The sequence below is a fragment of the Rana temporaria genome, chromosome 3 (genome assembly GCF_905171775.1).
Source record: "Rana temporaria chromosome 3, aRanTem1.1, whole genome shotgun sequence".
NCBI lineage: Eukaryota > Metazoa > Chordata > Amphibia > Anura > Ranidae > Rana > Rana temporaria.
The window spans coordinates 382615981-382688069 of NC_053491.1; the positions used below are offsets into that span (position 1 = coordinate 382615981).

Genomic DNA, 72089 nt, shown 5'->3' on the forward strand with positions numbered 1-72089 from the left:
TACAGGTAAGTGCTTTGAGAATCAGGCACTTACGCTGAAAACGTGCGGCGGTGTAACGTAAAGACGATACGTTACGCCGCCGGAGTTTTTTGTGAATCTGGCCCCCGGGGCCTAAAGAATAAAGGCATTTCTGCTGCAATGTTCAGCATTACGTAACAGTTGTCTCAGATAGTCCGTGTAGCTACATCGCTGCCCCCCCGCCACGTACATGGGTATTGACACAGTAATGAAAACTGTATTGTGACTTCAGTAGACTGATGTCTGTATGATTGCTATTGGTTACTTATGTTTGTCTTTGTTGCACTTTGAATCAATTCTTCACTGAAAAAAGTCTTTGTTTCCTTATTTCTTCCTCCCAAATATTTCTGTTTAGGGTTTACACATTTAATTTTTCAATTCACTTTTGAAACATAGAATTTATCCAGTTAAATTAAGTTTTTTTATTTTTTATTTAAGAAAGTGCACTTTTAACACACCCAAACTCCTTTATTACACAAAGAAAAGGGTACCCAGCAGATAGATAAGCGGAAAGTCGGAGAATGGAGGAATTTTTAAAGTCTTCTGAGATTAGACAACCCCTTTAATTTCTAGAGTTTCAGTAAGTAAATAAATTATATTCACGGTTATATTGGCAGGGTATCACATGCAGGGATTGTAGAGAGTTTGGCAAGGCCATTGGTCATTGTTGACCATCTTTATTGTACAGAGCCATCAAGTCTCTTCTTATTGCCACAAAGAGCTTGGTAAGGGATTCCATCCATACTCTCCTTTGGTTCTCGTTCTCCAACTTTGAAGTTTTTAAGGCTGTGTAAGCCATGGTCAACGCTGTCCTCTCAAAGTCCTCCTTCTTCAATGGCCCAGGGACTTTGGACAACTGGTCTCCCAACCTCCGGATATCTGAGATGGCCTTCGGGATGACGTCATTGCACAAAACATCAAAGGTGGTGGCTTTTCGTAGAGAAGACAGCTCTGGGTCACGGAGGGTCAGCCTGCTGTCCGGATCAATCTGAACTCCAGTGGACAGGAACTGAATGAAGAGAAAAAAAATATATAAGTTTGCTGCTTTGTATTTGTAATTTGGTGTCTTGAATAGAGGTGAAAATTTTCTGGAAAAAACGTTTTTTCCCCGAAAATAATGGGAATTTTTAGAAACATTAAATAAATAAATCAGAGTGGAGTAGTTGTACAAATTGAAATTCATTTACACTTACACTGGCAAGGTAAAATACAGTGTATATAAAAGTATCATACTTGAAATAAAATGACAGCTTAATCAGTAAACAAACTAACAGTGGCAGTCAGTAATGCAGGGGTGCCACCCTCCCTATCTATGCGTCCGGTCCCCTAATCTACATGTACGGCGCCGGACGCATGGATTACAATGTTTTTTTGGAAGCACGTTATTAGAGCCAGAGGCTCTAATAGGCTTCAAAAAAGGGTAAGCCCGGGGCGCAGAGCAGGGCCCACCCACTTGTGAGACAAAGCAAATTAATATTACATTACAAATGGAAAAACAAGAACTGTATATGTTAAGAGCATTTCACCTATACATGAGAAAAGGTCACCACCCCCCTTTCCCTCATAATAAGGTAATAGCTTCCTACCAATATGCACTTTCAGTTATTGATAATGCGGATCCAGAAGCATATGTTGCTCTATGGAGAGCTTGATCAATTTTCTCCTGATTTTCAGGGGTCATTTACTCTATAAATGAAGGTTTTGTGTAATTTTGGTTTGTAACACTTCCTTACTTAAAGATGTTCCTGTGAAGAAACACTTTGTGATGATCCAGAAGCAGCAGAAAGACTGATTCTGAAGAAATTGAACAGATATAACAAAATGTTTTTTGGTGTATTTAACACAGCAAAAGGGGGGAAATAAAAACTTACATTTTAAGGGTTTACACAAATGTTTTAAGTAAAAAAATAAATAAAGTTTAGGCAGATACAGTGCCTTGAAAAAGTATTCATACCCCTTGAAATTTCCCACATTTTGTCATGTTACACCCAAAAACATAAATGTATTTTATTATTATTTTTATGTGATAGATCAACAGAAAAATGATAAATGGTTTTCAATTTATTTTACAAATAAACATCTGAAAAAGGTGGCGTGCATTTGTATTCAGTCCCCTTTACTCTGATACTCCTAACTAAAATCTAACGGAACCAATTGCCTTCCGAAGTCACCTAATTAATAAATAGACTCCATCTGAGTGTAACTTAATCTCAGCATAAATACAGCTGTTCTCTAAAGCCCTCAGAGGTTTGTTAGAGAACCTTAGTGAACAAACAGCATCATGAAGGCCAAGGAACACACCAGACAGGTCAGGGATAAAGTTGTGAAGAAGTTTAAAACAGGGTTAGGTTATAAAAAAATATCTCAAGCTTTGAACATCTCACATAGCACTGTTCAATCCACCATAGGAAAATGGAAAGAGTATGGCACAACTGCAAACCTACCAAGACATGGCGATCCGCCTAAACGGACAAGCCGGGCAAGGAGAGCATTAATCAGAGAAGCATCCAAGAGGCCCATGGTAACTCTGGAGGAGTTGCAGAGAGCCACAGCTCAGGTGGGAGAATCTGGTGGGAGAATTCAGTTTTATATAAGAGTAGCAAGAAGAAAGCCATTGTTGAAAGAAAGCCATAAGAAGTCCAGTTTGCGAGAAGCCACGTGGGGGACACAGCAAACCTGTGGAAGAAGGTTCTCTGGTCAGATGAGACCAAAATTTAACTTTTTGGCCTAAAAGCAAAACGCTATGTGTGGCAGAAAACGAACACTGTGCATCACCCTGAACACACCATCCCCACCGTGAAACATGGTGGTGGCAGCAACATGTTGTGGGGATTCTTTTCTTCAGCGGGGACAGGGAAGCTGGTCAGAGTTGATGGAAAGATGGATGGCGCCAAATGCAGGGCAATCTTAGAAGAAAACCTGTTAGTCTGTAAAAGACTTGAGACTGTGGCCGAGGTTCGCCTTCCAACAGGACAACGACCCTAAACATACAGCCAGAGCTACAATGGAATGGTTTCCATGAAAGCAAATTCATGTGTTAGAATGGCAGTCAAAAATGTCACTCTCTAGTTGTGCAAAGCTGGTAGAGACATCCCCAAAAGACTTGCAGCTGTAATTGCAGCGAAAGGGGGTTCTACAAAGTATTGACTCAGGGGGGCTGAATACAAATGCATGCCACACTTTTTAGATATTTATTTGTAAACAAATTTAAAAACCATTTATTATTTTCCTTATTTTCCCACTTCACAATTATGTGCCCAGTGCCCACCCTTTTTTGAAGCCTATTAAAGACTCTGGCTCTAATCACGTGCTTAAAAAAAAGCACTCCCTCCAATGGAATCCATGGTCCGGCGCCCTGTGTTTAGATCAGGGGGCCGGACGCATGGAAAGAGGGGGCGGCACCCAAGCACCCCTAATGGACAGCCCGCCACTGATTTACATCTACTTTGCTGTAAAACTATTGCACTGTGTGTATAAATATGACTGCACAGTTCAGTAGGGACCAGCGTTTGACTGTGATGTGCAGTGCACTCTGTAATCTAACAGGCCTGGTCAGACATGCCCCTCCTATTTCTCTGCATTACAAATCTATGCTAGGACACTTGTCCTCAGAGGTGTGGCTGTTACTCAGCTCTGCCAGCATTGAGCAAAAGGGTGAGAGGGCAGAAAGCAGCATTTCCGCTAAGGGACAAGGAAATTTAAAACCAGTTTTTTGCCCCCCCCCCCCCCCTTGTTTATTTTATGCTTTTTTCCATGCCATTTTCCTCTATGGATCTTTGCTTGGTGGTCCTCAATGATGCTCTTGAGTTCAAGGCACCATGGGGAACCTCCCTGAGGGGGTAGGTCCATGATACCCTGCACTCACATGTTCTCAGTATTTCAGGTTCGGCACTAAGCATCATTTAACCTGGAGGACTGAGGACATCTTGTTGCAAAAAAATACAACAGGAGTACAGTTCACACTAACACGAGTAATAAAACAAAAAAATGTTTACTTTTTTTTTAATCATCTGGGGGGCCTAAATAAAAAACAAAACAATGGTAGTCCGAAGTTGGGCTTTAAAGCATTAATAATTGAGATGCATACACGGAGAGAACTATAAATAGAAAAAATGTGTGTGAGGTTTTAACTGGGCTTTAATAAGAATTTTACAATTAATAGGTCTGATGAGCAAGATGAAGTAACCATAAAAAATATATATATATATAAACATAAATAAGACAAAAACAAAATAAAAGGTAGATGGTTTTTGGGTCACTTGACCTCTACCTACTCTTTTTTGAAAATACAGAGACCAGCAAGCAAACTTCCCTATATTCCCTATACCAGGGGTCTCAAACTCAAATTACCTGAGGGCCACAAGACAAGTTTTCATATGCCATGGGGGGCCGCATGCAAACTTTCAAACTTCAAAAACAACAGTACTGGTGTCAGAGAACACATTATTAACCCCCAGCACTGGTGTCAGCGAGCGCATTATTACCACCAGCACTGGTGTAAGTCAGGGTTTGACAAATTTGCTTGGAATCTCGGAGCCAGCTAAAAAAGTTAGGAGCCAGAAAACGCACCCCGTCCCGACGAGCTTGCGCGCAGAAGCGAACACATACGTGAGCAGCGCCCGCATATGTAAACGGTGTTCAAACCACACATGTGAGGTATCACCGCGATTGGTAGAGTGAGAGCAATAATTCTAGCTCCTCTGTAACTTAAAACATGCAACCTGTAGATTTTTTTAAACGTCGCCTATGAAGATTTTAAAGGGTAAAAAAGTTTGTCGGCATTCCACAAGCGGACACAATTTTGAAGCGTGACATGTTGGGTATGAATTTACTCGGCGTAACATTATCTTTCATAGTATTAAAAAAAATGGGGATAACTTTACTGTTGTCTTATTTTTTAATTAAAAAAAGTGTCATTTTTTCCCAAAAAAGTGCGCTTGTAAGACCGCTGCGCAAATACGGCGAAACAGAAAGTATTGCAACGATCGCTATTTTATTCTCTAGGGTGTTAGGATAAAAAATATATATAATGTTTGGGGGTTCTAATTAGAGGGAAGAATATGGCAGTGAAAATAGTGTAAAATGACATTAAAATTGCTGTTTAACTTGTAATGCTTAACTTGTAATACCAACGGCCACCACCAGATGGCGCCAGCTCACATCTGGTGGTAATAACTTGTAATACCAACGGCTCACCACCAGATGGGGCCAGCTCAAAAAAAAAAAAAATTTTTTTTTTTTTTTTTTGCTCCCCTCACTTCCACCCTGCCTGGGGGCCATTTATAACTGGTCCGCGGGCCGCAAATGGCCCGCGGGCCGGTACTTTGAGACCACTGAATTAGAGGGAAGAATATGGCAGTGAAAATAGTGTAAAATGACATTAAAATTGCTGTTTAACTTGTAATGCTTAACTTGTAATACCAACGGCCACCACCAGATGGCGCCAGCTCACATCTGGTGGTAATAACTTGTAATACCAACGGCTCACCACCAGATGGGGCCAGCTCAAAAAAAAAAAAAATTTTTTTTTTTTTTTTTTTGCTCCCCTCACTTCCACCCTGCCTGGGGGCCATTTATAACTGGTCCGCGGGCCGCAAATGGCCCGCGGGCCGGTACTTTGAGACCACTGCCCTATACAATTGAAGGACTAGTGTACACATGGCTGCAGTAGAATGCTACAATTTATAAAAAAAAATTAGTTTTAGTTGCTGTTATTCATTTACTTATCAACAGGTGGTGCACTTAGGCTACATGTATTAATGTCTACTACAAAGTAATCGCTGTACCTGAAAAAGGCTTTTAACCTCTTCTGTATTTTTTTTTTTTTTTGCAAAAAAATTATAAATGCACTTATATTATAAAAAAACATAATGTGCATTTATGTATTTATTTTTGCATTGCAGCCTACAATGTATTACAACACCAGAGGTTTGTTGGTGAAATACATAGCCTCCTGCAGACTATTCCTCCAGTTGCAGGTCTGAACAGAGGTTTGGGACCTTTGATTAGAAGGCTGGAAGAATTATTTTCAAAATTTGTATCTAAGAATTTGCGTTACATTTTTGCCACCATTGATTTCAAAATCCGACCAACCAAGCCTTCAATTTCACCTCATCTTGCTACAGAAAATAATTTTTGTGGCTGGGAATCTTCTTTTCTTTTTCCGTAAATCTTTTTTTCTTGCACTCATGCACATTTCTTTTTCGATTACATTTTTCGCAGGATTCTTCCATCATTAATTAGGAAATGCCAGATTACTTAAATTCGATGGCCGCATGAAAATTGGCTCACAAAACACACATTTTTTTTTTTTTAAAAGAAAATTCTTTTGAAATTCGACCATGTCGGTATATATTACTGTGCCTTGAAAAAGTATTCATACCCCTTGAAATTTTCCACATTTTGTCATGTTACAACCAAAACCATACCTCACAACTTTTTGAGATGGGCATGAGGGACACCTATTAACAAAAGTATGTAGACATAGGATACACCCATTGGCGGTGCGTCCATTAAGGGCGCACGGATGCCGCCCTCTGTCTCCAGCCACCCCCCCTTGTATAGTATTGGTAGATTCATGCACTGCATGAGACTATTCATGGGCGCTGTAGCCACCTCCTACACAGTGGCTGCATATTATTAGAAACTGATGGGGCACAGTTGGCTGCATTTAATGGGCACAGAGGCTGCATATGATGGGCAGAGTTGACTGCATTTTCTGGGCAGAGACGCTGCATATGATGGGCACAGTGGCTGCATATGGTGGGCAGAGTGGCTGCATATGATGGGCAGAGGGGTTGCATTTTCTGGGCACAGTTGGCTACATATGATGGGCACAGTGGCTGCAATTGATGTTTTTGTTTCAGTATTTTTCAGAATTTTTCAGTTTGTTTACGCAAAACAATTTTGAGCACCATCCACCACTGAATACACCCCCTGTAACACCTACCTTAAAGGAGAATTATACAACAAAAATGATTGGTTAAACCCACAAGTGTTTTTTTTGTTTTTTTACCACCACTTTTCCTATATATTGGCTTTTGGAATTTCTAAATGCAGCAATTTAGAAATTGGATGAAAAGTTTAGAATTGGGAAATACTTTTTGATAGATAAGTATTGCATTTTATTTTCATATATATATATATATATAATGTGACCAAAATGAGGAACAAATGACTAGAAAAGAGGGACAGAGGGACTTTGTTCCAAATGAGGGACATTCCCTTGAAATCAGGGACAGTTGGGAGCTATGCAACAATGTAAATGTATTTTATGTGATAGACAAACACAAAGTGGCACATAATTTTGAAGTGGAAGGAAAATGATAAATGGTTTTCAATTTTTTTTCAAAATAAATATCTGAAAAGTGTGGCATGCATTTGTATTCAGCCTCCTTTACTCTGATACCCCTAACTAAAATCTAGTGCGGGCATCACTAAATGGCAGACCACTCTCTCATGTGGCCCGCTGTGGTACCGCAATTTAGGAGTCTTTTTCTTCTCCTTGTCGTCGCTCTGTAATCCTCACAGACCCGACAGCCGGGGGCGGGGAAGGTTCTGGATGGAGGTGCCCGAGGTTAGCAAGCAGGTGATTGGCTGCAAGGATGAAGGGCAGTCCTAGCAACCAATCACTATCTTGCAGCACCCGCCCTCCATTCAGACATGCTGTACCTCCCTCAGATATCTTTTCTGTGTATGGTAAGACAGTGAGGGAGGTCACTAATGTGACAGGCTGAAAAGTTGTGAGAATGTATGTGTCGAAGTCAGTGATATTTTGGGCTGAATACGTTAAAGCTGGAGTAGCCTGAGGACTGTAAAATGGGGGGGGGGGGCTGAGGACTGTGATTGGTGGCTGAGGACTGTGATGTGGGGGTGGGGCTGAGGACTGTGAAGTGGGGGGTGAGGACTGTAATGTGGGGGAAGGCTGAGGACTGTGATGGGGGGGGGGGGGGGGACTGCGGACTGTGATATGGAAGGTGGCTGAGGACTGTTATGTGATGGGCTGAGGACTGTGTTGGGGGACTGAGGACTGTGATGTGGGGAGGCTGAGGACTGTGATGTGGGGGGGCTGAGGACTGTGATGTGGGGGGGCTGAGGACTGTGATGTGGGGGGGCTGAGGACTGATGTAGGGGGGCTGAGGACTGATGTGGGGGGGCTGAGAACTGATGTGGGGGGCTAAGGACTGTGATGTGGGGGGGGCTGAGGACTGTAATTGTGGGGGGCAGTGCAGGAGAGGAGGTGAGTAAAGAGCACCAGTGCTGGATCACAGAGTGGGTGAGTCTGTGGGGGGTAGTGCTGGAGAGGAAGTGTGTAAAGAATACCAGTGCTGGATCACAGAGCGGGTGAGTCTATGGGGGCAGTTCTAGAGAGGAGGTGAGTAAATAGGACCAGTGCTGGATCACAGAGTGGGTGAGTCTGTGGGGGGCAGTGCTGAAGAGGAGGTGAGTAAAGAGGATCAGTGCTGGATCACAGAGCGGGTGAGTCTGTGGGGGGCAGTGCTGAAGAGGAGGTGAGTAAAGAGGATCAGTGCTGGATCACAGAGCGGGTGAGTCTGTGGGGGGCAGTGCTGAAGAGGAGGTGAGTAAAGAGGACCAGTGCTGGATGACTGAGCGGGTGAGTCTGTGGTGGGCAGTGCTGAAGAGGAGGTGAGTAAAGAGGATCAGTGCTGCATCACAGAGCGGGTGAGTCTGTGGGGGGCAGTGCTGAAGAGGAGGTGAGTAAAGAGGATCAGTGCTGCATCACAGAGCGGGTGAGTCTGTGGGGGGCAGTGCTAAGGAGGAGGTGAGTAAAGAGGACCAGTGCTGGATCACAGAGCGGGTGAGTCTGTGGGGGGCAGTGCTGAAGAGGAGGTGAGTAAAGACGACCAGTGCTGGATCACAGAGCGGGTGAGTCTGTGGGGGGCAGTGCAGGAGAGGAGGTGAGTAAAGACGACCAGTGCTGGATCACAGAGCGGGTGAGTCTGTGGGGGGCAGTGCAGGAGAGGAGGTGAGTAAAGACGACCAGTGCTGGATCACAGAGCGGGTGAGTCTGTGGGGGGCAGTGCTAAGGAGGAGGTGAGTAAAGAGGACCAGTGCTGGATCACAGAGCGGGTGAGTCTGTGGGGGGCAGTGCTGAAGAGGAGGTGAGTAAAGATGACCAGTGCTGGATCACAGAGCGGGTGAGTCTGTGGGGGGCAGTGCAGGAGAGGAGGTGAGTAAAGACGAGCAGTGCTGGATCACAGAGCGGGTGAGTCTGTGGGGGGCAGTGCAGGAGAGGAGGTGAGTAAAGACGAGCAGTGCTGGATCACAGAGCGGGTGAGTCTGTGGGGGGCAGTGCAGGAGAGGAGGTGAGTAAAGACGACCAGTGCTGGATCACAGAGCCGGTGAGTCTGTGGGGGGCAGTGCTGAAGAGGAGGTGAGCATTGCAGACAGAGTTGCATTTTTTTATTTTTTAGAATCACTGAGTAATTTATTTAAATATAAAAAATGTAAAGTAGATTTGAGCTTTAACATCAACCCACGTGTTAAAATGTATTTATAGTATTTTAGTAGCGAACCATGAAATGGCTGTGACTGTTTTGGAGAAATGAATGTAAATCCTAATTAGCACAATTTCGGCTCTGTATAGAAGAACAAGTCTCTTGTCTTGGCTCATCCTGGAAATGATGTATACATTTTCCACTGACCTCATAAAGCAACTCCACCTCAGGCACAGATTTCTGAAGAACCGGGTCCAGGAATTCAGGCGAGGAGCGCCGCACCCGATGGGCGGATGGAAAGAACACCACTAAAAATACAAGAGAGCAGGTAGTGGGTGAATATAGTACATACTTCATAAGTAACACGACTGGAAGCCAAATGTAAAGAGAAAAGAACGTAGTGTCAAGCCAAAATGTTCTTTTCTATTCTGGATAGAGTGGGAAAAGATAGAAGTTCCTTTATAATGTTCTTTCACAGTCCATCAAAGTCCACCAGTCCTCAAAGAGCTTAAGGTGCCATTAAACCCAAAAGCACATTTTATATTGCAGCTTACCAATTCTTCAATGTAATGGCTGCATTTGTTTTCTTGTTTAAATCATAACTCTACTTTTGTTGAGAAAAAAACATTCTCCTCTGGGTGATCGATGTACATTGCATGGATTATAAACGACCTTCGTTGCAGGTTCCTACCTTTTGTTATTCTGAAGAAATCCATGTGTGTTTGTCTGTGCCTCTGTCAGAGTGGGTCTAATGGGAGTGGTTTCATAATTAACTGTCAGGTGTGCAGCTGCAGAGCACTAATGAGGAAAGCTGCTGGGCCTGCATCCCTTTAGACGTGTTCCTATTGAAAGTATCTGACATTTTTGTTGCAGGGGATGCCTGAAATCTGACATGTATCTTAGGCAGACTTCTGGGAAAATTAGTGAGCCAATCACACAAGCAGGAAATTATGTTTCTGGGGGAGTGGTCAGTACACACTCTGTGTACAGAACAACTCCATGCAGCCATATTGCAATGCATTTTCAAAAAATTACATTGGCTGTAGATTGAAAAGGAAAGGTCATTTTTAATAACTTTCAAATACATAATGATTAGTGTCACAATTATATGTGCTATATTATTTTTCTTTATTTGCTATTTTTTCCCCACGAAAGTGGAGTTATCCTTTAAGCTTTCTGCCCCTTATTTACATCCTGAACATAGGTCTGTTGTTTTTCTACAAAACAAAATCTACTACAAATGTAGCAGTTAGAGGGTTGGGAAAAAACATTTACCATTGAGAGTGGTGCTTACAATGATCAGCTTTTATTTATGTAAAACTTTTATCCCACAAGAAGAAAAATGTTACTGTAATTACAGTGTGAGCTGGAGTTTGGCTTTAATTTGTTATTGTATCTAAATCTGCTAGTCCATCTATCACTTTGGTTCCCCCCCAGACTGACAATGCTGCTGTCCAAAGGCCCCTGTTCTCCTTCATTCAGTGTGAGGCTCTCTAATACAGGAAGTGTGTTACTGGCCAGATCACCAGATGAAAGGCTTACCTGTAGGCAGGGGCATACCTGCATTTGGCACCCAGCCTGTAGGTACCGTGAATATCTCCTAAACTTGCACCGTCTAGGACAGGGGTGGCAAACACAAGGCCCGCAGGCCGAATCCGACCCGCCAGGCCTTGTCATGTGGCCCTTGCAGCGGCCCCCCGTCAGCAGGGGGATCTCTCTCATGGACGTGATCAGCGAGGGGCCGAGCCGAGGACAGATAAGCCTGAGAGCCCGGGTGTCAGGAGAATAGTTAAACTGTGGCCGCCTCCTCCTTGACCTCGCCTCCCTAGTGAGAAGCGGTGGGCGCAGCATCTCCCGTACCCCCAGTCCAGAGCATGGATTTCTCCAACTTCCTCTTCGTAGTGAAATGAGGCCCAGGGAACAGACTGACTGGGGACTCAGAGGACGGGCACGCTGCCAGGCCAGGGAGCCGCTGGAAGGATCAAAGAAGACACACTGGCATGAAAGGTAGGGCTAGCAGTCTCTCTCGTCATCTCTCAGTCTCCCCCTCCTCCCCCTTTCCCTCAGCTCCCCTGTCTCTCTGATCCCAATGTCTCTCTCAGTGAATCAGTGCTGCAAAAATACACAATTGTACAAATATATAAATAACAAACTATATTTATATTTATATATATATTTATATTTATTTATATATTTGCACAATTGTGTGTTCTTGCAGCACTGGGGATTTGGATTCACTTCCCAGTAGGGCTATCTTAGAATTATTTTATTTGATGAATTGTTTTATGAAATTTTCTGTACTTTATTTGCTTTATTTGCACAATGAGGTTGAGGTTTCTTGCAGCACAGGTGATTGGGACTCACTACCCAGTAGGGTTATTTTATAATATTTCAGTTTATGGAAGCTACATATGTCATATTCACACTATAATACTTGTTGCAGCACTGTGCACTTGGGATCAATACCCATTAGGGTTTATTTTTTTAACCTTTCTGAATTTTTTCTATATATATTTTGGTTTATATATATATATATATATATATATATAGATATACCTAAATATATATAGAACATTTTCAAAAGGGTTAAATAGAAAACCCTACTGGGTATTGATCCCAGCTGCACAGTGCTGCAACAAGTATTATAGTCTGAATATGACATATGTAGCTGCATAGGAGCCGTGTAGAGCTGACTGCGCAGGCGCCGTATAGAGCCGAGTCCCAGTTCGGCTATTTTCGGAACACGTGACGCGCCTTATCCGCACATCAATCATCTACGCCTCTTCATAGGAACGCCTACTCCCGGCGGTAGTGAGAACCCGGAAGCCGGGTGAAAAAGAACTGTAAGACAGTATGTGCAGCGAAAAATAAATAAAAATACCAGCATACTGTACATGTCGGAAGTTTGCTGGATGTAATGGTATATAATTGTTTTAGGGTGAACCTCCGCTTTAACAGTCTAAAAAGTGATGATGGTATTACTTGCAAGAAAGAAGTGAGTTTTATCTTACGCCAGTTTCCCAATTTTATTTTATACCTACCCATTTCTGTTCCTTTGGAGAATTTACATATTTATACTTAAAAAATATTAAATTGACATAACCAGTTTGTGAAATATGCTCACTATTCCTTTAATTTAATAATAATAAAAATAGTTTTTTTGGCTGGATTCACACCTAGGCATTTTTAGTGATTTTTGCATTTTGCAGATTTGCACTACAGAGCGTGTTCCATAGGAAACCATGGTAAATGGACTGTAGAGCGAATCTGCAAAATGCAAAAAAGCACAAAAAATGCATTGGTGTGAATCCAGCCTTAAAGAACAAATTCTCATTATAGTCATGGGTAATGCCAAAGATCTGCATGACAATCATTATTATTACAGGATTGAGTTCCATTCTTCTGTTTATCTACAAAAATCCTCTGAAACTTGGAAGAATATAAAGCATGTGTGTGGAATGGAGGGAGCGTATTCCAAAGTCAGTACAAAAAATCTTGGCTCCTCTTATGGAATGTGTGTCTTCAGTATGCTACATCTGTGCGCATGTGAAACAGCACCATGCAAGTGCATTTGGGATTGTGTGTTTTTTTTTTGTTGCCGCAGTTGATGAGCTATAAGGAAGTGACGATGGCCTGTGACACTGTGTATATGATACTGTTTATGTAATATATACAGTGGCCAGCGAAATTGTAGGGTGTCCCCTTTTCTGACAGTCAATGAATTATCCGAACTGTGGACAAAAAATTGCTTTATGCTGATGAAACAGAAATACATAGAATTATGACAACACGGGAGGACATTTTTTTTTTAAAAGATCGTGAGAAATGGGCAACATGCAGTTAAACGGCAAATTAAATTGAAAGTATATGGGCCTCTATCATTTAACTGTGCCCAACACTCCCATATCCCCACGCCATGCCTCTTCTTCCCAAAACCAACCTCCCCTTCACTACCCTTTGGAATGCCCGCTCTGCAGGGTTGCCAACCTCCTGCAGCATTTTTTACTGACAAAACATGGAACATTTATTGGCAGAACATATTGTTTACTGGCAACCTGAGAAATTACAGAACTCTTATTGAAAACTGACACAGTGGATATTTGAACAGTATAAATAAGAAGGCCAGTATGGTGGCCTGAGTTTATGGGAGGAGCCCGGAGGGTATTTAAGCAGCCCACTCACACATGCTCTTTGTCGGTTCAGTGTGCAGTACTACACGTCACTGGGCCGACTCTTCCCAGCTCACCTCATGTCCGTGAGTCTGCGCGTTCAATCGCATTCGACATCGCAAGCGCTTTGCGGATTCTCCCCTCATGGTCTTCGCCGGCGGTTCCCGCTTACTGTCGCAGGTAGGATTCAAACCTTTTCGTATCTTGTGCAATCTTACAATTCGTTATGCTTCCTATCCTGCATCCCTTTTGGGAAAAAATCTGCATCTGAGTTACTTTTGCTCATGTTCCAACATCATTCGGCTCAGGCGTAGTACATTTGTAACTTCCTTCTGCCAAACATACGATTCATTTGTAAATCCATTTGGAGATTGACATGTGTTTGTATGGGTTCTTTGGCAGATTGAGGTGGTAATTGGACTCACATGGTGCCTTGTCTGCACTTGATTAGCCTGGGGGGATGGGTGGTTGGTAGGTGTTCGGTTTCAAAGCAAAGGGTAGCATACACTCTACAACCAATTCGTATCAGATTCGTTCAATACTCCTTACTATCAATTCGTATCGGATTCATTTCATGCATTTTACAACCATTTTGTATCACATACATTGCATACTTTCTACCGTTGTCATTCATTGTTTCCCCCATGTCGTGTGTTTTAGTTCCCGCAGCGGAACTTACGAATTGCTTGTACACGGCTCTTCTCTCACATTTATTTACCAAAGTTATTGCCTGTGCGTCATGCATGGCGCCACACCACAGTCTTGGGATGTGTTGCACATCCACTGCAGTCCAAAGCAAACCCAGTCGCACTTACTGTCCCAGGTAGGATTCGTTAGCTTGTTTGTCATGTCAAATTCGTGGCCACTCATGGTGTCACCTGTACCATATGTTTGGTTCCCGCAGTGGAGCTTACAAAGCATTGATACGCACTTCTCGTGTTCTATTTTCTACACCAAACCTCGTTGTTTTCCCCCATGCACGGCATCACGCTACACGTTCCCGACATGTTTCACTCCAGCCACAGTCCGCCGCAAACTCACTCGCATGGCCCACTGTCGCAAGTAAGATTTGTAATTACGTTCTTTATGTCTTATCAATTTGCTACCATTCGTTGTCTCCCATATCGTTCATTAGTGGCCCCTGCGGAACCTACGATTCAAACAGGCGTTGTCCTTCTACCTTATACTGCTTGCTTAAGGTACAAACAAACCAGGTGTTTCTATCCTTTCTCAGTAACCCAATTCTTATTGATTGAGACCTTGCAACCATGCAAATCATCTCAGCAGTCTGATACCCTTGCTGAGACCCTTGCAACACATGACCCTTACAAAATGCAAAAAAAAAAAAAAAAAAACGCAAAAAGAAAAAAAATATATAAAACGCAAAAAAAAAAAAAAAAAAAGAAATCAATTGCCACCACGTAATCTCAGCCCAGCAACCTGACACCTGTTGAGACCGTTGCAACGATGCAAAATTCGTCTCCACAGCCTGACACCCTTGTTAAGACCCTTGCAAACGCAATACCGTCTTAGCAGCCCCACACTCATCGAGACTCTTGCAACCACACTAAATCGTCTCAGCAGCCTGACACCCTTGTTAAGACCCTTGCAACACATGACCCTTACAAAACGAAAAAAAAAAAAAAAAAAAAAAAAATTATATATATAAAAAAAAAAAAAAAAAAAAACGCAAAAAGAAATATAAAAGTGCAGAAAAAAATAAATAAAATTGCCACCACACAATCTCAGCCCCGCAACCTGACACCTGTTGAGACCGTTGCAATGACGCAAAATTCATCTTCGCAGCCTGACACCCTTGTTGAGACCCTTGCAAACGCAATACCGTCTCAGCAGCCCCACACTCATGGAGACTCTTGCAAGCACATAAAATTGTCTCAGCAGCCTGACACCCTTGCAAACGCAATACCGTCTCAGCAGCCCCACACTCATGGAGACTCTTGCAAGCACGCAAAATTCGTCTCCGCAGCCTGAGACCCTTGCAAACGCAATACCGTGTCAGCAGCCCCACACTCATGGAGACTCTTGCAAGCACACAAAATTGTCTCAGCAGCCTGACACCCTTGTTAAGACCCTTGCAACACATGACCCTTACAAAACGAAAAAAAAAAAAATATGCAAAAAAAAAAAAAAGCAGAAAAAAAAAAAAAAATTGTCACCACACAATCTCGGCCCAGCAACCTGACACCTGTTGAGACCATTGCAACCATGCAAAATCGTCTCAGCAGCCTCACACCATTGTTGAGATCCTTGCAAACGCAATACCATCTCAGCAGCCCTACACTCATCAAGACTCTTGCAACCACACAATACCATCTCAGTAGCCTCACACCATTGTTGAGACCCATGCAAACGCAATACCATCTCAGCAGCCCTACACTCATCAAGTCCCTTGCAACCACGCAATACCGTCTCAGCAGCCTCACACCATTGTTGAGACCCTCGCAAACGCAATACCGTCTCAGCAGCTCCACACTCATCAAGACCCTTGCAACCACGCAATACCGTCTCAGCAGCCTTTCACCATTGTTCAGACCCTTGCAAACGCAATACTGTCTCAGCAGCCCCACACTCATCAAGGCCCTTGCAACCACGGAATACCGTCTCAGCAGCCTCACACCATTGTTGAGTCCCTTGCAAACACAATACCGTCTCAGCAGCGCCACACTCATCGAGACCCTTGCAACCACGCAATACTGTCTTGAGCAACCTCCCACTCATCAAAGACCTTTGTGACCATACAGTCTCGCCCCAGCAACCTGGCATTCATTGAGACCCTTGTAGCCAGACAAATCATCTTTGGCCTCATGTACACTGCTGTTGGTAAAAAAAAAAATGCGTTCAGACGGATGTTCAGAGGCATTCGAAACGCATTCGAAACGCCAATGCCTGTAACAGCTTGTAAACACTGCCAGATGCGGTAACTCATGTTTACCAGCGTTTCATTCACAGTCGTTTTCATAAAAAAAATTAAAACAAAGGGGAATATTGTCTCAGCAACTTGACACTCATTTGAGACCCTTGCTAAATGTAATATCATCTCAGCTACCTCACACCCTTCTAGACCTTTGCAACCACACAATCTCATCTCAGCAACCTGACACCCGTTCAGACCTTTGCAGCCATACAAAGTCATCTTAGCAACCTGACACTCATTTGAGACCATTGCAAATGCAATATCGTCTCAGCAACCTGACACCCATTCAGACCCTTGCAGCCATACAATCTTGTCTCAGCGGCCGACACTCATTTGAGACCATTGCAAAACGCAACATCGTCTCAGCAACCCCTCACTTGTTGAGACCTGTGCAACCACACCATGCCATCTCAAAACAAACCTCATAATCATCGAGACCTTTGCAACCACGCAATATCGTCTCAGCAAACCAGACTGAGACCCTTGCAACCACCAATACCATCAAACCTTCATACTCAAGGCCCCTGCCACCACACAATATCGTCCCAGCAACCTGACACTCACTGACATCCTTGCAACCGCACAATATTGTCTGCAGTAGTATAAAACACTTAGCGGCATGCACCTACGTGCAAACCCGAATACAAACTAAACTTGCAAACACACCTCAGTGACAAACAATCAGCCACACAAACACACAGTGGCACCCAGTTGGCCATTCATCTTCAGTGGCACGCGGGCCACTCATCCTTTCTCTGTTTTTTCCCTGCGGTTAGTTCAGGTTTTCATCCAGCACCAGCGAGTGCACGTTGGCCTGCCAGTGCTCGTATATCGTCTTGTTGAGCACCTGTGTATTGTCTTGATTTTCTTGATTTTCTCACACCAATGCAAGATCCAGTCCAAGTTCTCAAACTAGACCAAGCATCAGTAGCAGACTTAGCTATGTGGGACAACTTCCCCACCTGATAGAACATCATTTCAATCTTAATCCCGGCAGTGTCAGCCGAGCCACCAAAGGCTTTTGCAGCCATTTTTAGGCCGCCACTGGTTCTCCAAAACTTGGCCCCCAGAAATTCTCTTAAATTTTTGCTTCACCCAGTCTTCATCACGCCTCGTGCTGCACCCCATCGTGGCAGCTGCCCAGGTCTGGGACCACACTTGAACAGGACAGACACTGTTCTTCACCACAGACAATCAGGCCACAGCCGACATCATCAATTAAGATAGATCTACCGTAAGTCACTCCCCATCACTTCCTGCGCAGGCTCGCGCAGCTGTCACTCCGTCACCAGTTAATATCTTATGTAGACCTTTTCCAGGCAAATGCAAAAAGCAGCTGATGCGCTTTCCTATTCCAACCTTGGAATGGATGTTTTTTCCAGCAAGAGCCTGGAGCCGACCCAACAACTATCCCTGTCCCACCATGGACATTGCTGACGATGGACTGAAGTCGCATCTCGCCAACGCAATCCAACTTATTAACCACTCCTTGGCACGCAACACACTGAAGGCCTATCGCACTGCTTGGAACACTAATCGCACATTTTTGGCCCCTTGCCCCGGACCAGCAATAGGCAACGTTGGACACATCCTAGCCTTCATATCGTATTGCCACATGCAGCTGACCATTTCTCAATACTATCACGCCATATCTAGATGGCATCCAGCATTTCCTGTCCCTGCAGGACCCCAGTAAACCGTCAGTATTCTCGAGCCCATGCAAGTCCCTCCTACAGGGCATACAGAAGCACCAACCTGTAGTCAGTGGCAAGCGCCTACCTTTCAAGAGTCCCCTCTTTAGGGACATGTCTAAAATCCTTACTCGTTCCCTGTTTAGGGCTTTGCCCAGTCTAGTCACCCAACAGCCATCTACCAGGCCTTCTACGGTTCCCTACAACCTAGTGAATTTAGTCAGCGGCTCCGGCAGTCACACACTGCTCCGACGCCACCCGACTCGCTTTCGAACCACTACACTCTCACAGTCTGCAAAAGCAACAAACCAGCCCCTGGGGTTGACATCAACCTGTTTCAGACTGACAACGCCTGATGCCCAGTGACGGTGCTCGACCCACTACTGCTCCATCTACCCAGCCAATCTGATGGTAGCTCGTTGCTACCCTTTCTAAACCAGCTCCCTGAGTGTCAGCCAGTGTGTCAAGCATGTCAGAATCCTCCTAAGTAACTTGGGCTTCAAAGCCTAGTCAGTTCTCTGGACATTCTTTCCGAACCGGAGCAGCCTCAGTTGCCTCCCATCAGGGAGTACCAGACTACGTAATCAAGATACCAGGCTGATGGAAGTCTCCTTGTTTTGCCACATACATCCCAAATCCTCATGAAGGAATGGCACAAGCCTTTACCAAGCTGGCTCAATAAATACAAGAAATCAATATAAACTATTTCCCTATCTGAGTCTTTTGCCCCCTTTTCTTGGCATACTGACCAGACCACCAAGGCACACTTCAGGTCTATTTATGTTGTAAGTCTTGTCGCGTGTTTATGTGATCCACATCTCTCTCGGTCAGAGGGTAACGACCATAAATAAGAAGGCCAGTATGGTGGCCTGAGTTTATGGGAGGAGCCCGGAGGGTATTTAAGCAGCCCACTCACACATGCTCTTTGTCGGTTCAGTGTGCAGTACTACACGTCACTGGGCCGACTCTTCCCAGCTCACCTTATGTCCGTGAGTCTGCGCATTCAATCGCATTCGACACCCTCCCGCCCTTCCCGTTTTCAGGGCACTTCTCAGCATGTCCTTCTTCAATTAACTACACATTACTTACCTTGGGTATGCCCCCTTTTCTTGGCATACTGACCAGACCACCAAGGCACACTTCAGGTCTATTTATGTTGTAAGTCTTGTCGCGTGTTTATGTGATCCACATCTCTCTCGGTCAGAGGGTAACGACCATAAACATGATATGGAAACACTGACAATACCTATAACAAAGTAATTTGCTTGAATACTTAAAAAGTCAACACAGCATAAAATTATCAGCCCCTGATATTTACTGGCAGTTGTAAAAAAATCACAGATTTTTACAAACTGTCAGTAAATTTACTGGCGGTTGGCAACCATGCCGCTCTGTCTGTAACAAATACCCCTCTGTCTACAGATTCTATACCACTAACTCCTTTAATCTACTTGCTGTTACTGAAACCTGGCTTCATGAATCCGAAACTGCTTCTCCTGCTTCCCTCTCCCATGGTGGCCTCCTCTGGACTCACTCCCCCCCAGACCCAGTGGATGGAAGGAAGGTGGAGTGGGAATCCTTCCATCCCCACATAGCACCTTTCAGGGACTTCATCCACCCCCCTCTCTGTCACTCTCATCATTTGAGGCACATCGTATATGTCTATTTGCTCCAGCTTTTTTAAAGTGGTTGTAAAGGCTGAAGGTTTTTTATCATAGAATGCATGAAGGTAAAAAACCTTCAGTGTGCATCTCTCCCCTCAGCCCCCCTAATACGTACCTAAGCCCAATCTTGATCCAGCGATGTGCACAAGACCCGAGGCTCTCCCAGGTCTCTTCTTAGTAATTGGCTGAGAATTGGTTGAGTAATTGGCTGACAATTACAGCCAGTGAGGCGGGGGCAGGGCTGAACACCGACGGGGGACCCAAGAAGAGGAGGATTTGGGCTGCTCTGTACAAAACCACTGCACAGAGCAGGTAAGTATAACATGTTTGTTATTTTTCTCTCTTCTGAAATCACCACAATCATTCCCAATGACTTCCACATCCCAGTTAATATTAACACTCTTGCTACTTCTAAACTTCTTAGTCTAACCTCCTCTTTTGTCCAGAAGCAATGGATAGGATACATGCTTCTACTCACACTGATGACAACACCCTTGACCTTGTTTTCTCCTACCTATGCACTCTGTGCAACCTCTCCAACAATCGTTTTCCTCTCTCTGATCACTACCTTATTAGCTTCACTCTCTCTCTGTCATCCACCTTCCCTCCTTCCAACCGCCTGAGGCCCCGTACACACGACCGAGTTTCTCGGCAGATTTCAGCCAGAAACTCGATCGGAGCTGAAACTCGGTCGTGTGTACACTTTTGGCCGATGTTCTCTATTTCCTCGTTGTTCAATGAGGAAAGTTGGCTCGCCGAGATCCTCGGCGGCTTCACACAGAACTCGACGAGCAAAACTATGAGTTTTACCCGTCGAGTTCCTCGGACGTGTGTACAGGGCCTAACAGTTACTCAAAGAAATGTTCACCACCTTAACCCTTCTCTTCTCTGATCTGCTACTGACCACCTCCATGACAAAATCTCACCCCCTGGCCTGCCCCAACCTAGATATCTCTGTGTACAACAGTTCATTGTTATCCACCATGGACACTCTTGCCCCCTTAACTACACACAGAATCAGCCCCAACCCCTACAGCCTTGGCAAAGAGAGGACACCAGAAGTCTCAAAAAATGTAGTCATGCTCTTGAATGCCTTTGGCAAAAGGCTAAGTCTCAAAAAGATTTCAACCAATATATATTTGCCCTCCAAAAATACATTTCCTGCCCCCACACTGCTAAGCAGACCTATTTTATCACTCTCATTACCAACTTCCCATCTAGTCCCTGTCAACTCTTCTCTACCTTTCACTCTCTACTTCGTTCTCCACTGCCTCCACCCACTAACTAACTCACTGCCCAAGAGATTGCTGATCACTTAAAAAATAAGATTGATACATTTCGTGATGAGATGTCCACAGGTGCAACCATTACTGTCCTCATTCAACCCCACTACTATAGACAAGGTTGCTCCACTTTTTTCTAAATCCCACCTAACCACCTACCAGCTGGACCTTGTTACCCTGGCAAATGTTACGGCCACCCTCTGGCTTTAGCCTACACTTCTTTTCTGGCATCTGCCCCAACTATTTCACTATGCATTAGTCACCCCCATACTTAAAAATCCCTCAACCTATGCCCCATCTCCTTGCTCCCATTTTCCTCCAAACCCTTTGAATGCCCGGTCTACTACTGACTGAGCGACCATCTCACTGAGAATAACCTTTTTGATCCCCTTTAGTATGGTTTTTACTCTCAACACTCCACAGAAACAGCTCTCCGTAACTGTACTCTTTGCTGGTTCTCATCCTACCTATCCCACCGCATCTTGAGTGTCATTTACAATGCTACTTCCTCCTCTCCTCTTCCTTTCTCCATCGGGGTTCCCCAAGGTTCTTTTCTTGGGCCTCTCCTATTCTCGATCTACTCCTCAGTTGATAGCCTCCTATGGCTTACAATACTATTTCTACATTTCTGATGAAACCCAAATCTATCTCCCTACCCCTCAGTTCACTCCTTCAGTCTCCACACGCATCACTAATTGATTAACAGACATATCAGTCTGGATGTCACACCACTTTCTCAAAGTCAGTCTATCCAAAACTGAGTTAATAATATTTGTACCCCTTCCTCTGACTTTTCTGTCAAAATTGATGGCACAACTATCAACCCGTCAAGGTTCTAGGTGTAATCCTTCTAAAAAAAAAAAAACATTAAAATTCATGCGTGCGGCTCCCCGTATGGACAGGCCACCACTGTTACCCACTCTACCCTCAACTAAAAAAAAAAGAAGTCTTGGATTTAGATATGCTTAAATGTACAAAAATAGAAAGTTATGTACCTGAACCATTAAAGGGGTTGTAAATTAAAACATTTTTTGTATCACTCGGCCCCGCTCCTCGGTGCGCCACGTCATTGGATGTGATTGACAGCAGCGCCAGCCAATGGCTGCGCTGCTTTAAATCCATCCGCTCTAGCCAATCAACAGCTAGGCTGAGCGGCGAAGAGGATGTCGGGGCCGAGCGCAGGACTTTCGAGGGGTCAGGTAAGTATAACGGGGGTGCGTATACACAAAAGTTTTTTCACCTTAATGCATAGAATGCATTAAGGCAGGGGTGCCCAACCTTTTGAAGAGCAAGGGCCACCTAAGCGACATGGTAACCGGTCGCGGGCCACAATGAGCAGAGCGGGTGGATGGCAGCCCACTCTACTCTATAGAGCCCACTCTATTTTATATTTAATTGTTTTTGCTGATCGAATTGGAGGTAGGCGTTTTGACACAAGTCCATGTACATCTGCTACTCCTTAGAGGTGAATAGAGGGTCCAATTGTGTCGGACTGGCTGTGTCAAAGGGGCCTATGGCTCAGTGCAGGTAATCTGCAGGTGCAATGCTCTGCACCTGCGGTTGAGTTTGAAAGCAGCCCAGTGCAAAACAGATATGCCCACATATACACTGTGATTTTAGTAATAAACATACCTGTAATAACAGTATTCTATTTTTTCCCAGAGCAGGAAGTCGCGGGCCACATCAGAGGGCTCCGCGGGCCACACGTGGCCCCTGGGCCACTGGTTGGGCACCCCTGCATTAAGGTGAAAAAACTTTTTCCTTTACAACCCCTTTAAATTAAAGAGAATACAGTTCTAAAAAAAAAAACATAGCAGGAGACAGAGTTTGGAATACATGTTCAAACATTACCAAATCCAAGAGCAACAGCTCTTCACACAACTGGATTTTCACACAACTGGATTTTACAGCCATTTTTCATGTGCCTCTGGCCCTAATACAACTTGGACTGTTTTCTGTTCAGATAACCCCCTCTCCTAAATCCAAGGCCACAAATGTTCTATATTGCAATTTCACAAGTTCTTGGATGTGATGGCTCAAGTAGTTGTCCTTTTCCAGACTTTTTGTCCCTTTCATTTCAGCTGGCGATCCTACCAATAACACACTTCCTGTCTTAGGGTGACTACACTCACTCATCCTACTATATCTATGGAGGGGCAGCGTTGTCACATTAGAACAGTACTATAGAACATCTTCCTCTCTCCTTCTTTCCATAACATGGTCTATAGTCAATAGAGATGTCTGGAACAATGTAACTGATACAAGCGTAGCAACGGCAGAGTGCACAGGAAATTGTCAGTTGGCAAGATTTCGGGCAGGATCATCGGGTATTGTTTTGTTTTTGCACTTCTTAAACAGATATAAAAAAACATTTTCATATGTACATTAAACAGACCAAGGAGGAGTAAATAAGAGGAGGTAATTGTTAGGATTTACATACACTTCAATGACGAGCTTAGCAGCACCACCCAGTACCAAGTAGCAGCTGATAAAGCAAGCAAAACTTAAAGTGGATGTAAACCCAAAAATGTAGTCCTTGCTTGAGCGACAGGTTATTTACATATCTTGTGCACTAGCTTGCAGACATGCACAGCTTCTGTAAAGTGCACAATTCACACCCCCTCCCCTCTCCTCTTCTCCTCGCCCGTCCAGCTCTCCCAGGATTTGCTGTCTTTCCTGTGTTTTGATTAAATGTTTTCAAAATATGGGGTGATCCACAGTCCAGTGTAAACAGCCATCAGAATATACATAGACAAGAAGCTGTGCATGTCTGCAAGCTAGTGCACGAGATATGTATATAACCTGTCACTCAAGCAAGGATTTGGTCTTTATCTGGAAGTCTGTTTTATTTCACTGAACAATAAAAAGAGGATTGCTCAGCGCTGGATTAACTCTGTGTGGCAAGACTGGGCACAGATGATAGGAAATCTTATTCTCTACATTGTGACATCAAAAAAAATAAAAACATTTTTGGGTTTACATCCACTTTAAAGTGGAACCTAACTTACATAACCTCTGCCTCTCGCTGGTGCCGACATCAACTTCAAGTATTTACACTGCTTGCTTAAAAATAAATGATATATTATTAAATACAGAGTTGCATTAATTTGTGTCTTTTATAGCTGTCTGGATCGCAGCTTTAAACAAGACTTGTATCTGTGCTTTAAAAAAAGGTTCTGTGGTTACCCTTCTCATGTCACTTGATCAAAGCCTCAGCATTAGATGGGTGAACTATCTTTTATATTAAAAAATATAGTTTTATCTTCCGCCATGGTTAAAGCCAGAAATTTGCAGGACAGTAAACTCCACATCACTATTATAGCAGTAAGTTTCATTCTTCTCTTTATGTGAATCAACCTTCTGAAGCTTAGGAGAGATTTTCAAAGCCAAGATATTTAAGAGAGAATAAAATGCACATGTATGCCAATATAGATGTCTATATAAAAAGATTCTGACTTGCGTCATGGAACGTATGTCTACATCTGCATGAAACATTCCAGGGCATTTAAGATTGTGTATGTTGGCGCAATGTATTAGTGTAGGTGACGACGGGCTGTGTATATAATGTTTTGTTTAAGCAATCTACGCACGAGAACACAGGACGTGCGGGGCGTTCCCTCTAAAAGCCAATGATGAATTATTATAGGTAAAAAAAGTCCTGGATATGGAAATCCTGGAAAATATGAACTGTATTCTCATCTTGTGCCCATAGCAAGAGGATTTTTAAAGGAAAACTCCTACTGAACGGCTAATTCATCATATTATATGGGAACTTTTCCATTCAAGGGGGCACTCTTACGTCTAGAGGAAAAAAGATTTAATCTCCAAATAACGAAAAGGCTTCTTCACAGAGAGGCCTCGTACACACGACCGAGGATCTCGACGGGCGAAACACATCGTTTTGCTCGTCGAGTTCCTTGTTAGGCTGTCGAGGAACTCGACGAGCCAATTTTCTCCATTCAGGTCGAGGCAAAAGAGAACTTGCTCCTCGACAGTTTCCTCGACAGTTTCCTCGTCGAAAAATGTACACACGACCGGTTTCCTCGGCAAAAAAAAAAAAAACAGCAAGTTTCTTGCTGTTTTTTTCCGAGAAACTCGGTCGTGTTCACGAGGTCTTAGGCCTCGTACACATGACCGAGTTTCTCGGCAAAAACCAGCAAGAAACTTGCTGTTTTTTTTTTTTTGCCGAGAAAACCGGTCGTGTGTACACTTTTTGACGAGGAAACTGTCAAGGATCTCGTCGAGCCAAAAAGAAAGCATGTCTTCTTTTTCCTCAAAGGGAATGGGGAAATTTGGCTCGCCAAGATCTTCAACGGCCTAATAAGGAACTCGACGAGCAAAACGATGTGTTTCGCCCCATCGAGTTTCTTGGTCGTGTGTACGAGGCTTCAGAGCTGTGAAAATGTGGAATAGACTCCCTCAAGAGCTGTAGATTGTTTGGATTCTTTCCTAAATGTACATAATATAACTGGATACTAATATTTATGGGTAAAGTTCATCCAGGGATTATCCAGCCTCTTGGGGATCAGGAAGGAATTTTTACCCCTGATGGAGCAAATTTAATCGAGCTTTATTGGTATTTTTGCTTTCTTCTGGACCAACTGGATCCAATAGGTTTTTATACATTTTTTCCACCTTCTATTGGCTGAACTGGATGGACTTTTTTCAACCAGACTAACTACAGTATCTAACTATGTAGCTATATATGCTGACTACAGAGCAAATCCTAGTTAATATAATGACATACAATTTAATATATACCGTAATTTGTAAATGCTAATAGTGGATATTTTTTTTTTGCTATTATTTTAATTTTCCTTTTCCTTTGAGCTTAAAATGGCAAATACATATAACATAAGGCTCCTCTGTACAATAGGAAAGTAAGGGGAACTGTAATATTTTTGGGATCTTTACCTTAAACCTAGTATACAACTACAGTGGGGGGGCAATAAAAACTGACAGTTGGGACATTTTCGGATTGGGATGTACTCAGGCTGTAGCCAAGATGCTTTGATGTGAGGCCACAACAAAAAATATACTCTCTGTCGTATTCGGCGGGTAGTACCGCCACTGAGGGTGACCCATTCAAGTAAATAGAGCTGAGCCACAATGCCCTGCAATCATGTATGGACTTTGTAGGATTAAAAGAGGCAGTGAAGAGGCAACATATTGCATTTTAAACACCTGCCAAACGCCTCCTGAAGCAGTCCACTGCTAATTGCTCTTTAGAGGGCGATGCAAGTGTAAATGCCATCTCCAAGCAAGTGTAAATTTTTCCTTATAACACTTATAACACCTCTGTGCAGCCCTTGGTTTTATTTTTATTTTTTTACACACCTCTAGTCTGTCCATAGATAACCCTTTTTGTAGTGCAGGTAACGTCTTCTATTGGTGCCCCAATCCTCAGCTCTCATTGGTGGAGGGAAGAGGAGACTGAAGGGAACGCTATGTGCACACCATGCAGAGCTGGTAGAAAGCGTGGGGGGGGGGGGGGGGGTTCCTCCCTGCATGGCTAGGTGGCTTGTAAAATGTTACAATGTTGCAGTCTGATCTATGGGGAAAGGAGGCTGGAGAAAAGCCTCTGCCTGTAGCAGATTGATGACATTATCTTAGCCAAGGCAGTCATTGCCTTGTCAAAGCCATTTCTATTGGTAAAAGGTAAAAGTACAGGTGCAAAACCGTGTCAAAGTAACACTCCTCCTTCAGATAAAGTGCAAACTCACCAGAAGTAATGGCTGCCGCAAAGTAAAGTAACGTCCGTGGGATATTTGGTGCTGTCGTCTCACCGCTGAGCTATGTGAGTTTTTTTATTTGTGCTTTTATTGTTTTATGTGGATATTACTTGAAATTAAACATACTACATTATGGGAAATCCATCTGGGCTCCTGGTGAACTTTATTTATTCTTAGTGGGAGTCCACTTCAAGGTACCATTGGAGATAAAATGCTTCCACGCTTAGGCCTCGTACACACGACCGAGGAACTCGTCGTAAATGAAACATCATTTTCCTCGACGAGTTCCTTGTTAGGCTTGTCAAGAAACTTGACAAGCTTTCTTTGCGTACACACTGTCAAGACAAAATCTTGTCGTTCTCAAACGCGGTGACGTAAAACACGTACGAAGGCACTATAAAGGGGAAGTTTGATTCCACTGGTGCCACCCTTCTGAGCATGTGTGGGTTTCTATGCATACACACAAACGTGTTTCTCCTCGAAAACCAGCCCGACGAGGAACACGATGAGGAAATTGAAACTCCCGTCGAGGAAAAAGAGAACTTGTTCTCTTTTTTTTCTCGTCGAGTTCCTCGACAGTTTTCTCGATGAAAAAAATACACACGACCGTTTTCCTCGGCAAAAAAGCTCTGCCACCAAGTTTCTTGATGGATTCTGTCGAGGAAAACGGTCGTGTGTACGAGGCCTTACAGGAGGTTTCCTATGTATGTTTAAAGGTGCACATCATGGACATGCAGTCAGGTGAGGCAGGTGAGGCAGAGCCATGAACATAAAAAAAAAGATCGAGGGTCGTAGCATGGTGACCTGTGGGATATTTAGCATAAGTCCTACCCCGCCACTGGTGAAAATGTGGGGTTCCTATCACCTATGGTTCCAGAGATGGGGGGCTCCTTGCTCAGTCTATCAGAAGCTACATACTGAGTGACCAGTTTAAATACAAGCTGGCACATGCTGTTTGCAGCAGACTGAGAGGATGAGCTCACAGTGCCTTTGATTTCTTGTCAGAGGCACAGAGCTCAATGGACAGCTTGGAGCCTTGGTAAAGCACCATTGGTCCAAACTGTCCAATAAAAATGCTGCTGTGGAGGTTCTCCTCTCTGCATTGTCATAGACACACGCTCCCTTCCAGCCCAGCCCTCTTAACTACATATGGTTTACCCATAATCCCATGTTTTTCTCACACAGTTAAGAGGGAGAATCTGCTTCTGCTGAAAATGTACTTTTGATCAAGCTAAAGAATATATTATTATGCTATATTTTATAACATAATAATGTATTATTTATTTATTTACTGTGAAATTACTGGTTGGAAGTTATAACTTCAATCTTCAGTAGTTTTTCCGTTAGGCCACCTGCTTGAGTACAGTTTTTGAAAATATAGTAAATTACCTTAAAAACAATATATAACAATTATTTGTATGAGGCCTCGTACACACGACCAAGAAACTCGACGGGCGAAACACATCGTTTTGCTCGTCGAGTTCCTTGTGAAGCCGTCGAGAAACTCGACAAGCGAATTTTCTCCATTCCCGTCAAGGAAATAGAGAACATGCTCTCTTTTTGGCTCGTTGAGTTTCTCGACAGTTTCCTCAACGAAAATGTACACACGACCGGTTTCCTCGGCAAAAAAATATCTCCCAGCAAGTTTCTTGCTGGTTTTTGCCGAGAAACTTGGTCGTGTGTACGAGGCCTAATACTTACTTATGGTAATTAACCACTTGCCACCCAGGCCAATTCTGACACTTCTTTATTTTTGCTAGAAAATGACTTAAAACCCACAAACATTATACATATATTTTTCTTTATTTCGATATTTTAGCAGACACCCTAGGGAAAAATATGGTGGTTGTTGCAACTTTTTATGTCGTATTTGTGCAGCATTTTCATTCATATAAAAAAATAAAATAAAAATAAACTTAGCCCGATTTTTTTTATATAATGTGAAAGATTATGTTACTCCAAGCTTCAGTATCTAAAAAATCTCCATGGGCGACGCTTTAAAAGTTTTTATAGGTTACATGTTTAGCGTTACAGAGGAGCTCTACTGCTAGAATTATTGCTCTCGCTGTAACGTTCGCGTTCGTTTGTTAAATGAGTATAACTAGTAGAACTGAAATCGCCTACATAATGAGAATCGAATATGTAACAAGTGTGTATTTGGCTCACAGGTCATGTCCCTGGCGCACATGCTGTTGTAACGGCAGACATTACTTCTGGTGAGTTCCGTTAGCTGGATTCACAAAGAGTTACTTCGGCGTATCAGTAGATACGCTGTCGTAACTCGAAATCTAAGCCGTCGTATGTTTAAGTGTATGCTCAAACTGAGATACACTTAAACCTAGCTAAGATACGACGGCCTGCGCCGTCGTATCTTAGGGTGCAATATTTCCACTGGCCGCTAGGTGGCGCTTCCGTCTGCCCATTCACGCTACGCCGCCGTAACTTAGGAGGCAAGTGCTTTGTGAATACAGCACTTGCCTCTCTGACTTACGGCGGTGTAGCGTAAATACGATACGCTACGCCGCCTCAAAGATGCACACATCTACCTGAATCTAGCTACTTATTTTTATCTGTAGTGGTGGACTGTTACTTGGACATACTGCACCTGTACTTATTGGAGTGGTTATACCAGCCTGTTCTTGCTTATGCAGATATATCTTGGACTTTGTGAGACTGTGTTTAAATTGTCACTTTAAATTTGCTGGCGCTGCACTTGATACATAAGCTTATTTAAGGCCCGCTATACTGCCTTTGGTGCTAGCCGCCTTTTATTATTTTTAAGCACAGCACAGATTTTGTCACTTATTTATAGACAGGAATATTGAAGATCCTCTGACACAAAACTTTTTTTATTTTAGGCTCACTTTTGGTTTAATCACAGCCCAAGCTCTCGGGAAAAGTTGCAGAATCATTACCCAGTAGGAATATATTACTCGTCGCAAATTGGAATAGGTATTTCTAAAAAAAAAACAGTGAGTCAACTGGCAGATGTCAGTTTTCCATACGTCTCCCTGGGAGCCCTCATCACACTGCCAGTGTGTTAAAAATACCTCCACACACAGCTGGCACAGCGCGAGGTGTGTCCTGGGCACCGAACAGAAGCCGGTCAGTGTGCTAGTGGGTGGAGGGGAAAAGGCTGAAAGGGGTCATTGTGTGCTGTGTGCCAGGCTTAGCTCTGCACTTCATTTTACTACCAGCTTACCCAATACTTTAGTGAATAACCCTTACTTGTCCGAAGTCTTACACTCCGCAAATGAAGATATTCTTTGAGGCAATGCATGGCTTGATTTTTGTTGGCAGTTGTGTTCTATGCCTGCTGGCTTAATCCAGAGGAATAAAGGTGAAAGGGTCACTTCACCCCAAAGTGATTTTTTTTTATGTTATAGGTAGAGTCTGGTGGGCTAAGTCAACCCCATATAGATATACAGTATCTCACAAAAGTGAGTACACCCCTCACATTTTTGTATATATTTTATTATATCTTTTCATGATCCCACCAAATTTAACACACCTGCTCCCCATTCACACCTGAGACCTTATAACACTAACGAGTCACATGACACCTGGGAGGGAAAATGGCTAATTGGGCTCAATTTGGACATTTTTATTTAGGGGGTGTACTCACTTTTGTTGCCAGCGGTTTAAACATTAATGGCTGTGTGTTGAATTATTTTGAGGGGACAGCAAATTGTCACTGTTATACAAGCTGTACACTCACTAATTTACATTGTAGCAAAGTGTAATTTCTTCAGTGTTGTCACATGAAAAGATATAATAAAATATTTACAATAATGTGAGGTGTGTACTCACTTTTGTGAGGTACTGTATCTAATGGACCCAGCACATGTGCAGACCTGGGAATTCAGCACAGGGATGGTGGGAATCCCACATATTGGGCACAGAAGGTGCGCAGACCAAGAAGTTCAGTGCAAGGATGGTTGGAGCCTCTCATAATGGGATCATCAGGTGTGCAGACCCGGGAACTTAGCACAGGGCAGGTGTGAGCCCATCCGGGAACCCATGACAGGGATGGTGGGAGTTCCTCATATTGGGCACATCAGGATTACAGACTCAGCACATGAATGGTGGCAACCCCTCAAAATGGGCACAGCAGGTATACAGACCCAGGAACTCAGCACAGGGATGGCATGAACCTGCTATAATAGGAACAGCAGATGTGGTAAACTGGGAATTGGGCTTTAAATAGCAAACCACTTCAACATATGTACTTTCTGAAATGACAATGTAGTTGAACGATGAGTTCTGGAACTCAAGATCGACAGTCTCTCTTTTATTCAAAAGATCCAAGTACATTCTGCCCAGTCAACGTAAGAGAATTTGCCCTGATTTGGAATGCTAACAGTTTCAAAGCACTTGCTCAAAGTTTCCGAATCCCATTCAATTAATGGGATGAGGGAAGTCTTGTTATACAATTTGGACCATGTGTAGGGCTAAAAAGCAAGTGTCTGTCAAAGGCACTGAAGCCATGGGGGTACAAGTACCAATGACAACAATTAACAGTATCTCTCCCTACACAGAATTGTCAGCTCTCCGAAACAGCTCCAACACACACCAATAATATGGCTGCTTATATAGAAAGGGGGTTGGGTTACCAATGACTTCAAATTATTGTCAGTTGAACAGGGACAATGGCTATGCGCTACGTTATAAGCTGTTCCTTATTTCTGATGGGCAACTTTGTGAATCCAAGGGATCTGCTGCAAATTAATGGAAGAGGTAAACCCAAAACTCATTCCTAATAGTCATGTGTCCATATCTTTTTCTCCACATAGCATAAAGTTTAACCACTTACGCCCTGGACCATTTGGCTGCCCAAAGACCAGAGCACTTTTTGAGATTTGGCACTGCGTCGCTTTAACTGTCATGCGCCGTTTGGTGCCTAAACTCCGTTTTTCCACATACTGCGGGCTGCGTCCGACACTAAGGGTGTAATCTTCCAATGCTATAATATGCTGCTATCATCGTTTCTGGAGGGGCAACCCGTGAAGGTGGTGGATCAGTAGGAGGCCGATGTCGGACCCATTGCAGGGGAAATCTGGGAGGAGGCGCAGAGAGTGTCTCAATTGTACATTTTACTGAGAGTACATTTCACCCCGGTGAAACTCTTTAAAATGGGCCGGACACCCGACCCACTGTGTGGGAGGTGCAGAGCGGTGCCGGGTGACTTGATTCACCTGCTCTGGCATTGCCCCAAACTCCATAGATATTGGACGGAGGTTCTGGCTACACTTAATTTGGTGTTCCAGACCAACGTTCCACTGGATCCGCTTTGTTGCCTGCTGGGGGTGCTGGAGGGGGGCGATTACAGAGGAGGTGACCCGAGTGGCATTCGCCAGGGCATTGTTCCAGGCGAGAAAGATCATTCTTCTTAACTGGAAATCGAATGCATCGCCCAAGGTCAAAACGTGGATACAGCACATGGGGAGAATGCTCATAATGGAGAAATACATATATCAGCACAGGGGTAACGCCGGGAAGTTCCTCAGACTCTGGTATCCATGGCTTGCTGTGTCTGGCCTGAGCCCCTTGGAACTGGTTCAGATGAGATTGCTAGGGGGCGTATAGGTGCAGGGGACAAGAGAAGGGATACCTGGCTAGGTACGTGGTGTAATCTCTTGATGGACAGGAGGCATGTGGGAGGGGGGGGGGGGCAGGGGTTTGAGCAGAATGTGATATGTATGAAGAGGCTATGAGCAGACTGTTTGTTTTCCTGGTTTACGTGCTGTGCTTAATGACCTGTGATATGTTATTTCAATGTCTGACTACAGCGTACAGTAATTCATGTTTTCATAATTTGTATGTTTTGTGAGCAATAACCTTTTTGATTAAAAAAAAAAAAGCATTGTTGTGTAATAAGAACTTGCACACATCTACTCATCTCTATGGAAGCCAAGTCTGCCTGGAAATATGTTAACCACTTGCTTTCCAGCCCATAGTCAAAATACGTCCTGTGTTTAAAGATGGATATCTCAGTAACGGCAGCAGCTGCTGCCACAACTGAGGTATCCATCTTTAGTGCCGACGGTCCTGTACACGATAACGGCGGTCTCCGCGGCGGATTCGCCGCGAGATCGCCGTTATCGGTGGCGGGAGAGGCCCCCCCCCTCCCGCCGCTGTCCCGCGCCCTCCGCCGCTTACCGGAGCCGTCGGTAGCGGCGGAGGGGATCGCGACCATCCGGCAGCTGAGCGGGGACGAGACTGAAGGAAAAATCTCCTTCGCCCATCCCCATAGCCCTTCCGGGGCGGAAGTGACGTCAAAACGTCAGTCCCGCCCAGCCTCTTAAAGAGACATTTTTTTTTTGTCATTTGAAAAAATGACATTTCCAAATTTTTTTTTTTTTTTTTGCATTTAAGCCCAAATATGAGATCTGAGGTCTTTTTGACCCCCAGATCTCATATTTAAGAGGACCTGTCATGCTTTTTTCTATTACAAGGGATGTTTACATTCCTTGTAATAGGAATAAAAGTGATAATTTTTTTTTTTTTTTTCAGTGTTAAAAATTCTAAAATAAATAAAAATAAATGCGAAAAGCAAAAAAAAATTTTTTTAAAGCGCCCCGTCCCGACGAGCTCGCGCGTAGAAGCGAACGTATACGCGAGTAGCGCCGACATATGAAAACGGTATTCAAACCACACAAGTGAGGTATCGCCGCGATCGTTAGAGCGAGAGCAATAATTTTAGCCTTAGGCCTACTCTGTAACTCAAAAAATGCAACCTGTAGAATTTTTTAAACGTCGCCTATCAAGATTTTTAAGGGTAAAAGTTTGACGCCATGCCACGAGCGGGCGCAATTTTTAAGCGTGACATGTTGGGTATAATTTTACTCGGCGTAACATTATCTTTCACAATATATAAAAAAATTGGGCCAAATTTATTGTTGTCTTATTTTTTAATCTAAAAAAGTGAATTTTTTCCAAAAAAAGTGCGCTTGTAAGACCGCTGCGCAAATACGGTGTGACAAAAAGTATTGCAATGACTGCCATTTCATTCTCTAGGGTGTTAGAAAAAAATATATATATATATAATGTTTGGGGGTTTTAAGTAATATTCTGGCAAAAAAAACTGTTTTAGTCTCGTAAACACTGAATCTGAAAAACAGGCTCAGTAACGAAGTGGTTAAAGTAATTGTTACTACGTGTATCATAGATCTGCACTGAACGTTAGAACTTTCTAATATGGAGTTGTGGTGGTCTACACTACACATACACACACATACAGGCAGTCCCCGAGTTACGAACACAATAAGGACTGTAGGTTTGTTTGTAAGTTAAAGTTGTTTGTAAGTCGCACTGCATTCGTAAGTGTACAATCCGCCTGTGAATGAATGTGGGATGTTCTGGGCACCTGTTATGTTATCTGGGGCTCCTCTGGAAATGCAGTACATGTAGTACTACAGTGTGGGATGTGTCCGGAGGTGCCCAGAGGTATCCAGGACCAGCCTGAAGCACAAGTGGCCGGCATTTGAGGCTGTTCATAAGTAGGAGTCATTCGTAACTTGGGAACTGCCTGTATATACAATAAATATATATGTAGAGAGAGAAAGAGAGCGATAGATAGATAGATAGATAGATAGATAGATAGATAGATAGATAGATAGATAGATAGATAGATAGATAGATAGCTCTAATTATTACCACATATGTTAAAATGTTTGGGTCTGCCCAGGAACTTTTCAGATGCCCAGTCAAACATAAATTAAGTACGTCTGTGCTGGACTGGTCAGCAGATGTATGCAACGTACAGGATTATAGGTTAGTCCTAGTAACTCATGACGGCTCTTTAAAACCTTTTCCTGATGCTGCAAGACTTTGATCAGGAAACATGAAAGGGATACGATCCACATGGACACCTGTAAGGATTTAGTCCCATGTGTGTTAAAAGGGCCGACAAATTTTAAACAACTTTGACTTTGTTGTTAAGCTTTGTATATCTGGTAGCAAACAGAAGATAGGAGCTGAGGGAGTTTATTCATTTACTTCCCCTAATGATTTATTTCTGAAATATTTACTGCACTTTCCAGAGTACAGAGATGAATTACATCAATGCCTTTCTCCTAAAGTGACCCTGTCGGCCTGTAGGTGGGGCCAACTTGCCCTGCACGTGGTGGTACCTTTCACGCAGAGCACACTCATCAACGCCCGGGGCCCACGTTCATATGAAAGTCAAACATTATGGTGGTTCCCCCGGCTTTGAGATGAGCCTTGTACAGTGTGCAGACATCAGTTGCACAGAGTCTCTCTGAAAAAATACTGTTCGGTGTCACTAAACACTTTAGCTTGGTACAGAAGATATTCAATTTTGGAGAGACACCGCAGAGCCATGCCCTCTCCTCCAGTCCAGCATACCTCCATCACCTCACTCCCAGTGACAGAACAGGGTTCCATAGTGCACTTAGCTTGGACCTCATACAGTACATGCACTTGTTAACTCCTTTCTTCCCATACCATATGGCCAGGCTATGGGTCTCCTTAACGCGAGTCCATCCCGGTTGCTTTGAGAAACCAACCTCTGGGGAGGGAGCCGGATCACTGACCCCCTCACTACTGGAGGACCCGTCACCTGCACTAGGTACTACGCTTCATGACTGGATGCAATGTACCTTGCACTAGTTCTTGGTTGCTTGTAGCAACTGCATCACTCCTCCTGTTTGTTGAGTAGACCTTCCATAGCGGCTTTGTTTCATATTACATATGTACTTTACTAACCCTAGTTCTTTCATACCCCAGGAACCATCATGCACCCCTTTAAATTACTTCAGAATAGGCTTAGAACAGTTGATGTAACTTTACTCAAACACTTTGGCGATGCAGTTAAACATGAAGATTTTCAAAAAAACTTCCCTAACTATCTCTATTAGGCAGCCCAGACATACCTCTACAATGTAGTAGTCAAGGCTTCGTTTTCTCCAAAGCTGGTAGATCCCCAGACCTGCAAAGTACTGCAGTCCTCTTCTGGTCTTTGCAGTGTTCATGGCATTTCTCCTTCAGCAGGACTCTCGGATGCTGGCCTTCCCCCCTTTTTTTTAATACAGGGCAGATAGGCTGGACCCAAAAATCCCAGGGACAGCAGTGTACAACATTAACCCCTGCCCCAGCCTAGGCCAGCCACTGTCTACTTAATAAATGAAGTTAGTAATTTCCCTTTGGGAGTAATAAAGTATTCTGAATCTGAACCGTAGGCAACCTGCCTACAAGCCACTTAAAAAAATGTCCATGCAATAGAAGACCCTCTCTCCTTTCCAGCTCTGAAACCTTTGTTAGAATGGTCAGAATTCGACATTTCTGGAAGAGTCTGACTGAAGCTGCAGGGATAAAGAAAGGGAAGGCGGGTGACATGGACTACATAGTTACAGTTACATAGGTAGTTAGATGGATACAAGTCCATCCAGTCCAACCCATAAAATGGAAAATATATATATATATAAAAATATATATCATACAATCCCATATACACAATGCTATACCCACAGTTGATCCAGATCAGTGGTCTCCAAACTGTGGCCCGGGGGCTGGATATGGCCCTTTGCTTGCTTTTATCCAGCCCTTGGGGAACTATTTCATTCACTGACACCAACAATTGTACACAGTTACTCATAATGACACCAACAATTGGGCCCAATGACACCAAAGATGGGCCCAATTCCACCCAATGACATCATCAATGGGGCCCAATGACGGGGCACAATTCCTACCAAAGACACTAAAGATGGGGATCAATTCCTCCCAATGACATCAACAATGGGGCCCAATGATGGGGCACAATTTCTACCAAAGACTCTAAAGATGGGGATCAATTCCTCCCAATGACATCAACAATGGGGCCAAATGATGGGGCACAATTCCTTCCAAATGACATCATCAATGGGGCCCAATGATGGGGCACAATTCCTCCCAATGACATCATCAATGGGGCCTAATGACGGGGCACAATTTCTACCAAAGACACCAACGATTGGGGCATAATTCCTCCCAATGACACAAGTGATGGGGCACAATTCCTCTCACTGATACCGAAGATGGAGCATGGTTTACTCCAACTGATGCCGGGCCTTTTTCTACACAGTCTGACCCCCCTAAAGCCTGATGAACAGTAAAGTGGCCCTTTGATTAGAAAGTTTGGAGACCCCTGATCCAGAGGAAGACAAAAAAAACAGCAAAGCATGATCCAATTTGCTCCAGCAGGGGAAAAAAAATCTTCCTGATCCCCCAAGAGGCAATCGGATATTCGCTGATCCCTGGGCTGTTAGAAATGTAGTTGTAATTCATCTACTACTGCAGGGACTTGCCAGCTAGGTCAGGTACTGCATAGTCCCAACTTTCTGAAATGATAAAGAGGAACACCTTTCAGCACCCAGCATGCAGGCAAAGGACACGTTCCTGTCACGGCCCTGTCTAGAGACCACAGAAATCTTGGCTGAACCATAGAAGTATTTTTCTGACCTCTATTTTTTATATGTTCCTTTATATTGGCTTTTCAAAATAACAAATGAAGTTATATAGAGGTTGAATGAAAAAAAAATGCAGTTCCTCCTAAGAGAGTTCAGTGGGGTTGAGGCAGGGCTGGACTGGGACAAAAATTTGACCCGGGACTTCATCCAGACTGGCCCACTTTAACAGGTCTCTCCCATGGCGGCCATGCAACTACCACACCCCCCCTCGGCCACCCAAGCCCCCTCTCCCCCTTCACTAGCCATTCTACTTTAATAGAGTAGAATGGCTAGTACTGGTACTCTTATAGGCAGTACCAGTGGGGAAGTTGGACATTATTTCACCCGGGGCAAAGAATCAGTTTGGTGCCCCCCCTTATGGGACAAGATTAGGCAGAAGTGAGAAACTCCCAGGCCATAGCTGTTGAGTCAGCTGTCTGTCCCCTCCCCCATGCTCCTCTGTCGTTCCCCCTACTTCTTTGTCCCTCCAGGTGAGCGCTGCGGGAATGGAGAGACAGAGGAGCGGAGGGGGGCGGCAGTCCGCTGTCACTGAAGCTGGCCCAATGAGCCATCGGCCCACCGGGAAACTCCCTGTAGTCCCAATAGCCAGTCCATCCCTGGGTTGAGGTCATGGCTCTGTGAAGGACACTTGTGTTCCTCCACTCCAAACTCATCAAACCATGTCTTTATGTAGTTGGCGGCTTTGTTTATGGGGCACAGTCATACTGTTGTACAATAATTCAGAGAGGTGTCCAAAAATCTTTGGCCATATAGTGTATGTTCCAGGATGAAACTATACAAAGCAGAATGTACATGGGGAGGAATTTGGTGTCTTTGCTCCAATCCCAGAGGTTTGTGGAAGTTTCTTGATTCTTTACAAAACTTCCTCTGGGTAATAATCAAGCAGGCTTCTGGCCAGGACATACGTTCATTATTATATAAAGGAATGTATTGTATTAGTCAAATATGTTTGTAGTTTCTGCCTAAAATTTTACATTTCTACTAATGCAGATGAAAACAGACTGGCCATCTGCTTGAGATGTCCCCCCCCAAAATGGATTCTGCTATTTTAGATATAGCTCAGTGGGTTAAAACCAAGCCAGCTCCTTATTTTTCTTGGGAACCCCAGTGTTGAGATCTTAGGGTTGCCAGAAGCCCCTCATGATAGACACTTCGGGCCAGATCCACAAAGAACTTACGGCGGCGTATCTATTGATACGCCCCGTAAGTTCTACGATGCGCCGTCGTATCTTTGTTTTGTATCCACAAAACAAGATACGCCTGAATGTGGGCTAGATCCGACTGGCATACGTCTTAGTATGCCGTCGGATCTTAGGTGCATATTTACGCTGGCCGCTAGGTGGCGCTTCCGTAGATTTACGCGCTGAGTATGCAAATTAGCTAGATACGCCGATCCTCAAACGTACGTCCGCCGGCGCATTTTTTTACGTCGTTTACGTAAGGCTTTTTCCGGCGTAAAGTTACCCCTGGCTCTATGAGGCGTACGCAATGTTAAGTATGGACGTCGGGACAGCGTCAAATTTTACGTTGTTTGCGTAAAACGTTCGCGAATAGGGCTTTGCGTAAATTACGTTCACGTTGAAAGCATTGACTATTTGCAACGTGATTTCGAGCATGCACACTGGGATACCCCTACGGACGGCGCATGCGCTGTTAAAAAAAACGTCATTTACGTGGGGTCAAAATGAATTAACATAAAACACGCCCACATTTTAGTCATTTGAATTTTTGCGCCCTTACGCCGACACATTTACACTACGCCGCCGTAACTTACGGCGCAAATTCTTTCTGGATAAGGAACCCTCTGCTCTAAGTTACGACGACGTAGTGTATGTGAGATACGCTACGCCTGCCTAAAGATAGGCAGTTCTTTGGGGATCTGGCCCAACATGTGTACAGACCTAGGAACCCCTTATAATGCGCATTGCGGTGTGTAGACCCAGGAAATCATCACAGAGGTGGTGGGAGTCTCATCATGAGAACAACAGGTATGCAGACCCCTGTTCAGAAATCTCAGCACTAAAGTCCCTGAGAGATAGAAGAGACTGTCAGGTGGTTTAATTCTTTAGCATCCATCAAAACTACTACTCTTGATTCACCCTTCCATACTGAAAGCTTATTTAAAACTGCATGTCCATCTTAGACTACCACTGCACTACCAGAGGCGATTCAGTTCGCATGTGTATCGCTATATACGTTTTTCACTCACGCACTCACTCATTGATGGGCACTAGTGAGGCTGCTTTGATGGGCACTAATCAGGCTGCACTGATGGGCACAGATCAGGCTGCATTGATGGGCACTGATCAGGCTGCATTGATGGGCACTGGTGAGGCTGCACTGATGGGCACCGATGAGGCTGCATTGATGGGCACTGATGAGGCAGCACTGACGGGCACTAACGAGGCTGTGCTGATGGGCACTGGTGAGTATAATACACTCTTCAAATGTACTGTAATTGTACCCTTTTATGAACAAGAAAATAATGACGTTCTGCTGTTAGGCTGGTATAATAATGCTATTGGGCTGGTATGAAATTATTTGCAGGGCTGTGTTTTTATTCCCAGTCCGGCCCTGGGACTATAGTATGCAGTTTGCACACATCACCGCTCACTCACCAGGCAGTTCCCAGAACGATAAAGGGGTGCCGGTTAAACCGGATTTAGTGTGGCCTCCATTCAGTCCCAGTTCTGGCTTCTGGGTCTGTTTAAAAGCCCTCCCCTCCACATCTGCTGTGCTGCCATCCGCCGCCCGCGGGACAGCACAGCAACAGGCCGCAGCAGCACACACTCCACAGCCAGCTTAAGTGAGCCCCCAGCCCAGACCCTGTGTGCTGCCACTGAGGCCCACCAGACAGAACTGGAACAGGCCACAGCCCAGCCCGCATTGGGTAGGGGTAAGGGGGGACATTGGTTGGAGCTTGGGCTGGACTTACTTTAAAATGTGGGAGGGGTTATCACATTTTTCTTCGTCCATTAAGGGCGCACGGGCTCTGCCTCCCCTTTCCGACGCCACACCTTATTCATGTGTCCGGCCCCTTTCAGTTTTTTTTTTAACCACTTCCATACAGGGCCAGACCAATTTTTAGCTTTCAGCGCTGTTGCACTTTGAATGACAATTGCGCGGTTATGCTACACTGTACCCAAACTAAATTTTTATCATTTTGTACCCACAAATAGAGCTTTCTTTTGGTGGTATTTGATCACCTCTGGGATATTTATTTTCTGCAAAAAAAAATAAAAAATGACCGAAAATTTTGAAAAAAAAAAGTATTTTTTTGTTTCTGTTATAAAACATTGTAAATAAGTAAGTTTTCTCCTTCACTGATGGGCACTGATGGTACTGCACTGACGGGCACTGATAAGGCGGCACTGATGGGCACCGATGAGGTGGCACTGATGTGGTGGCATTGATGGGCACTAATATTCGGCACTGATGGGCGGCACGGATGGGCACTGATAGGCGTCACGGATAGGCGGCATGGATGACCTTGGATAGGCGGCACGGATGGGCACGGATAGGTGGCACAGATGGGCATGGATAGGCGGCACGGACGGGCGCGGATAGGCGGCATGGACGGGCACGGATAGGCGGCACGGATGGGCACTGATAGGCGGCATGGATGGGCACTGATAGGCGGCATGGATGGGCATAGATGGGCACTATTGTATGTGTTGTACTAATGGATGCCAATCAGTGCCAAACAATGCCTGCCAATCAGTGATGCCCATTGTGGGCACTGATTGGCATCCATTGCAGCACTGATTGGCATCCATTTTGTGTGTCCTCCTCATCCCTGGTGGTCTAGGGTGGCATCCTTTTTTTTTTTTTTTACACTGGTGGTCTATATGGCCATCCCTGGTGGTCCAGTGGGCATCCCTGGTGGTCCAGTGGGCATCCTCGGGGGGGCTGTGCTGATGATCGATCAGCACAAACACCCCCATCACAGGAGCAGCCGATCGGCTCTCCTCTACTCGCGTCTGACAGACGCGAGTGAGGAAAAGCCGATTACCGGCTTTTCCTATTTACATCATGATCAGCCGTGATTGGACACGGCTGATCACGTGGTAAAGAGTCTCTGTGAGAGACTCTTTACCTTGATCGGTGTTGCGGGGTGTCAGACTGACACCCTGCAACAACGATCGCCGCGATGCGCGCCCCCGGGGGCGCGCAGCGGCTCAGAATCCTGAGGACGTCATATGATGTCAAGTCAGGATTCTACAACCACTTTGCTGCCGTCAATATGTAATTGGCGGGCGGCAAGTGGTTAAGCACCTGATTACAGCCAGAGGCTCTATTAGGCTTCAAAATAGGGTGAGCGGTAGCAGAGCAGTGCACCCAGCAGGGGCGGCCTGTTCATTAAGGGAGTCCGCCCCCCTCCCCCACGCCCCTGCTACCCAGGTATGTTAGAATAGAACTGTTTGCCCCCCCACCTGCCGCCACTGCTTCAGGCTGAAGCCCCTGGTCTTTTTCCCACCTAGAAACACCCCTGTTGAAGATGCTTCTCTATTGCTCTGACTTATGGGTTAGCTCCTTACTCTGTCTTGTTATTACATGATTGTAATCAGCAGTTCTGTCCAAATTCTAAGGAAGTTCTGCCATTAAACACATTTCAGGAGTCCAAGTTCCATGAATACTGTCATATGATACTGAGTGGATTGAACGTCTAGAAAGCCGGGGTCACAGGGAGCCGCGTGGAGCTGCCAGCTGGACAAGGAGGAGAGGATTAAAGCACGTGGCCTGTATGGGTCTGACTGTTCCGTCATCATTCTCATCCAAAACCAAGAAATGAATGCATTGCAATGTCCCTCGTGTGTTCTATCATTCCAAGAGAAGCTTCGGGAAAAGCCACATCAATTACCCAATGCACATGTCTGAAGGGAATGTGAAGTGACGGATTAGAGATTCGTTTTAATTTACATCTGTCTCTATTTAAAAGAAGCATAATATCAGTTTAGAATATTAGAATCTTGTAACTATTCCTAAAAGCTGAACTCCAGGCTCCTCTGCTGTACTGAAATTGCTCACTCTGCTTTCATTGCACACTGTGAGCTTCTCACAAAGTGCATTAGAAGTTGCAGCAAGTCAGATAGAGCCCACCTCATTTCTTTTCACCCCAGCCTGACTGTCCTTGGGCCACCCCTTTTTTTCTTGAAATGTGACTATGTATATATGTGAAGTTTTAAATAAAGCTTTTAAAAATAAAAAACCCTTTCATTCATTGGATTTCAAACACAGACTCTCAGCATCATATGTGGACATTACCTAGGGCAGGCTGAAAGCAAATACACCTGTCTAGGGAAGCCCACCCCTCCAGACTAACATCCACTCGTCTAAGGTATTTTGGGCCAGATTCACGTAGCCCGGGCGCAGCGTAACGTAACCGATTTACGTTACACCGCCGCAAATTTTCTGGCTAAGTGCCCGATCCACAAAGCACTTACCTGGAAATTTGCGGCGTTGTATCCTAAATCTGTCCGGCGCAAGGCGGGCCAATTCAAATGGGGCAGGTACCATTTAAATTAGGCGCGCTCCCGCGCCGGACGTACTGCGCATGCTCCCGACGCAAATTTCCCGACGTGCTTTGCGCGAAATTACGACGCGCCAACGTTTTGTGAATCGCGACGTGAAAAAGAGACTTGCGCCGGGAATTTTTAAAAAAAAATAAAAATTTAAAAGCGACGCGGGAAAGACGGGTATACTTTTACATGGTGTACTAATTTTACACTTTGTAAAAGGTGCCCTATCTTTGCGACGGCAAACTAACACTTGCGGCGACGTAACGACGGGAAAAAGTTTAGTGGATCGCCGTAACTGCTAATTTGCATACCCAACGTTGGTTTACGACGCAAACTCCCCCCAGCGGCGGCCGCGGTATTGCATCCTAAGATCCGACAGTGTAAAACTATTACACCTGTCGGATCTTAGGGATATCTATGCGTAACTGATTCTATGAATCAGTCGCATAGATAGAAACAGGGATACGACGGCGTATCAGGAGAAACGCCGTCGTATCCCTTTTGTGAATCTGGCCCTTTAATATTTGCATAACTTCTCCCAAGAACCAGCTCCCAGCTTGCATCAGGGCTGAGGGCTCTTAAAGCGGTAGTTCACCCTCAGTGACACGATTTTACCATCGAGACAGGCATTGTAGCGCGAGCTACAGTATGCCTGTCCCGATTTTTTTACCCCCGTACTCACTGTGTACTTGTACATTAAAGATTTCGGCTCCCGCGGGGAATGGGCGTGCCTATGGAGAGGGAGGATGATTGACGGCCGGCCCTGGCACGTCACTCTCCCCGAAGACAGCCGGAGTAGGTCTCGGTTCTTCACGGCGCCTGCGCACAGGCTATGCGCAGGCGCCGTGAAGAGCCAAGCCTATTTCGGCTATTTCCGGAGAAGCGTGATGCGCCAGAGCCGGCCGTCAATCATCCTCCGTCTCCATAGGCACGCCCATTCCCCGAGGGGAGTCGGTATCTTCGATGTACGAGTACACGGTGAGTACGGGGATAAAAAAATCGGGACAGGCATACTGTAGCTCGCGCTACTATGCCTGATTTTATGGTAGAAGAATTTTTTTTTTTTTTTTGGGGTTTATAGGGTGAACCCCCGCTTTAAGAGGAGTACTGATGTACCTCCCATTAGCCATGTTCTGCCTGAAATGTATAGAGGAACACAGGGACCCAGTGATGACCTCACTGGGTAATAAAGTAAGAAATACGTTATGAAATGAAAACAGGAAGGTTTTATTAAAAATTTCATTATCATGTTGATCAGGAGAAACCCGCCAGGACCACCAGGGAAGCCTTCATGGCCAGGTACATCCCCCATGGCCATCCACATGTGTCAAAATATGCCATACATATGCCAATCAGTGCCCACACATGGGCACTGACTGGCACCATAATAGTACAGTGATAAAAACAGTGATGCCCAGCAATGCCACCCACCAGTAATCAGTGCCACTCATCATTTTTCCTGAGTGAGTAACTTGTATAGCGCAACAAATGCGAACTTAATCGCCTCAAGGCGCTTAGCATCCAGAGTCGTACTGGTCTTTCAGAAGAGGTGGGTCTTTAGTTTTTTCCTAAAGGCTCGATGGTTTTCCTCCAAGCGGATGGTAGTGGGTAGAGCATTCCAGAACCGTGGTCCTTGATCAGTGCCCTTGAAAGTGCCCATCTGTGCCACCTATCAGTGCAATCCATATGTACCCATCAGTGCCACCCAAAAGTACCCATCAGTGCCGCCTATGAGTGGCCATCAGTGCCGCCTATGAGTGCCCATCAGTGCCGCATACCAGTGCCGCCTAACAGTGCCCATCAGTGCCGCCTATCAGTGCCCATCATCAGAGCTTATCAGTGCCACCTCATCGATGCCGCCTTATCAGTGCCCGTCAGTGCAGCCATATCAGTGCCCGTCATTGAAGAAGAAACGTATTTATTTACAAAAATTTTTTACAGAAACAAATAAAAACGTTTTTCTTTTTCCAAATTTTCAGTCTTTTTTTATTCGTTACGCAACAAATAAAAATCGCAGAGGTGATCAAATACCACCAAAATAAATCTCTATTTGTAGGAACAAAATGATAAAAAAATTGTTTGGGCACAGTGTTGCATGACCGCGCAATTGTCATTCAAATTGCGACAGCGCTGAAAGCTGAAAATTGGCCTGGGCAGGAAGGTGCGTAAGTGCCTGGTATTGAAGTGGTTAATAGTGCTATATACTGTAAGTACCTGATATAAAATAAATAAATAAGTCAGTTAAAGGGACGATAAACCCTCCTTTTTCTAAGTTTTGAATAGAGTCCCTATATTGTCTGTGTCCTCTCTGGGGAGATTCACCACCTCCATTTGTCCCGTGACCATTGTCACCAATATAAAAAGTGATGGGAAATCCAACATTTTACAGTTGTCACCAGAACAGGAGATGTGGGGAAATTTTCCAGTGTGGACACCGTTTTCCGTGACAGCTGTCTAAAAAAAGAATTCTTATTTATTAGAGATTTCTCCCATTTGATCCGATTGACTGTGTGGATGGAGGAATCCTCTCACTGTGCTATTTCTTACCGTGAGAAGCCTTCCCCGCAGTCAGAACACAATGATCAGTGCTGCTAGTTATAGCCAGCGACTCTGATCGATCGGGGAAAAAACTTAAAGGCTGGTTTACCAATTGATTTCTGTACAACCAGGGATTGAAATTTGTCAGGTCCCTGCTGAACAGGCCGAATTACGATCCATGTATGGCCGCCTTTAGATACACTAACAAATTGAAGCCAAACTCCAGCTAACACTTTATAAGCAGTTACAGATGAAGGTTTCCCATTAATAAATAACAGCTGATTATTATAAGCACCCCTGTCCGTGGTAAATGGTTTGTCTTATCCCTGTAACTGCAAGATAGCTTGTGCTTTTGAAAAACAACAGACTTAATGGCTGGATCACCAGATAAAAAAAATATAAGAAAAGAAACCATACAAAAGAAAACAAATGCAGCCATCACATCTAAGAATTGTTAAGCTGCCATATAATAAATGTTTTGGGTTTATTACTATTTTAACTTTTGGCTTAATCAGTGGCTATGTAGGACTAGAGCCAGGATTGAGACGATAGAATTGGAGCCTGTACCTTTATAAACAAGTCAACCATGGTTCTCTCATATTCCTATCCTCACAGGTTTCCTTTCAGAACTATTTCATTTCCAGCTGATCATTTGCTCCTCTTAAAAAAAAAAAAAAAGACTGATGTCACCAGAAAAATCTATTTGTGGAAGTGAAATTAATTTTTTTGGATTTTTTTTGACTGTGCTTCTGTATTTAAAGGGATTCAAAAAAGTGCTCAACGTTTTCTGTACCTAAAAGCATCGCTCCCTATTACTTGACACCTCTGTATGCACCTATTGCAATGTTTGAATAAATAATTACAGTGGGGTAGATTCAGGTACCTTTTGCGGCGGCGTATCCTCCAGATACGCCGCCGTAATTTGAATTCCGCCACCGCGTAGCGTTACGCCGATTCACAAAGGCAGTTACGCTGAAAAAATAGTCTTCCTCCACCGACGTAACTTGATTGCGGCGGCGTAGAATTGTGTGCAATATAACTTTGGCCGCTAGGGGCGCTTCCGTTGTTGTCGGCGTAGAATATGCTAATTTCCTAGATACGCCGATTCACAAACGTACGTGCACCCAGCGTTCGTTTTTTACGTCGTTTGCGTTAAGGCTTTTTCGGCGTAAGGCTGCTCCTGCTATTAGGAGGCGCATCCAATGTTAAGTATGGACGTCATTCCCGCTTCGAAATTTGAATTATTTATGTCGTTTGCGTAAGTCGTTTGCGAATAGGGCTGGACGTAATTTACGTTCACGTCGAAACCAATACGTCGTTACGCCGTACTTGGAAGCAATGCACACTGGGATATGTACACGGACGGCGCATCACGTCAGGTCATCACATATTAACATAAAACACGCCCCCCCTTCCCCATTTGAATTACGCGCGCTTACGCCGGCCCCATTTACGCTACGCCGCCGCGACTTACGGAGCAAGTGTTTCGTGAATACTGCACTTGCTCCTGTAAGTTGCGTAAATACACTACGCTGCACCGCCGTAAATTATAGCGTAGGCTACCTGAATCTACCCCAGTATATTGATTTTTCCTCTTAACTTTCGATTTCATAACATTTTTAATGCAAGCCTGCCCCTAAAAATAAATACATAAATAAAATAATAAAAAATTAACATAAAAAAAACCCACAGATAACAATACTTCCCAAGCCTGCCCCTAAAAATAAATACATAAATAAAATAATAAAAAATTAACATAAAAAAAAACACAGATAACAATACTTCATAAGCCTGGCCCTAAAAATAAATACATAAATAAAATAATAAAAAATTAACATAAAAAAAATAAAAATACAAATAACAATACTTCCCAAGCCTGCCATGCGTAACTCAAATCAGAGCTACATGCGCAGGTGGAATTTGCAACTTTTCAGGGAGTGACGGCAGAATTGATAAATATTGTTTTTTTTTTTTCTTTTAGTGAAAGAGTCATTTTATATATGAAAACAAATAAAAGTATAAAATGGACACTATGACAAGCATACATACACAAAAAAAGTAGACAAAATAAGGAAATAAATTCCGGAACTATATAACACATACAAAAACACGAATAAAAAAATAAATTAAAAATAATATATATATATATATATATATATATATATATATATATATATATGACACACAAAGACACACATGAAAAAAAAAATCTATATATTTTATATTTTTACCTCGTTGCCACTTGCTGGTGAAGTTGGCTTCCACATAGTTGTAGAAGAGGAGTAGTAGGCAGGGTAGAAGATACATGGTCTCTGTGGCCCCTGTAGGTTGTGCGATCTTCTTCAGAGGGATGTGTGGTTGTATTCAGAGGGACCTGTTCTCCTGGGTACAGCTGCTGATCCTCCCAGTAGTTGCTTCTGTGCTCTCTGAAACCTCTAGTACATTGACTTATGGCTGGCTGATTTTTTTTTTTCCGCTCTTACACATCTGGAAAGAGTCAGGAATGTGGCACGTGAGAGCTCGACCGCCTGAAGAACCCAAACATTATCCCATTCTCTATGTCACTGTTTGTGCTGTAATCGGTCCCGTGGGCTTCATATGTTATCACCTGATGTGAAACTCGTTTGAAATCCAAGATCATTCCTTACACGGGATTACAGAAAAGGTAAAAGGGTCCAGAAAATATTTTTTTTTCCTTGCAAATCATTGGATGATTGAAGTAAACGCAGCTTCATCTTATTCACTAAGCTTCGTGAACATTTACTTTCCTAAGAGAAGAATCACTACCTCTTTAGTCAATTAATCCCGAAATGACGGTAAACCTCCCCAATGAGAACACAAACAAAAATGGCCCCATTCACAGTGGCATTAGAAACCGGCATTTGAGGAGTGTTTTTTAGTTGTATCTATTGATACGCCTCGTAAGTTCTACGATGTGCCGTCGTATCTTTGTTTTGTATCCACAAAACAAGATACGCCTGAATGTTGGCTAGATTCGACTGACGTACGTCTTAGTACGATTCTCAAATGTACGTCCGCCCGGTGTATTTTTCTACGTCGTTTACGTAAGGCTTTTTTCGGCGTAACGTTACCCCTGCCTCTATGAGGTGTACGCAATGTTAGGTATGGACGTCGGGACAGCGTCGAATTTTCCGTTGTTTGCGTAAATCGTTCGCGAATAGGGCTTTGCGTAAGTTATGTTCGAAAGCATTGACTATTTGCGACGTGATTTTGCGCATGCGCACTGGGATATGTCCACGGACGGCACATGCGCCGTTCGTAAAAAGCGTCAATTACGTGGGGTCATACCAGATTACCATACAACACGCCCACTCCAAGCCTACTTTGAATTACGCGGGCTTATGCTGGAAGATTTACGTTACGCCGGCCCACATATGGGAGCAAGTGCTTTGTGGATACCCTAGGAGCCACTCTGATTTACGGCGGCGTAGCGCATATGAGATACACCCGTTTTTGTGGATCTGGCCCTATGTGTACGTGGATACATAGGCTTTTATGTAGTTGAGTTTAGGAGCTATGGCAAAAAAAAAACACCAAAAGCTTCTAAACTCAAGTTTAGGAGCTGCCTGTGTAGGCTAGTGTACATGAAGCCTTAGGCCTCGTACACACGGCCGAGGAACTCGACGTGCCAAACACATCGAGTTCCTCGGGCCAGTTCAGCCCTGAAGCCGCCGAGGAGCTCGGCGGGCCGAGAGCTCCCATAGAACAACGAGAAAATAGAGAACATGTTCTCTATTTTCTCGACGAGTTCCTCGGCGGCTCCATCGGGCCGAAAGTGTACACACGACAGAGTTTCTCGGCAGAATCCGGCTCTGACCGAGTTTCTCGCCGAATTCTGCCGAGAAACTCTGTCGTGTGTACGAGGCCACAAAGGGGTTGTAAAGGTACATGTTTTTTCACCATAATGCCCTTGAAAGTCCCGCGTCTTCTCAGGGGGCTTCTCAGCTCATTCATTGGATGATTGATAGCAGCACAGCCATTGGCTCCCGCTGCTGTTAATCGAATCAATGATGCTGCGTGCTGGGGGGCTGGGTCGAGTGTATCACTGTATAACAGGAGTGCGTTCGCAAGCTAACCCCCTTGGGAGAGAGCTTCCCAGAAGAAGGTTAGCTGATGCAGGGAGGAGCCGAGACAGCCGCCGAAGGACCCCAGAAGACAAGGATCGGGGCCACTCTGTGCAAAACGAGCTGCACAGTGGAGGTAAGTATGATATGTTTGTTATTTAAAAAAAAAAAAGGAACCTTTACAACCCTTTTAAAGTCCAAGGGATAAAAAAAGACAGAAAAATTGCCAAAGTGACAAAACCTCTAATATTTCATACTCTCCAAAACATAAATCTGAAGTTTAATCTGCTTATATTTTGCCTCCCCTGGTTCCTCCTCTTCCCCATCATAATGCTAATGACAATAACAATAGGTTATGTACATATTCTGAACAAGCAAGAAAACCACTATAGAACAACCTTCACTGACCTTTGTAGGTATAGACATTGTGGAGAAATGCATCTTTAAATTCACAAGAGACACTAAAGACAATGGGCTCCATTCACAGAACCAGATCGCATGCAGTATTTAGGTGTTTTCCCAAATACCGCTTGAGATCCTGAAAATGTCAATTTTCGCATAAAGCAAAAACGTTTGGTAAATACCACATAAAACAGGACTATAAGTCAATTCACTAAAAAAATTTAAAAAATACTTGCATGTGGTAAACAAGTTGTGGTCCCGACATGAGATATTCAAGGAACTGGCAGCCGCCGGTATCCTTAACAATCAGTAAATAACCTGGTTGTTAATGAACAGGCAGCTGCCACGTCCTTAACAACCGATGAGTCATCAGCTGTCAGCGGGGTTCCCCGCTGACAAATGAAAGTACATAGTACCTCTATTCATTCGCCCAAAAAAAGTGTAGTGTTAAAAAGACATTAGACAGTTTCTCTCAAGACCTGAAAAAATGGGGGGGGGGGGGAGCTCCGCTCGCCTTGAAGGCTCCCCCATCTGCCAGCTCCACCACCAGACAGTTCGTAAACAACTACGGAGTGGGACCACTCAGTGATGTCAGAGGGTGATTCCGCCCCCTTGTGACGCCGTCGACCAGAGGCATGTTGAGTCAATGTCATCACAAGGGGGTCCCCCCTGTGCGTGTTTAAATGCAGGTATGTTTTTTTGTGCGAAAAAAAAATCCAGCATGCTGTAGTTTTTTAAAACACACATGAAAGCACTGCAATGGTGTAATTATTATTATTATACACTAGGGCTGTGCAAATTAACTTTTAATTAATCGATTAATTTTTGTTGATCGATCAAAATCTTTTTGATCGATTAAAATTCTTTTAATTGGTACTCACCTCTCCGCCGGCTTCTGGGCCTTCAGGGAGTTCTGTCGGAGATCCGGTAACGTCACGGACATCGGCGGGGCTTGCCGTGTCCATCTGAAGGGCTCCTTTGCTGTGCCTTCATATCTGCATGCCGGCGGGACCTTACTATCTGCCACACGCAAGGGCTGTTACACTTCCTTCTATCACTTTCCTCTACAGCCATCCACTGGGAGTTGTGATAGTTCCCTTAATGCAGTGTTTCTCAATTCCAGTCCTCAGGCCCCCCCAACAGGTCAGGTTTTCAGGATTTCCCTCAGATGAAAAGGCTGTGGTGATTACTAAGGCAGTGAAACTGATCAAATCACCTGTGCAAAATAATGGAAATCCTGAAAACCTGACCTGTTGGGGGGGCCTGAGGACTGGAATTGAGAAACACTGCCTTAACCTCCCTGGCGGTATGATTCTTTCAGAAAAAACATGCTAAAAGCGGTACCATTATTTGCAAGGAAATTTGGCGTTTTATACTGTTGGCCTGTAATTTTTAGGAATAACTCACTTAAATCTGACCAAACAAGATTCTAATAGGCATCCCGTGTATTACATTTTTTTAAAAACAAAATTATAAATTATAATATAATAAATAATTATAAATAATTATAACAAATAATAATATAATTATAATAAAAATGATTCAATAATGTAATCAAATCAAAATCACTGAAATTTGCTCAGTTGCAGAATTGTCGCTGTCATTACTTTTATTTTTTTATGACGAATTTCCCCACAAATCGCTATCGCACAATTCTGCAAGTGATTATAATTTATTATCGCTGTTTTTTAGCTGATCTAAAACTATTTTTGACATAAAGGGACACTTTTGGTTGCTATGGACAATCTACAGTTTGCAGGGAGAAAAAAAGGTTTTTATTATATAAAATGACATGCAGGACACTGGACAGACCACTAGGGACAGGGGGGGTGTGTTTTTTTTTACATACAGTACTGTAATCTATAAGATTACAGTATACTGTGTGTATAGTGTTTGTTTACGTTTTTGAATTTGGCGCCGTTCTCCGTCCCCGTGCGTCGTAATGTCGCAGGGAACGGAGATCGGCGTCACACGGAGGCACTATGTGAATCGAGCGAGGTCCCGCTCGCTCACACAGCGCGGTGGCATCGCTGGATCCAGGGACAAGGTAAGTAAAAAGTGCCTGTGGATCTAGCGAGGCAAGCCCGAGACTGACCCGAGGTTACCGATAGTAGCAAGAAAATCTAACCCCGTGTCAGTCTCGGTGAAGACCGCCAGGGAGGTTAATGGGACATCTACATGCTGACGGACTGATGTTAACCTCTCCTCATCTGGATTCAGCAGTGGTATCGTTGTACACATTTTTATACCAGTATCATACTTAGCTACATGTTTTTATGACTGCTTTTGGTACCGTTTGGTATTACTCGCACCATTTTTACAGTTTATGTAGCTACATCGATTTTATCTCCAGTGCAGTATTTATTTGGTTACCTACTTGAAGACTATAAAAGTTTTAATTCTATTCCCATCGAGTGCTGCCTTTGTGTGTTTTTTGTGTCCTGCTATCCATTTTTCCAAGGGTTGGTAGCTGCACAGGGAATCAGCCTGCAAGGAGATCAGCTAAAAGTAGTTGGATCTGTATGTGTGTTATAATTAATCGAAATTAGTCGATTAATCGATAAAAAAAAAAAAGATGAATCGAACACAAAAATTTTGATCAGTAACAGCCCTATTATACATGATTTATTTAGCGCCAACAGTTTACCCAGCGCTTTACAATGTATAGGGGGACAACACAATTACAGTACAGTTCAATACAAAAAGGTACAGGAGGACCCGGCTCGTAGAGCTTAGATTCATACGGGAGGGGGTGGTGGTACAAATGGTAATAGCTGCAGAGAATAATTTGATGGGGGTGGTTCAGGGACAGTTGTTATGTGGGTGTAGGATAGGCTTCCCTGAATAAATGAGTTTTCAGGGATCTCCTAAAGGGTAGGGGCCGATCAGACATACTGGGGCAGGGTGTTCCAGAGGATGGGAGAGGCTCTGGAGAATTCCTGAAGGCAAGCATGGGAAGAGGTAACAAGAAAGCTAGAGAGCAGGAGGTCCTGGGAGGAGCGGAGGGGAAGATTTGGGCGATAACCATGGTGTTAACCAAGCTCATTGAAGCGCATACATTTATATAGAGTTTTTTTGTAACAGAAGATACTTTGAATGTATCTTAACCACTTAAGCCCTGGACCATTTTGCTGGTCAACTTTTTGCGATTCGGCACTGCGTCGACTTGACTGACAATTGTGCGGCCGTGTGACGTGGCCCCCAAACAAAATTGATGTCCTTTTTTGCCCATAAATAGAGCTTTCTTTTGGTGGTATTTGATCACCTCTGCGGTTTTTATTTTTTTGTGCTATAAACAAAAATAGAGTGACAATTTTGAAAAAAAAACAATATTTTTTACTTTTTGCTATAATAAATATCCCCCAAAAATATATAAAAAACATTATTTTTCCTCAGTTTAGGCCGATACCTAGTCTTCTACATATTTTTGGTAAAAAAAAAGCAATAAGCGTTTATTGATCGGTTTTAGTTTTATGGCATTTTTTTAAATAATTTTTTTTGTACTAGTAATGTCGGCAATCAGCGATTTTTATCATGACTGCGACATTATCGCGGCCACATCGGACAGTTTGGACACATTTTTGGGTATAAAAATGCACTGATTACTGTAAATATTACACTGGCAGTGAAGAGGTTAACCACTAGGTGGTGCTGCAGGGGTTAAGGGTGCCCTAGGGAGTGCTTCTAACTGTAGGGGGGGTGGGCTGTGTGTGACAGGACAGTGATCACTGCTTCCGATTACAGGAAGCTGTGTTTACTGTCCTGTCACTAGAAAGACTGGTGAAATGCTTGTTTACATAAGCATTTCCCCTTTCTTCCTCACGTGACATATTAACATTGAGTCGGGAACCCGAGGTCGGAGCGGAACTCGCGACGCGTCCACAATGCCGCTTCATTCAAGGGGACGTAAATGTAGCGCCCTGCTAAATTTAGTGGGTGTCTAGGCCGATAGTTGGCTCAGACTTTAATGATTTATGCTAAATCGGTCTCTGTTCTGGCTGTGGCTGTGCCTGAAAGGATTTTCCCACTGTTGTCTGTAGGTGGCAAAACCACCACAGGCTAATGTTGGAACACGGGCAGGCTATGGTGTATCGAGTGTCTTTTCCCAGGAACAGCCCAGTGGGAGTGGTCTCCCCACTGGGCATGCTGGGGAAGGGTACTTAAGGGGCAGACGCCAATTATTGGGGTCCTTCGTCTCGTGGCCCTCCTGGCACGAGGTACTTGTCCTTGTGATTTTCAGTCTCGGAGCCACGTTGGCCCGAGGCTGCCTTTCTATCAAGTAGGCCTAGCTATCCTGGCTGGGGCCTACAACTGAAAAGAGATCCCAAGCTGTCCGTCTACTAGAGGAAGCTACTTAATGGAGGAAACCAGCAGAAGGCTAATGTCTCGGGATAGGCCTGGTGATCCTATTAAGGGAGATCTACAGCTCAAGTTACCCTACAGTTTCGCCTGGGTCGGCTTAAAGGCTCTTTAAGTGTATGGCTGGAGGTTTGGTTGTTAAAACCCTGTGGCAGAGGATTCCGGAATGTTCGTTTTGCTCATAACCTGTCTGTGGCAGAGACTGTTGCTGATTATTGTCTGTGGATCATTCCGGCTGCTAGGCCAGGTGAGAGGGGCCTATCCGGGTGAGCAATACCCACTTGAGAGAAAGTGGTGAATGACTATTGGGACTTAGAAGTTCTTCTTTAGTGATCTGTACTGTGCACCTGAACTTCCCCCTTTTCCCCTTCATCCTTTTACTTTCCTGCAATTTAAAGAGGAAGTAAACCCATCGCAATTTAAAAAAAAAGAAAAGTCTGCCTCGGTCCCGTCCACCGCCGCCGCCATGTCCCCTGGAGCTTCTTCCTTGTTTTCACCGCTCCATCGATGTGATTAGCCGGAGCGGTGATGATGTCACTCCCGCGCATGCGCGCGGAACCGGCAGATCCCCGCACATGCGCAAAAACCCTGCACATGCGCCGTAGACAGCGGTGCCCGTTTTCGTGAAAATATCTCCTTAGGTTAAGGAGATATTTCTTGCACCTACAGGTAAGCCTTAATCTAGGCTTACCTGTAGGTGCAAGTTGGAACAGTGGGTTTACAACCACTTTAAGAGAAAAATAAAACCTAACAGCTTAAGGTTTTACGTCTCGTGTGGACATTGGAGTTCTTTACAGACATTCCTCCCCTAGACGACGAATATTGAGGTAACGTGCAAGGCCCAAATCTAAACCAGCAGCTCCTACGGGGGTAGTGCTACATATATATACGTCCTTTTGCTTGTCCGTGCCATTCTGCCGATGTACATCTGCGTGCGGCCGCATATGGTTAAACCCTTTCTTCTGTGCCCTAGCAATTTTTTTTAAAGAGTACACTGCCACACCATTCCACAGAGTCTCTAAGGTGCTGGAACAATGTACTTCCAGGCTGCATGCGGAGAGTGGCCTTATTCCCCATTTGCTCCAGCCTCCCATATCTGGCCATATTACAGTCTGATATACAATGAATCAACATGATACTCTCTGGAACATGACACAACACCGGTGGGTAAGTCCATGATGCCCTACATGTACAGGACATAGGTTGAAGGACAGTGGATGTCTTTCAACTTAGAACAGGAGCAGCACTAGACCAGAAATCGTCTAAAAATGTATGAGCATTATGTGTCAGCCAAAATCCCCCCCCCCCCCGTCAAAAAATGTGAGCACTTATCTTCCCCCTTACCCCTGTAGCGCCCTGCTCCTGTTGAACAGGCGCTGCTTTAAATTTAGTGGGGTCTGAGCTGTTATTTGGCTCAGACAAAAGTGATTAAGGGCAATTTAGCCTCTGATCCAGCCGTGACTGTGCTGGGAGTATCCACCATTGTTCTTCTGGGGGTTTCATTACCACCGCAGGCCAAAGGGTGGCAGCAGCAAGGTCAAGGTGTATTGGGTATTCCCCTCGGCAGTGAATCAGTGGGAGTGGTTGCTCGCTGTGCATGCTGGGGAGGGATACTTATGGGACACACGCCATTAGTGTGGGGTCTGTTGTCCCACGCACCTCGTGGCCCGCCTGGTCTGAGGTGTGTGTCCTGAATCCTGGTTCTGGGACCACGTTGGCCCGGGGCTGTGACTGTTTGTAGGCCCAGTAGTCTGGCTGGGGCCTGCCTTGCAAAGGTGATCCTATGCTGTCTGTCCTGCGGGAGGCCACTTGATGAAGGAAGCCAAGGGAGGACCTATCCTGGAGAGGGCCATGAAAGAGGCGGGTACCTTGGGAGAAGGCCTGGAAACTTCATCGAAGGATGCACTGCGCACCGAGAGGCTTGACAGTGTCACATGTCGGGTCCAAAAGTTCTACTAAAGCTAAGCTGGAGAGATCCGGGTGCTGAATCCTGTGGCAGAGGATTCCGGACCAAAGTGTCTCCTCATAAAGAAGGTCTGTGCTTTACTTTGTGCGCCATCCCGGCTGCTAGGCCAGTGAGAGGGACCTATCCGGGTGAGCAATACCCACTCTGGCTAGAGTGGCGACGAGAACTGTTGCTGGAAGCAGGAGTGTTTCACTATTTGTGATTATGCACCTGAACCTACCTACCCTTCCACCCTTCATCCTTCTTTTCTAAAGTTCTGCTAAATAAATCCAAGAAAAAGAAGTGCATTGTGTGAACATTGAAATTCTCCAGACTCTCCTTTCACCCTGGACAGCGAGAACATAGAGGTAACGTGCCACCCAAAAATAACCAGCAGCTCCTACGGGGGTAGTGCTACACCCCCTAAGCATAAATTCAATTTTTAAGCCAAAATTCTCCCCCCCCTCCCAAAATAATTCCCCCTCTTCCAGTAGAAATCATCCCTTCCAGCTCAAATCCTCTCCCTCCCCAACTCCCCCCTCTTAGCACTAATCGTTTACCCCTCAAATTTTCCCTCTGAGCATAAATTATCTCCCCCCCTCCAAATCCCCCTCTCCCAGCACAAATCTATCCAAATCCCCTCTCCTAGCACTTATCGTCCCCCAAAATTCCCCCCCCTAGCACAAATCCCTTCAATCATCCCTCCTATCACAAATCCCCCCTCATAACACTTATGCTCCCCCCAAAATTTCCCCTCCTAGCACAAATCCCTTCAATCATCACAACTATCACAACCCCCCCCCCCAATCCCCCCTCCTAGCAGTCATGCACTCACCTAGTACGAATCCCCCCTCCAAATCACCCATTCTACTACAACCCCCAAAATCCCCACCACGCCCTGGGCAGCCTCTCCTACTGCCCACCCCTTGTCCCAGTCCTGTTTCAGGCCTTCTGTTGTTTTGTATTCATCCATTCCAGCAAAACTGTTAAAAAGCAGTGCAAAGGACACTTTTGTATGTATTACCTGTCAGACAGGGCAATAAAAGTGATTGCCAATTGGACACAATGGGTAAGCTCTCTGCTGTCAACCTCATTATATAAGTGTGACTGTTTCCAAGACATAAAACACAGTTTGCTGTATTTTATTTTGAATTGGATGGGAGAAAGACTTGAAATTAGCTTAGAGAACGCAGGAAATTCTTCCCATAACTTCATTGCCTAAGAAGGTTTCTTTCCCGGAAAGTTTTTCTGGTTTATCTGGCTGCTGTTTGGCGTCGCTGCTTGTGCGGAATTCCAAAAACTGGAGGCTGAATATCTGCAGAATGCTTTCCATCAGTCATGATGACCCCTGCTCAGTGCGAACTGCAGTAGTCTTGTCACTGTGCCATGAGATAGGCTTCCGAGAAGTGCATTGTGGGATGTAGAAGACATAACATTAACCACAAAAGGGTTTCTGCTCATGGAAGCAAAATGTCCTCTTACAGAACATGGACATGGAATGTCCTCTCCATCCGAACACCCGGCATCCACTTGAAACTGGAAAAAGACATTTTGCAGAAGTCACTTGTCAAGCTAATATTCACACTAACAATTTCTGTCTTTCCCCTTCATTGCTTTAAAGTGAACTTTTCACAAACTATGGCAAATCAAACTGAACATGTAATGAAATAATAATAATATCAGAGGTTTCCTGCTTTAAAATCCGAATGGCAACATGACCAGTATATACAGAAGTTACAGTATATGCAAATATTGACTTTTCTAGTAAAAAAATGAATTTGGCCTCTCCCCCTTTCTTCCAAGGCTCCCTATTGGTCTTTTAAAGTGGTTCAAATGTAAAAAAATAAATAAATAAAAATCACATATATGCTTCAAGTTTTTATTCTCATTTGTTCATCATGTCTCTTAAAAAAATCTGTTTACATTTAGGGCCGGATTCAGGTAGGAGATACGACGGTGTATCTCCGGATACGCCGTCGTATCTCTGAGTTGCAGCGTCGTATCTATGCGCCTGATTCATAGAATCAGTTATGCATTGATTTCCCTAAGATCCGACTGGCGTAAGTGTCTTACACCGTCGTATCTTAGGCTGCATATTTATGCTGGCCGCTAGGTGGCGCTTCCGTCGATTTACGTGAGGAATATGCTAATTAGGTAGATACGCCGATTCACAAACGTACGTACGCCCGGCGCTATTTTGTTACGTCGTTTACGTTAGGCTTTTTCAGCGTAAGGTTGCTCCTGCTATTATGAGGCGTACGCAATGTTAAGTATGGACGTCGTTCCCGCGTCGAATTTTGAAATTTTTACGTTGTTTGCGTAAGTCGTTCGCGAATAGGGCTTTGAGTAAATTACGTCCACGTCGAAAGCATTGACGATTTGCGGCGGAATTTCGAGCATGCGCACTGGGATTCTTTCCCGAACGGCGCATGCGAAATTGATTCGAAAACTTTTCGAATCAATTCGAAAATGAATAAACAAAACAAATCCCGAAAACGAATGAAACAAATGAAACGAATTTAACTAAAAAATGAAAAATTTATATAAATAACTAATTGGAACAAAACAAAACACATTTTTTCGTTCTGCACAGAGTGCAGTCTATTTGCCTTTAGTAAATCAACTCCTGAGGCCTCGTACACACGACCGAGAAACTCGACGGGCGAAACACATCGTTTTCCTCATCGAGTTCCTTGTTAGGCTTGTCGAGAAACTCGACAAGCTTGCTTTGCGTACACATGGTCAAGACAAAATCTCCTCGTTCTCAAACGCGGTGACATACAACACATACAGCGGCAGGGGAAGTTCGATTCCACTGGCACAACTCTTGCGGCTGCTTTTGCTAATCTCATGTGTTTGCGTGTTAAATAAAAGTTTGGTAAGAGACTATTTACACTTTTCAGTCTGTTACAGCTTTAAAAATGTGTTATCTCCATTACAAATGCTACTTTTACTCCCGTCTCATACTTTATTCTGAGCAAGCGCGGGTTTCTTAGCATACACACGCTCGAGTTTCTCGTCGGAAACCAGCCCGACGAGGAACTCGACGAGCCAATTTGAGACTCCCGTCAAGGAAATAGAGAACTTGCTCTCTTTTTGGCTCGTCGAGTTTCTCGACGAGTTGTAAGCTTATAAAAATGTGTTTAGCACTTTCTCTGACTGTTTATGGTGCTGGATTATATGCTGTAATGACTTGCTGAAATCTGCAACAACAGAAGCTCTGTGTATATACAGTACAAGAGACAATTTTGATGCAGCGGGGTCATATGTTTAGCCAATATAGTTCATTAAACTATACTTTGTATACATTATAGCATATGTTTATCCTGCTTGTCAAAATGTTTAAGCTCAGGTTTTAAGAATTTTTTCCTGTGAATATATTTTTGCTTCCTGTTCAAATCAATGCACTTTTAAATGTATAGATATTATTTAAAAACATTTTTTTTTAGAGGAAACAATGGACAATTATTTAGCTTTTGTCTCAAGCAGCAATCCAATCTAAGCCGTCCATGGTGAAGCAGCACCAACCCCATGTTTTAAATGACTTTAGCTCCTTAACCTCCCTGGCGGTATGATTCTGTCTGGAATTACGTACCAAAAGCGGTACAATTATTTTGCAAGGAAATTTGGCGTTTTATACTGTAGGCCTGTAATTTTTAGAAATAACTCACTTAAATCTGACCAAGCAAGAGTCTTGTAGGCATTCCGGGTATGATTTTGTTTTTAAAACAAAATGATAAATTATAATATAATAAATAATTATAACAAATAATAATATAATTATAATAAAAATTATTCAATAATGTAATCAACTCAAAATCACTGAAATGTGCTCAGTTGCAGAATTGTCGCTGTCATTATTTTATTTTTTTTATGACGAATTTCCCCACAAATCGCTATCGCACATTTCTGCAAGTGATTATAATTTATTGAGTGTGTAAATAATAGTGCGCAAACCAAATGGTGACGTGTATTTAGGCTGCCAACATAGCAAAGTGGATGCTTTGTGAAAAGATATGTGAAAAAATGTGGCGCCCAAAAAGAGGAGGAAAGAAAAACCTGGAAGGGAATTTCTATATAGAACAATCTAGTGATAGTGAATCTAACACTATTGAGTGTACTATTGCAAAGTGTGCAACCGTGTAAGGTGAAAATTTGAACACATAAAATTAATATTAGGCGATACCCAAAATAGGTGCACCTATGTGGTAAACACCTAAGTGTAATAATGTATTCAAATTTCTGGAACTATGGCACAACTGTACTCATTAGGACAGTAGGCAAACTGTGTCCCAGAAAGAAAAACACACTGCAAAAATTGTGTGATGAATAAAGATGGATGGGCGGTGTGTCAATGCAGAACCACCATACCTATCAACAGTGAAATGTGATGTATCAAAAACACAAACTAAGAACAATCATGTGTTGATAGTGTGACACATTTGCATCTAAACATCAAAACATTGCAATTACTGATCCAACAACAAGAGCAATGACAGTGTGAAAACACTTCTATACACAGTCTTTAAAGGTAAACCTTGGGCTGACAAGTCAGGGGTGTCTTTATGAAGTAACATGCACCCAGTATAGTCCTTGTATAGAATGTGGAATAGATGCATATATGCTTTCTTCCAATATTGGGGTGCGGCAAATATCCTCAACTAGACAACCTTCAGATTGGACACATAATGGATAAATGAGTGGGTACTCTTACCAGAGCAGATGGACCCTCAAACTCACCATACGGTGGGAGGGTCGTCAGGGCTTTTATAGACCGACTGTCTGGATCCAGGAGTCCTCACTCAGGATGGTTCAAAGCAGGGATGGTCCCAGGTGTACTTGGTTGTCCAGGGATTGTATTCAGACAGGAATCACCCTGTCAGTGGTTGCTCCAAACCCCAAAAATCATGTGAAAAGAAAAAATATAGAGGTGCTCCTCATAGTGTAAAACTATTTAATAATAAAAAATTCCAAAATCCACACATGTGACAGGAATACAAAGTAAAAATATAAAAATATAAAAAAGCTTTCAAAGCCACACGTGGTAAAAAATCAGCAACTGAAGAAATCAATCAAAAACAGCAAACTGAAAAATTATAATATAGCAGCAAAGCTCCCATCTTGGATAGGTGTGAGGAGTGTTCCAAAAGTGTGGAATGCAGCGGAGGTGCGATGGAACAATCACCCAACCGGTTTCGTCGCAAAAAGGACTTCAACTGGGGTATCTGATCGTTCCTCGCTGCTCCTCTGCATTAAATACCTGTGATCCAGTTCCAATGAGTGCCTTCACCTGTACCGCCATGCCGCGATGGCGTGCGTTCCATTTGTTTATTCTAATGCCTCGATTGCGTTTCAGAGGCCGGATATGGGGCGGGATTAGTGCTGGTATATTGCTCTATGCAGCCACGTCATTTCCCCCTCTCCTCCATGTATGTTAGGAGGAGTTATGGAACTTGGCCAGCCAATGAGTGTCTTTCATCCGCTCTGTCACAGCGCGATGACGTCAGCGTGCCAGCGCTGCGTCTCACGATGCGTTCCAAGGGAAACTGTCAACACTCCCTCAGCATGAGAATGCGGATGTGTGGCAATCCCAAGGCAGGCTGACACATACATCAACCCAGAGGCAACGCTTGCTCCACCAGGGTGACAAGAGATCATCCTTGGCTGCATTGCATTAAACAGCAGCTCAAATACTATAAATGTATGGATTAGAGCTGTATAAATCTAAAATTAAAATTTAAAAAGGTTACTGGCTAACATGGAAGTGGATCATAAGGAAAAAAACATCAAAAAATACATAACTGTGGAATCAAGTATATATGCAATATGCATCTAAAATAAGAATTTGTATACACAATAAATGGAACTATATATACAAGAAACTCCACAATAAACAAAACCTAGTTAGGATTGGTTAATGAACGCATTTACGTCCCACTCGACATTAAGTCCGAATGGTGCGTAACTTTTGAGCGAATATATCCAAAAGACTTCTAGTTTCGAAACCCCTCTGGTACTTGGCTCGCCTCTCCAGTGTGGGATAAACTTGTCTATAATCAAGAAAGTGGTGCCTTCCAATTTTTTGTTGTGTACTTGTAAGTAATGTCTAGGCACTGTATGTTTGTCACATCCCTTCTTAATCTTTGCAATGTGCTCACCTACCCTTGTGGAAAAGCTCCGTATGGTATGACCAACGTACTGTTTTCCACAAGGGCAGGTGATCAGATATACTATATGTGTGGAAGCGCACGTGAAAAAGTGTTTCATGGGATATTCAATTCTGGTGATCTTAGACTGAAAAGAAATAGTTTTCTTTCTCCCATGTGTGTTGTTGAGACACACCTTGCACTTCCTGCATGGATGAAAACCTTTGGACAGGGGGAAGAAGATAGGTCTAACGGGAGGATCAATAATATTGGGGGCAACCTGATTTTTTAAAGAGGTAGCTCCCCTATATATCACCGTAGCATTGATGGGCAGGGTAGGTCCTAGGACCTGATCCTCTTTCAAAATGCCCCAATGTTTGTAAATGATATCCTTGATCTGTTTATATTGTCCAGAGAAAGTGGTAAAACATGCATTTTTGAATTTGGGATCTTGGGCTACTTTGGTTTTTTCCACTGTAAGTATTGCACGGTCGACTCTTCCAATCTGTTCTATTTCTTCCTCGATTTTTTCTTTCGAATATCCTTTATCCATAAACCTCTGTTTCAAGACCTGTGCTTGTGTATAAAAATCTTCAACATCAGAGCAATTTCGTTGTATCCTTAACAGTTGGCTTTTGGGAATGGACTTTAACCAGGCAGGGTGGTGACAGCTATCGATGGGAATATAGCTGTTACGATCGGTATTCTTAAAATACGTTCTGGTTGTTAAATGGTCATTCTGGGCCTGGATTTCGAGGTCAAGGAAGTTGATTTTAGAAGAACTTGCCTCATATGTAAGAACAATCCCTCATTTGCATTCAATGTGGCCATAAATAGATCCAGCGATGGTAAGTCGCCTCTCCATAGGAGGAGGATGTCATCTATATACCTGGCAAGTTCTTCTAAAATCAACTTCCTTGACCTCGAAATCCAGGCCCAGAATGACCATTTAACAACCAGAACGTATTTTAAGAATACCGATCGTAACAGCTATATTCCCATCGATAGCTGTCACCACCCTGCCTGGTTAAAGTCCATTCCCAAAAGCCAACTGTTAAGGATACGACGAAATTGCTCTGATGTTGAAGATTTTTATACACAAGCACAGGTCTTGAAACAGAGGTTTTTGGATAAAGGATATTCGAAAGAAAAAATCGAGGAAGAAATAGAACAGATTGGAAGAGTCGACCGTGCAACACTTACAGTGGAAAAAACCAAAGTAGCCCAAGATCCCAAATTCAAAAATGCATTTTTTACCACTTTCTCTGGACAATATAAACAGATCAAGGATATCATTTACAAACATTGGGGCATTTTGAAAGAGGATCAGGTTCTAGGACCTACCCTGCCCATCAATGCTACGGTGATATATAGGGGAGCTACCTCTTTAAAAAATCAGGTTGCCCCCAATATTATTGATCCTCCCGTTAGACCTATCTTCTTCCCCCTGTCCAAAGGTTTTCATCCATGCAGGAAGTGCAAGGTGTGTCTCAACAACACACATGGGAGAAAGAAAACTATTTCTTTTCAGTCTAAGATCACCAGAATTGAATATCCCATGAAACACTTTTTCACGTGCGCTTCCACACATATAGTATATCTGATCACCTGCCCTTGTGAAAAACAGTACGTTGGTCGTACCATACGGAGCTTTTCCACAAGGGTAGGTGAGCACATTGCAAAGATTAAGAAGGGATGTGACAAACATACAGTGCCTAGACATTACTTACAAGTACACAACAAAAAATTGGAAGGCACCACTTTCTTTATTATAGACAAGTTTATCCCACACTGGAGAGGCGAGCCAAGTACCAGAGGGGTTTCGAAACTAGAAGTCTTTTGGATATATTCGCTCAAAAGTTACGCACCATTCGGACTTAATGTCGAGTGGGACGTAAATGCGTTCATTAACCAATCCTAACTAGGTTTTGTTTATTGTGGAGTTTCTTGTATATATAGTTCCATTTATTGTGTATACAAATTCTTATTTTAGATGCATATTGCATATATACTTGATTCCACAGTTATGTATTTTTTGATGTTTTTTTCCTTATGATCCACTTCCATGTTAGCCAGTAACCTTTTTAAATTTTAATTTTAGATTTATACAGCTCTAATCCATACATTTATAGTATTTGAGCTGCTGTTTAATGCAATGCAGCCAAGGATGATCTCTTGTCACCCTGGTGGAGCAAGCGCTGCCTCTGGGTGGATGTATGTGTCAGCCTGCCTTGGGATTGCCACACATCCGCATTCTCATGCTGAGGGAGTGTTGACAGTTTCCCTTGGAACGCACCGTGAGACGCAGCGCTGGCGCGCTGACGTCATCGCGCTGTGACAGAGCGGATGAAAGACACTCATTGGCTGGCCAAGTTCCATAACTCCTCCTAACATACATGGAGGAGAGGGGGAAATGACGTGGCTGCATAGAGCAATATACCAGCACTAATCCCGCCCCATATCCGGCCTCTGAAACGCAATCGAGGCATTAGAATAAACAAATGGAACGCACGCCATCGCGGCATGGCGGTACAGGTGAAGGCACTCATTGGAACTGGATCACAGGTATTTAATGCAGAGGAGCAGCGAGGAACGATCAGATACCCAGTTGAAGTCCTTTTGCGACGAAACCGGTTGGGTGATTGTTCCATCGCACCTCCGCTGCATTCCACACTTTTGGAACACTCCTCACACCTATCCAAGGTGGGAGCTTTGCTGCTATATTATAATTTTTCAGTTTGCTGTTTTTGATTGATTTCTTCAGTTGCTGATTTTTTACCACGTGTGGCTTTGAAAGCTTTTTTATATATTTTTGTTTTTTATTTATCACCAGAAAGCCAGTCCTCGCGGACCTTCAACATACAGTGTTAACAGTAGATACAACATTTCTCGTACATTGGTAAGATAACAAGTGTGGAGCTAATGTCATCGACACATTACAGCGTGCATGTTAGAATATAACTAGATCTCAGTGAGGGGGTGTCTGTCAAGGCGACGAGTACTTCCTCGTGCCACGATGCCGGGGTCTGATCGGACCGGCCTCTATACCTGTTTTCCGTTTGCTTTTTTATACTTTTATATTTTTACTTTGTATTCCTGTCACATGTGTGGATTTTGGAATTTTTTATTATTAAATAGTTTTACACTATGAGGAGCACCTCTATATTTTTTCTTTTCACATGATTTTTGGGGTTTGGAGCAACCACTGACAGGGTGATTTCTGTCTGAATACAATCCCTGGACAACCAAGTACACCTGGGACCATCCCTGCTTTGAACCATCCTGAGTGAGGACTCCTGGATCCAGACAGTCGGTCTATAAAAGCCCTGACGACCCTCCCACCGTATGGTGAGTTTGAGGGTCCATCTGCTCTGGTAAGAGTACCCACTCATTTATCCATTATGTGTCCAATCTGAAGGTTGTCTGGTTGAGGATATTTGCCGCACCCCAATATTGGAAGAAAGCATATATGCATCTATTCCACATTCTATACAAGGACTATACTGGGTGCATGTTACTTCATAAAGACACCCCTGACTTGTCAGCCCAAGGTTTACCTTTAAAGACTGTGTATAGAAGTGTTTTCACACTGTCATTGCTCTTGTTGTTGGATCAGTAATTGCAATGTTTTGATGTTTAGATGCAAATGTGTCACACTTTCAACACATGATTGTTCTTAGTTTATGTTTTTGATACATCACATTTCACTGTTGATAGGTATGGTGGTTCTGCATTGACACACCGCCCATCCATCATTATTCATCACACAATTTTTGCAGTGTGTTTTTCTTTCTGGGACACAGTTTGCCTACTGTCCTAATGAGTACAGTTGTGCCATAGTTCCAGAAATTTGAATACATTATTACACTTAGGTGTTTACCACATAGGTGCACCTATTTTGGGTATCGCCTAATATTAATTTTATGTGTTCAAATTTTCACCTTACACGGTTGCACACTTTGCAATAGTACACTCAATAGTGTTAGATTCACTATCACTAGATTGTTCTATATAGAAATTCCCTTCCAGGTTTTTCTTTCCTCCTCTTTTTGGGCGCCACATTTTTTCACATTATAATTTATTATCGCTGTTTTCTAGCTGATCTAAAACCATTTTTGACATAAAGGGACACTTTTGGACAATCTACAGTTTTTAGGCAGAAATGAAATTTTTTATTTTTATAAAAGTACATGTAGGACACTGGGCAGACCACTAGGCAAGGGGGGTGTGTATTTTTTTCCATACAGTACTGTAATCTATAAGATTACAGTATACTGTATGTAAAGTGTTTGTTTTACTATCTTTTTTGAATTTGGCGCCGTTCTCTCCTCCCGTGCGTCCGTAACGTCGCAGGGTAACGTAGATCGGCGGCACACGGGGAGGACTGTGAATCGAGCGAGGAGGTCCCGCTCGCTCACACTCGCGGGGTCGGCATCGCTGGATCCAGGACAAGGTGAGGTAAACCTTGACGGTGGATCCAGCGAAGGTAAGCCGCGGCCACTGCACGTCCACCCGAGCGTGACTCGGGGATACCGATCTTAGCATTGAAAACCAACCCCGAGTCACGCTCGGGGTTACACGCCACAGGTGAGGTTAAATGCTGCTCCTCTGTGAAAGTCCATCCCCTGGCAGGCACTGTTGTTTGCAGAATTTGATTTTGACCTATAACTACAAACTACACAAAGCCCTCTACGGGCCTGCCATTCACACCTGAACGTGGCGTCTTTAAGCATTTTTCCCAGCATTTTTCATGCACGATTTTGGCATGTTTTTATGCACCCTAACACAAAATTAATCAATTACTATTGTTATTATTATCATTATAATAATAATATAATAATAATAATAATAATAATAATAATATAAATTTAAAAAAAAATAGTTCGGGTTTGCGTGTTTTATTCATTATTATTATTTATAATATTTTATTTATTTTTAAGTTAGGGATTAATTATCATTTATTTATGTATTATTACATATTATATTATTTAATTATTTTAATTTATGATGATTTTTAGTTATTTGTGAATTTAGTGCAAATTGTATTTAATCATGCATTATTGCTATTTATGGCAGGGCAAAAGGGACAGCTGCCCTGGGCCCTGTAATTGTTGTGGGGCCTAAAGCAGCTGCCTCATACTTGCCAACTATGCCAGTTTAAATCCCCTAGTCCCTTGAAGATTTAGTCCTTTGCTGTGTCCTGATATCTCAGTGTGAAGTGCTGCTACTAATGCTGTCCAGCTTTGCCCTATTGTTGTGTACAGATGACTCACTTGCAGACCCTGTGTTTACATGTAAATAACCATCATTCATATGTAAGACAGCAGACAAGAACAATCTTCTTAACAACTACTGATGCTTGGCACCTTCAACTCCCCAGGTTAGCTGCGGGACATCCGCCCGTGGCGCGGCATCCCCAGAGCATCTCTTGTGTTTGCAAGGTTTGAAAGCATGGGAGGTTCTGCCCCACTGTGACTCGGGCAGCTCCGATTAAAACCACTTGTCATCTCCAACATCGGATGAAGAATCAAGGCAGAGGTGTCATACCGCATGGCAAACACACACATTCTCCAGCAAGAGTACTGACCTTGTCATGTGTACTTGTGGGTGGGCCTTGACCACAGCCATGGGAGACCTTGACGGGGCCCATCTTTCCAGAGGTGAGCCAGGCAGGGACCACCGTCATGCATACTGTCTCGGTTGTACCATCCAATTTTACAACAGGCACACTCTCATTATCTTCAGTGTCGCATACCTCCGGTGACACAATCAGGGTAGCAGCCGATGGTAGGGCCAGCGTGGAGGAAACAGTCACTGTGTCAGGATCGGCGGTAGAAACAGTGGAGGGGATCCCCCTCTAAATTTAAATAGCACCAGTACTTTGAAGTAACCAGGCGCTACACTATATACTAGGAACACACGATCTGTCTCCTCTCCCTTGTCAGAACGTGGATTTGTGTGTTTACACACACAGATCCTAGTTCTGGCTCTGTTAGGAGCGATCGCAAAAGCCCGGCGGACATCGTGGCTGCTGGGCACGTGCATCGGGTCAGTACCATGGTGGGCACGATCACGCCCCCTATACCCCTTAAAGGAAAGATCCCAAGTCACGACCATATGATCGGGATCGGCCCGCATGCCTGGACTGGCACCCGGCTCAGCCTCTCAGCAAGCCACTGAGAGCCTGAGCCGTCCGCTCCTACCTGCCCCTTTCCACAGTCCAGAGCTCCAGTGAGCGGTGGGGGGGGCAGAGCAGAGAGCTAATGATTGACAGGCTCTAGCTCTCTGCTCATGGAGCTCTGAGAAACGAGACAAGCCTAACAAGGAGCTCGACGAGGAAAACGATGTGTTTCGCCCGACGAGTTCCTCGGTCGTGTGTACGAGGCCTGAGAATTGCATGCATCCTTTGTCTTAGGCTGTGGATAAGAAATTGCTTTAGAAGAATCATTAAAACTTATTTTTTTTTGGTTTTGGGAAGAGACCCAACCAGCGTGACAAATGTGGAACAAAAAAGTTTCCAAAGGCAATCCACTTCATTGTCTGTTTTTCCCTTTTTAGGCTGACATCCCAAGGCTTGCATAGATATATTATCAATTCTGTAATTGGCAATGATAGAAAATGCACGGGTCTTTCAGCTGAGTTCTAGATTATTGCTCCCTCTCGTGGAAAAAAATAGGAGACCATGAAAAAGTACTAAAGAACAATGGGAAATTATTTTTTAGCACATCTATGGTGACAAAAAAACAGCCTAATATGAAGGGTGGAAAGTAATGTCTCCCCTTTTCAATATGTAGACCAATAGGTGCAACTCCTTTTTATCTTTCCTTTTTATATTTCATTCCTTTTTATAGCTAAACCCATTCTGTAATGAATATCGTTCTACTGATAAACAGATGAAGTAAAGTTTAAAGTTTAAAGTGCAAATAAACCCTAACCTTGAACATCTCTAATTTTCTTCCTTTTGGTCTGTTATATCATTGAAAGCATTTTGTTATATCTGTAAAATAAGCGAAAACAATGCTTGTTGTCAGTGCCGATCCTGACCTCCCTGGGGCCCTAAGCAAAATTACATGTCACATTAAAGTTGAGAAGCGGGGGAGGGGGTTTTCTGCTGTCGAAAATGACATCGTACATACCGAGAATCGGGGGGGGTGACTTCTTACCTCCTCTTCTCCCATGCAGCCAGTGAGTTGAGACGTGGGGTGAGGGGCCGAAAATGACTTCTCACCAGGCGGGGCCTCTAGTAATTTGGGGGCACTCCTCAGCTTTGCAGGGCTCTACGCGGCTTGCATAGCGAGCCTACAGGGCGGATCGACCCTGCTTGTTGTTCTTGCTAGAAATACAGGGCCAGATTCTCAAAGAGTTACGCCGGTGTATCAGCAGATACGCCAACGTAACTCCGAATCTAAGCCCGTCGTATGTTTAAGTGTATTCTCAAAATGAGAAACACTTAAACAGGCCGTCGTATCTTAGGGTGCAATATTTATGCTGGCCGCTAGGTGGCGCTTCCATTGCGGTCGGCGTAGAATATGCAAATGAGTCGTTACACCGATTCACGAACGTACGCTTGTCTGTCGCAGTAAATTTACGCCGTTTCCGTAAGAGATACGCGGCGTAAAGATAAAGCTGCCCCCTAGGTGGCATAGCCAATGTTAAGTATGGCCGTCGTTCCCGCGTCAAAATGTAAAAATTTTACGTTGTTTGCGTAACTCGTCCGTGAATGGGGCTGGATGTCCTTGCGACGTCATTTAGCGCAATGCACGTCGGGAAAATTTAGGGACGGCGCATGCACAGTACGTTCGACGCGGGAACGCGCCTAATTTAAATGCTCCACGCCCCCTACCCGGATCATTTGAATTAGGCAGGCTTGCGCCGGGGGGATTTACGCTACCCCGCCGCAACTTTACAGGCAAGTGCTTTGTGAATCAAGCACTTGCCCGTAAAACTTGCGGCGGCGTAACGTAAATGCGATACGTTACGCCGCCGCAGATCTACGTGAATCTGCCCCACAGTGCTTTCCTGTGTCCTGTGTACTCAGCCCAACTCACCTCCTTGAACTACAGGACACTTCAATACATGCTATAGAGAAGAGAAGGGGATACGCTTTGTAGTCATAACTTCCTGTCTCAGGGTGACAATGCTGCTCCTCTATAGATAAAATATCAGTGAGCGTTGTCACCCTATGACCGGATCACTAGGATAAATAAATGAAAATGTAGCTAACACATCTAAGGACTAGTAAGCTGCAATACAGTATATTTGTTATGGGGTTTATATCCACTTGAATTGCATATCGCAAAATAAGTAACCATGTTAAACCTATGGGTGAGAAGAAGTAAACTGTGTCTGCCCAATGCCATTTATTCTACCAATATGCTTTTAAAGGGGTTATAAAGGTTAGTTTTTTATTTTCTAAATAGGTTCCTTTAAGCTAGTGCATTGTTGGTTCACTTACATTTTCCTTCGATTTCCCTTCTAAATGTTTTTTTTCTTTGTCTGAATTTCTCACTTCTTGTTTCTCCTCAGTAAGCTTGCCCCCATCATCTGGCTGGGGGTTAGTCAGCCAGAACAGCTTACTGAGGAGGAACAGGAAGTGAGAAATTTAGACAAAGAAAAAAAACATTTAGAAGGGAAATCGAAGGAAAAGGTTAGTGAACCAACAATGCACTAGCTTAAAGCGGTTCTCCACCCTAAAGTGGAGTCCCGCTGATCGGAACCCTCCCCCCCTCCGGTGTCACATTTGACACCTTTCAGGGGGGAGGGGGGTGCAGATACCTGTCTAAAGACAGGTATTTGCACCCACTTCCGGCCCGGCATTCACAGGCAAAAGACGGGCATTCCGTCACATCCCCTCACCCCCCCCCCCCCGTTGTGTGCTGGGAACACTCGGCTCCCAGCACACAGCGGGAGCCAATCGGCGGGCGCGGCGCGACTCGCGCATTGCGCCGTAGGGAACCGGGCAGTGAAGCCGCAGCGCTTCACTTCCTGGTTCCCTCAGCGTGGATGGCGGGGGGAGCAGCAGAGAGATGAGCGATCGCTCGTCCTCTGCTGCGATCGGCGCTGGACTCCAGGACAGGTAAGTGTCCTAATAATAAAAGTCAGCAGCTGCAGTATTTGTAGCTGCTGGCTTTTAATATTTTTTTCCCATGGCACATCCGCTTTAAAGAGGGGGTTCACCCTATAAAAAAAAAAATATATAACAACATTTTAGCATAAAATTAGGCATAGTAGCGCGAGCTACAGTATGCCTGTATTTATTTTTTTAGCCCCGTACTCACTGTGCAATCGTATATTGAAGATTCCGACTCCCCGCGGGGAATGGGCGTTCCGATCCAGAGGGAAGGTGATTGACGGCGGGCTCTGGCACGTCACGCTTCTCCGGAAATAGCCGAAATAGGACTTGGCTCTTCATGGCGCCTGCGCATAGTCTGTGCGCAGGCGCCGTATAGCGCCGTGAAGAGCCGAGACCTACTCCGGCTGTCTTCGGGGAGCGTGACGTGCCAGAGCCGGCCGTCAATCACCTTCCCTCTGGATAGGAACGCCCATTCCCCTCGGAATCTTCAATATACGATTGCACAGTGAGTACGGGGCTAAAAAAATAAATACAGGCATACTGTAGCTCGCGCTACTATGCCTAATTTTATGCTAAAATGTTGTTATGGAGGGTGAACCACCA

The 72089-nt window shown here is 44.0% G+C and overlaps 1 protein-coding gene across 1 annotated transcript; it reads right to left on the reverse strand.

The window, feature by feature from the left end:
• Positions 1-425: 425 nt before the first annotated feature.
• On the reverse strand, positions 426-48100 carry FAM180A (family with sequence similarity 180 member A). Its single transcript, XM_040345679.1, has 3 exons — positions 47708-48100; positions 9684-9784; positions 426-1027 (listed from the first exon to the last, which is right to left on the reverse strand). Exons 1-3 carry the CDS (start codon positions 47781-47783, stop codon positions 680-682), a joined length of 525 nt encoding a protein of 174 aa, XP_040201613.1. The 5' UTR covers positions 47784-48100; the 3' UTR covers positions 426-679.
• Positions 48101-72089: the final 23989 nt, after the last annotated feature.

What these genes read in the sequence shown, in the direction of transcription:
- FAM180A (XM_040345679.1), bottom strand. Translation starts at nt 47,783, where the DNA reads ATGTATCTTCTACCCTGCCTACTACTCCTCTTCTACAACTATGTGGAA. An exon ending in CACCAGCAAGTGGCAACGAG is followed by an intron (nt 9,785 to 47,707) that starts GTAAAAATATAA and finishes TTGTATTTTTAG; the next exon opens with TGGTGTTCTTTCCATCCGCC. An exon ending in AGGTGGAGTTGCTTTATGAG is followed by an intron (nt 1,028 to 9,683) that starts GTCAGTGGAAAA and finishes CTCTTCATTCAG; the next exon opens with TTCCTGTCCACTGGAGTTCA.